The sequence below is a fragment of the Juglans microcarpa x Juglans regia genome, chromosome 6S (assembly GCF_004785595.1).
Source record: "Juglans microcarpa x Juglans regia isolate MS1-56 chromosome 6S, Jm3101_v1.0, whole genome shotgun sequence".
Lineage (NCBI taxonomy): Eukaryota > Viridiplantae > Streptophyta > Magnoliopsida > Fagales > Juglandaceae > Juglans > Juglans microcarpa x Juglans regia.
The window spans coordinates 17,847,320-17,906,991 of record NC_054605.1 but is presented as its reverse complement, the minus strand read 5'-3'; the positions used below and the strand labels follow the sequence as shown (position 1 = coordinate 17,906,991).

At 33.6% G+C, this 59,672-nt stretch overlaps 7 protein-coding genes and 1 long non-coding RNA gene across 11 annotated transcripts; 7 read left to right on the top strand and 1 right to left on the bottom strand.

The window, feature by feature from the left end:
* Positions 1-5,481: 5,481 nt before the first annotated feature.
* Positions 5,482-6,057, top strand: LOC121236673. The gene has a single exon (XM_041133109.1). It carries the CDS (start codon positions 5,482-5,484, stop codon positions 6,055-6,057), a length of 576 nt encoding a protein of 191 aa, XP_040989043.1.
* Positions 6,058-26,149: 20,092 nt separating this feature from the next.
* On the top strand, positions 26,150-27,046 carry LOC121236866. The gene has a single exon (XM_041133350.1). The coding sequence runs from the start codon at positions 26,361-26,363 to the stop codon at positions 27,012-27,014; it is 654 nt and encodes a 217-aa protein (XP_040989284.1). The 5' UTR covers positions 26,150-26,360; the 3' UTR covers positions 27,015-27,046.
* A 5,543-nt stretch (positions 27,047-32,589) lies between these two features.
* On the top strand, positions 32,590-33,216 carry LOC121236672 (late embryogenesis abundant protein At1g64065-like). Its single transcript, XM_041133107.1, has one exon. The coding sequence runs from the start codon at positions 32,590-32,592 to the stop codon at positions 33,214-33,216; it is 627 nt and encodes a 208-aa protein (XP_040989041.1).
* Positions 33,217-34,440: 1,224 nt separating this feature from the next.
* LOC121236867 lies at positions 34,441-35,406 on the top strand. The gene has a single exon (XM_041133351.1). The coding sequence runs from the start codon at positions 34,635-34,637 to the stop codon at positions 35,250-35,252; it is 618 nt and encodes a 205-aa protein (XP_040989285.1). The 5' UTR covers positions 34,441-34,634; the 3' UTR covers positions 35,253-35,406.
* Positions 35,407-39,182: 3,776 nt separating this feature from the next.
* On the top strand, positions 39,183-40,072 carry LOC121236864 (late embryogenesis abundant protein At1g64065-like). The gene has a single exon (XM_041133349.1). It carries the CDS (start codon positions 39,255-39,257, stop codon positions 39,900-39,902), a length of 648 nt encoding a protein of 215 aa, XP_040989283.1. The 5' UTR covers positions 39,183-39,254; the 3' UTR covers positions 39,903-40,072.
* Positions 40,073-40,539: 467 nt separating this feature from the next.
* On the top strand, positions 40,540-43,044 carry LOC121236863. Its single transcript, XR_005934822.1, has 2 exons — positions 40,540-40,784; positions 42,738-43,044. It is a non-coding gene; the product is annotated as an uncharacterized LOC121236863 (long non-coding RNA).
* A 1,018-nt stretch (positions 43,045-44,062) lies between these two features.
* Positions 44,063-46,501, top strand: LOC121236862 (reticulon-like protein B2). The gene is made up of 5 exons (XM_041133348.1): positions 44,063-44,471; positions 45,276-45,456; positions 45,546-45,687; positions 45,891-45,960; positions 46,045-46,501. The coding sequence occupies exons 1-5, from the start codon at positions 44,264-44,266 to the stop codon at positions 46,212-46,214; spliced, it is 771 nt and encodes a 256-aa protein (XP_040989282.1). The 5' UTR covers positions 44,063-44,263; the 3' UTR covers positions 46,215-46,501.
* Positions 46,502-49,660: 3,159 nt separating this feature from the next.
* LOC121236861 (spastin-like) lies at positions 49,661-58,603 on the bottom strand. 4 transcript variants are annotated; one of them, XM_041133344.1, is made up of 17 exons: positions 58,032-58,603; positions 55,199-55,320; positions 55,009-55,097; positions 54,896-54,931; positions 54,663-54,756; positions 54,149-54,197; positions 53,946-54,046; positions 53,235-53,299; positions 52,636-53,129; positions 52,470-52,557; positions 52,231-52,374; positions 51,453-52,015; positions 50,877-51,015; positions 50,732-50,800; positions 50,493-50,642; positions 49,996-50,113; positions 49,661-49,885 (listed from the first exon to the last, which is right to left on the bottom strand). In XM_041133344.1, exons 1-16 carry the CDS (start codon positions 58,247-58,249, stop codon positions 50,000-50,002), a joined length of 2,535 nt encoding a protein of 844 aa, XP_040989278.1. In that variant the 5' UTR covers positions 58,250-58,603; the 3' UTR covers positions 49,661-49,885; positions 49,996-49,999. The 4 variants fall into 4 exon arrangements, with proteins under 4 accessions (XP_040989278.1, XP_040989279.1, XP_040989280.1 ...); XM_041133345.1 differs by having other exon boundaries at positions 54,149-54,191; XM_041133346.1 differs by lacking the exon at positions 58,032-58,603 and adding an exon at positions 57,430-57,512.
* Between the last annotated feature and the right edge of the window lie 1,069 nt (positions 58,604-59,672).

The following is a 59,672-nucleotide window of genomic DNA, read 5'->3' as shown; positions in this document are numbered from 1 at the left end:
CTTAATCCTTAATTAGTGGCCTAGTAATGTTTAACACTCGCTCGTGGCCAGGACAAGACTCGGGCTCAGTTTGGATACACAAACCTTCTTATCTCATCTCATCTCATCATTATAACTTTCTCAAATTTTCATACAAAAATATAATAAACAATTCAACTTTTTTAAATCCTAAAATAAAAATAATACTAAAAAATATATTCTAATAATATTTTATTTAATTACTATTTAAAACATCTATCTCATGAACTGTCTATCCAAACCTAGAGGCAAACATGGTACGTAGTACTGTAGATACTTGATAGAAGCTTCAATTGGCAATATCATCGTTGTACTAATACTAGTCAAACTGATCTCTCAAACACGTTTTACATGATAAAGTTTAAAAAAAAAATCTAAACCTGTCTTCGCCTAGCTAACTTATTTCAAATATCAGTCCTACTCTTATCTTATTACAACATTTCATATAATTTAAATTATTTATATAATATTAATTTAATTAGTATGATATTCTAATAGAATAAATATACCACGTATGTGCACTTTGAAATTACTACTTAATCATTGTCCATCGATCAAAAATATTTCAGAGCGAGTATATACTTTGGTCTCTAGCTAGGACCAACAACTCGTAGTAGTACTCCACCTGCATGCTATTTGCAATTTCTTAGTTGTCAGGAACTGTTAATTAGAATAAAATACAAATAATCAGGGTATGTTTAAAAACTAAACTCATCTCATCTCATCTCATCATTATAATTTTTTTAAATTTCAACAGAAAATATAATAAATAATTCAACTTTTTCAAATCTTAAAATAATAATAATATTAACAAATAATATTTTAACAATATTTTATCATCTCAACTAAACTCAACTCAACTCAGTTCAACATCTAAATGCAGCCTAAATCTATATTTTTTTATTAGTTTAAATTTTTGGGATAAATTTTGATTTCATATGATATTAGAGCAGAGGTCTTGAGTTTAAATATTAACTCTACACTCTACTTCATTTAGTTAAATATTTAACGTGTTGGATCCACTTATCGAGTGAGAATTTGGCCCATACATGATGGTCGAAAAGTGTTAAGAATATAATACAAATAATTTAATCGAACTTTTTCTATCAATTAAAAATTTTTAAATAAACGATAATTTCACGTGAAGAAAACAAGTTAATTAATTGAGAAATAGAAAAGCTCCTTCTCATTAATTAATCTCCACAACAATGAACGGCAGCAATATAATTAATTGACCGCCCGGACCCGGACCCGAACCATATTGCATACCATCAATTAGTAGATCTAGCTAATTGAAGAAGTCAAAATGTCAAACGAGGTAGTCACCTTTAAGAATTAGAAGACTTTCAAACCTTGTCATATTATGCAGATTATTAATCATATTGCCCACCACTTAACCTAAGAATTTAATTTCAACCTATTGTTTTCATTCAAAAATTTCATGATGATCTATCGGTATAGGTATATCATGACAAGACGTTGTTTGTTTTTTTAATACCCTTCATATTATGTGTATATATATATATATTAATTATTAATCATGCATATTTATGTTATATATTTCCAATGTAGGATTTCATTTTTTTTTTTAAAAAAAAAAAATTAGTCTCACATACCAGTATGTTTAATTCCTATTTTTGGAGACAAAAAAAAAAAAAAAAAAAAAAATTAACGTTGTTTACTAGTGCCCTTTCTTGTTAACAACGTTGAACATGACGATCGAGCTGGCCGGAAAGTATTCTTGCAAATTAAGGACTATTAAAATAATAATGAATATTCTTATCATCAGTGAAGAAAGATATGTAGAATATATATTCGGGGATCCGATCTATCGATCCTCTGTATTGGCCAAAAAGAAAAAAGCTTTTTTCAAAAGTTATGCGAACTATATATTATGTATAAAAGCATGATGTTGAGATAACATGCATGAGCCTGACCAGCCGCCTCGTGAGTAACAAATTAAATGCATGATTCTCAATGGAAAGAGTCAGCCTTCCTAGATAGCTTTTTGATCTTTGGTCATCAACCTTATTCATAGTTTGGTGGTCATATGTGGAATCGTTGGCCTTTCAAAATTCACACCCTATCCCACTAAAGAAAATATTCAAATCCCAAACTCATGCTTGCAACTTGCAAAGTGTCGACATTCACCACTATGTTTTTGTCACCCATCATTATAAGTACGCGGTACTATTGAAGCAGCGATTTTAGACTGAATTTATCATGTAAAGTTCTATTTACAAGCATGAAAGGGGTAGTACACATGATCAGTTGACATAATATAATTTGATTTACAAAACAAGTTCAAAATTAATTTTTTTACAAAGTAAATTAACTATGATCATATATCAAAAGCGTGAACGGTAGTGTATCTTCCGCATGCATGCAGTTACTTGCAATTAGCATTGCTCTTAATTTGTACATTAAAAAAAAAAAAACCTTTCTTGGTGTCTCAATTTTAAAATTTCTTTTCAAAAGGTGGAGATTTTCTTATTTTATATTCTAGTTTTCATTTTGTAAAATTTATTTTGGTAAAAAAGTAATGATAATAAACTCATACAACTTATGATTATTCTAAATGAGAAATGAAATTTACAGTCGTAAAATGCACAAGCGTTTACTACAACAAATATAACGTATAAAGTTTTGCAGTTATGTGGTGTATGTGTATAAATTGTACGAACAGTTTCCTCCCTTGGGTTCTCATTAGAAGTTTTTCTTGTGAATGTTAGCACAATTTTACATGTTTTTTTTTTTAAATTATTATAAGCATGAATTTGGATCTCTAAGGTTCAGATATATTTATTTTAGTCTATATTAAACTATTTGTTACGATTATTTTTGGCTAAGTCTCACTTTTTTATTTTACAATTTTTTTTCCAAATTCTCTTATTACTGCAAATGCAACTCGTGACAAATACTTTTTTATTTGTGGGAATTGATTATTTCCTGCTATAATATTTCTTCATAAATAAGTATTTTGTGAAAAATATATATTTTCCAGAAAATATGTCATAGGCAAACACTTTTTGCCACAACCTCTTCCATGGGGAATGGGAAGAGTTTTTTCCCACCACATCATACTAGATGATTGTGGTGGGAATTGCTTATTTTCAACAGAACTGATCATCTGGAATAATTTTTTGCCACGATTAAATTGGTAGGTAAAACTTAAAAGACACATCTTTTATCACGAAGGAAATTTATGGATATACTTGATTTTCCACAAACTTCTTCTATAGATAAAGGCATTATTACTGACCACGAGTTGATGTTAGTGAACTTAGTTGGCACGAAATTAAAATGTTTTATCCACCGTTCATATCGTGGCAAAAAGTATAGTTTTTCCTATGAAATCAGAATTTGGTGGAAAAAGAATTTTTGCCCACTTGTTTTATTCCACGGGTCTTCCACAACCCAAATTGGTGGGAAACATACAATTTCTTATGAAGTCTATACTTTTTCCGACCGCAGCCCCTCCCGAGAAAAAACAAGATTTGTTGTAGTGGCTGTGCAATTTCTTTAAAAAAAAAGTTAGTAAATATAGAATCTACATAAAAAAATTAATTTTTTAATAATAGACCTCACTCTTTTTCAAAATAATTCTGCTGCGTTTGCGCACTCAACGACTATATATAATATTAGTCAGAATAATATACCTTTCATCTCCTCCTCATGCGTGCTAAGTTTTCTATAGGGAGAAAAATATTAGAGGGCGCTGAGTGTAAACTGCAATATTATATATGCTCAGATGCAGATCGAGACTTAGCTCATGTCAACACGGTTTCATTAATAGTACTGTTTCAATATCATCGGTCGATCCACATCAATTATTATTAAGGAAATTAAACGACCTCTGATCCTAATTTCTTTGGATTCCATTCATGTGACGAATTCACATATAAGCTGACAAGATTATAAATTGATACCATATATCACGTCAAATTAATGCTGATATTTTGACAGAAGAATCTCAACGCAAACGGAAACAATAGACTAATTTAAAACCAATTAAGTTTGAATATAAAAACAAGGCGATTGACTTAGTGCATGTGAATTTGGATTTTGAGTAAGGCTTCTCGAAAGTGAACCCAGACTTGCTTTTCATAACTTTGGCATGATATGTGAAAAGAGCCGTGAGATGAACCCCCAAAGTCAAGGCCCCCTCGCATGCTGCCAACCCCATCCATCCTGCTTCAGCTTGGACCATAGCGTACGCAATATTCCGGACTCGCGTGAGCCACTGTTCCAAAAATCACACGCTTTTGCAGGAATAAATTTTGTTTGATGTCCAATTGGCCCTATTCTCAACTCTCTACATCGACTTGTTTCTGACAGTTGGTACGTGTGAACCAATTGCCATGTGTTGAGTATTGTGGAGTTTTGTCCACACCGTTCAAGCGGAGTCTCTAGCTGCTCGTGCAAAGACAAGTCAGAGAGTTCGCTCGAGACCGTTTGAGTAAAGATAAGTTAGAGAGTTCGCTCAACACCACTCGATATACCGCTCGAGTGGAGGGAAGTCAAAGAGTTGGCTTGAAGAGTATCTCGACACATGGTTTGAGTAATTGCAGGAAACAGGTTCGTTCAATCCTGGCTCGACACGTCGCCCGAGCGAATATCACTATTTCTGAATTTATTAAGGTTTCCACCACATGGAGTATATATATTAATATGTTTTGACTTGTGACTGTACCGAGTGAATAGTAGCTATCCCATACTATTGTATTGTAATTCCTCAAGAAATAAAAATTATCTGCAGTTCTCGTGGACGTAGGCAATTTGTCGAACCACATAAATCATTGTGTCTTGTGTGATTGCTTATTTTTTTGTATTTGCTTATTTTTTATTGTCATCGTTTTTTACAACACCATGAAGGTTGCATGCATTTGCTCTCCAATTGACATGCATGAAGGCCGTGATATACCCTGAATTTGTTCTCTAAAGTGGATTTGAACTCTTTCTACGTTAATTTAAAAAGAGATAGACATAATGCGTTAATCTTACAGTATAAAATAGTATTTATAGAGAAATGCTGATATTAGATGTCACGAGATCGATCCACGTACTATGTTTCTCTCTCTCTCTGCAAATTTTAAAAAATGTTCAGGTAAGAATAATTGTGGGGAATTCTAATTGGAAGCTTCACTCAGTCCTATTTTCAATACTTTTAACATCGTCCATGAGCCTCTATTGACATTTGACATGAGTAACCAGAGGGCTACGAAGATCTTTCAATCTCATCTTGACGCCCAATAAGAAAACTCTTTCTTCCACGTTAATCATGTTCATTTTCCACGAAGATCACTAAATTATAATTAATGTATGCTAACTCCTTGGTTCCCTATAATTATATATTGAAATCAAGCAATCGGCCAACTCCATTAACCTAAAACAGCTAATTAATTTACTTTTACAAATCCAGCGAAAAGGCTGAAAAGGAATCGCTTAATCAGGTGCTAAGCCATGTTGGAGTCGGAGAAATTCAAGAACATGCAGAACAGGAAATGCTATGCATATATCATAGCTGGGGTCGTGTTCCAGACCATAATCATTCTGGTTTTCGCATTGACAGTGATGCGCATCAAAACTCCTAGCGTTAGGCTAAGATCCGTGACGGTGCAGAACCTCACCTATAATGCACCAAACTCTCCGGCCTTCTTCACCGTGACTTTGAATGCTGAAATTGCAGTGAAGAACAAGAATTTCGGGCATTTCAGGTTTGACAAAAGCACCGCTAACGTAACTTTTGCGAATGTGGTTGTGGGTGATGGAGATATTATCAAGGGACGTGCCAAAGCTAGGAAGACGAAGAGGATGAACGTTAGGATCGATGTTAGCTCGAATGGGGTCGTCACAGATGGTGCAGATCAGTTGAACAATGAGCTGAATTCCGGGAATTTGACATTGACATGCCTTGCGAGATTGAGAGGCAAGGTGACGCTGATGAAGATGATGAAGAAGCGCAAGACTGCGGATATGAACTGCACCATGACCGTTGATTTGAAAAGCCAGGCTGTTCATGTTTTAGATTGTGAATAACATGTTTTGGCGCTAGCTAGCTTGAAATATTTATTGTAAGACAAACTTGCTACTTTTCGAGGAGGAAGGACGTTCTAGTGTATGTTGAACTTGTTATGGTTATTATCGTTACTATTTTCTTAGTCTTTGCAAGCCTTGATCTCCACTTTATCCTTTCCCCCCTCCCTTATAAATTTCTCTGATCTATGCATGGGTGGCTCTTCGGTTTGTAATTAGATATATAGCTGGTTATATAATTATATGCATAGATAACCTATGGTTTTGGCCGCCATTTACTTATAATTCATGCATCGGTAATTAAATCCATAAAGCTAGACATGAACTCGCTTCTATCAAATTTCATATCTGCCTTGATAAATAATTTAGAAAATAAAAAGGAAAATGATAGTATGACTCCCAAATATGCCCACCAAATGTGCCCATACTCATATATATATATATATATATATATATATATATTCTTAATGATACAAAAGTGACTATTAGTTAATTTGTATTATTTAAAAAAAAAATTTGCATTGTCCAAATAAAATCAATTGATTTCCTATCTGCCTTGATAAATAATTTAAAAAATAAAAAATCCATTGAAAATTTTTTTATTAAAAAAACGCTTGATGGGAGAATATGGAGGATTTGTTTGGGAATACAACTCTTTTAAGATATTTTTAGACTACTTTATTACTATTCACAAACTATTTACTATTAATTTCACTATTATTCTCAACATGACTATTATTTATGAAAAATGATACTCTCACCACTAGTTTTTACCGTTGGAATTTTTTATTTTTATTTTTATTTTTTCTTTTTACTTAATGATTAAGAAAGTATTTTTTAATAATATTGTATTTTTTTAATTTTTTAAAAATATTTAAAAATGTTAAAAAATATATATAAAAAAAATACCAATTATACCTAACAGTAGCTCCCAACGGAGCGGTATTATTTATAGATTATCTAAGATATTCTAGTATCCAAAAGGAGCGTGAACCCTAACCATGCAACCTCTTGGCCTGGCATGGCTGATCAGAATTATTGTAGGGAGCATGCATGCTTGTTGTGGAAGGTTGCCTGTTGAGGAAGTACTATACTGCATGCTAAAGGGCGTAGACAAGAAAACCTTGATCTGCTTTGGGGGAAAAAAAGAAAGAAAGGAAGAGATCAAAACCGATCGTCTGCTTGCAGCTAAAAAATCAAATCAATCATGTCTGTTACTTATATAGCCCGCTAGCTAGCATCTTCCATCGGTTTCTATGGGTACGTATCAGCCTGAGAAAATATTCATGTTACGATCTTATAATTAAACATTGATAAATTATGAGTAGTGGTGCCTCTAAAAAAGTGCCATTAATTGGGTACGTAGGTAGTTCCCAACAGGCGCATGCAGTGGAATATAATTTTGATCTTAAATATTATGAATTAACCAATTAATAAATATCAATAATATTCTACATACGGCTTTTGAAACAATTTTACACATCTTTGTCGGGTGAGAATTCTTATGGCTCTTTTTTTATTTTTTATTTTTGTGGTAAGCATGGCTCAATTAATTATGAGAAGGAATTTTTTTTACTGCATTTATGAATTATATATATGATGATCTGATCCCTCCGACGTTACGTCAATAAGATCGATCCTTTTCAAAATCCTACCTGTTTAATGTAACATCAAATATTAGTGTACAGCTTTTCCCAAGAAAAGGTACAACTTATTCAAATTATACTTGTTGGGGTATATGTGGAGACTAGTTTGGAGCTGAAAAAGTATTTGCTAAAAGTTGGCTCGATAGTTGGCTCGAGCCAAGTTCGCTCGACATCGCTCGACAGACTGCTCGAGCGAAGGCAAGTCAGAGAAGTTCGCTCGAATCTCACTCGACACTCCACTCAAGCTAGACACAAACCCTAGTGTTCGCTTGACACTCCGCTCGAGCCAATGTTCATTTGGCTGTTCGCTCGAGTCGCGCTCGACACTCCGCTCGAGCGAAGTACGCAGATTTTATTAGACTTGTGTTGTACAGCCTTAAGCATATTTAGAGAGAGAACAATTGTCTAGTGAGTGCATATTGTGTGAGAGAGCAAAAAGCCCTAGAGAGTGTGAGTTGAGATTGAGTGATTGTAATCTCCTCTAGTTAATAAGATTTCTGCAGCTCCTGTGGACGTAGGCAATTTGCCGAACCACGTAAATACTGTGTTGTGTTCTTGATTGTGTTGCTTTTACTTTATTTGTCATCGTTGGTGTGTGTACTTTGCATAGTATTTCACAACAACTGGTATCAGAGCCAGGTTGGATCTGAAAGAGAATGATGGCTGGAGATAAAGTAAACGCACCCGGGATCGAGAAGTTTGACGGCACTGATTTTGAGTACTAGAAGATGCAGATTGAGGATTATCTCTATGGGAAGAGACTCCACCTTCCACTGTTGGGAAACAAGCCAGAGAGCATGGCTGATGCTAAGTGGACCCTGTTAGATCGACAGGTTCTAGGTCTTGCTCGGCTGACTTTGTCAAGAACAGTGGCATACAATGTCAGTAAGGAGAGAACCACGGTGGAACTCATGGCGACTTTGTCAGGAATGTATGAAAAGCCGTCTGCGAACAATAAGGTGCACTTGATGAAGAAATTGTTCAATCTGAAGATGTCTGAAGGTATGTCTGTAGCCCAACACTTGAATGAATTCAATACGATCACAAATCAACTGTCATATGTAGAGATTGAGTTTGATGATGAGATCAGAGCATTGATTCTGTTGGCATCGTTGCCAAATAGTTGGGAGGCCTTGAGGATGGCTGTGAGTAGTTCAGCCGGCAAGGTAAAACTGAACTACGATGACATACGTGACATGGTGCTTGCTGAAGAGGTACGTAGGAGAGACATGGGTGAGTCTTCGGGTTCAGAATCTGCCCTGATTGTTGACAATAGAGGTAGAGGACATGGCAGATCCAGTTCCAAGAGCAGGGGAAATAGCAAGATGAGATCTGAGCAGCAGATCACGTGCTGGAGTTGTGGCAAGCCAGGCCACATCAAGAGAAACTGCAGGAATCAAGAAAGTTCTGATAATGATGCTGTGAATGTAGTGGCAGAAGAAATTCACGATGCCTTACTTCTTACAGTGCACAGTCCGATTGATGATTGGGTGTTAGATTCAGGGTCTTCGTTCCATAGCACTTCACATCGAGAAATCATGCAGAATTATGTTGCTGGTGATTTTGGCAAGATGTATGCGGCTCATGGAGAGGCATTGGATGTAGTGGGAGTGGGTGATGTGCATATCACACTTCCAAACAGGAGCGTGTGGACTTTACAACAAGTCAGACATGTTCCAAATCTGAAGAAAAACCTGATCTCTGTGGGACTATTTGATGACAACGGTTTTGCAGTAGCGTTCTCTAGAGGAGCTTGGAAGATCACTAAGGGTGCGCTGGTCTTAGCGCATGGTAAGAGATCTAATTCTTTGTATTTGACATCGGGATCCAGTGATGTGCAGGGAAATACAAGAGTGCAAAAAGGCAGGCTTGATCGTGCAAAACATGTGAGGAAGCCAAAGGGAGTCAGCTTTGTCGTTCCTCATGAAAGTCTGAGAAAGTTGGCTAAGGTTGGCAAGATCGGTTCGAGACCGGATACTCCTGGTGCAGTGGGAGTTGTGAGTCGCCCTAAGGGTGATGTATGTGGAAGACTGAAGTTGGGCTTGACTTCAGGGCATTTTCTAGCTTGAAGACGGGAGCTGTGAGCTGCAGAGATGATAGGGCTTGGCTGGAAACAATGGCTGGCATGTGGAGACCCAGTCTCCAAGTGGGAGATTGTTGGGGTATATGTGGAGACTGGTTTGGAGCTGAAAAAGTGTTTGCTGAAAGTTGGCTCGAGCCAAGTTCGCTCGACATCGCTCGACAGACTGCTCGAGTGAAGGCAAGTTAGAGAGGTTCGCTCGACATCGCTCGACAGACTGCTCGAGCGAAGACAAGTCAGAGAGGTTCGCTCGAGTCTCGCTCGACACTTCGCTCAAGCTAGACACAAACCCTAGTGTTTGCTTGACACTCCGCTCGAGCCAATGTTCATTTGGCTGTTCGCTCGAGTCGCGCTCGACACTCCGCTCGAGCGAAGTACGCAGATTTTGCCAGATTAGGGTTTCCAGTGCCACTCACTATATATATGTCATATTAGACTTGTGTTGTACGGCCTTAAGCATATTTAGATAGAGAACAATTGTCTAGTGAGTGCATATTGTGTGAGAGAGCAAAAAGTCCTAGAGAGTGTGAGTTGAGATTGAGTGATTGTAATCTCCTCTGGTAATAAGATTTATGCAGCTCCTGTGGATGTAGGCAATTTGTCGAACCATGTAAATACTATGTCGTGTTCTTGATTGTGTTGCTTTTACTTTATTTGTCATCGTTGGTGTGTGTACTTTGTATAGTATTTCACAACAATACTCTTATATATATATATATAAGCATTAAAATTATAATCTTAATATATAGGTTTAAAATAATATAGAAATAAAAATGTCTGAAAAAGAAAAAGAAAAAAAGAAATAATTGCTTGGCCACGGTGCAGTTTACATTGGTTGAGAAGAGAGCATTATATTTAGTGGAATGATAGACGTTTGATGTATAGAATTATATATATATATATATATATATATATATCTCTTCTATTATATAAGTGGCTATTTAACGCCACCTAACGGAAAACCTTGTTTTCCGTCAGTTCTCTGTTAAAGTCACCTTTTTGGGTTTGTAATTTTGGCAAATAAGAGTTATTTTCTGCAGATCTCAGTCCCAAACCTAAAAAGGAAAACGCAAGTCACCTTTTTTCTTATCCTTATCCTGTTGGCTTTGCAGTTTTGGCAGATAATAGTTATTTTGAGTTTACTAATTTTCACCTTTTTTTTTTGCAAATCCCAGTCCCAAACCAGAAAAAGAAAACGATTGAAACACTACAGCAAGTCACCTTTTTCTTATCCTGTTGGCTTTGCAGTTTTGGCAGATAACAGTTATTTTGAGTTTATTATTTTTCACCTTTTAAGTTTTGACAGTTATGTTTAGCCACTTTTTTGCTATATTATTTTCTGTAGATCCCAGTCCCAAACCAGAAAAAAAAAACGATTGAAACACTTGAAAAGAAACTTGAAACTTGAATCACATCTTCTGACTTCTTATAAAGAAACTTAAAGCAGTGTATACCAAACACTAAACTAAGATTGGATATTTCTCAGATTTCTTCAACAAAACAAAAAACAAGGAAATGCAATCCAAGTTTAGCAGCTAAGCTAATAGATGTTATAAATGTAATATGAAATGAAAATGTTATAAATGTTTATGTCACTTATCAGTAACAGCAAGCCTATCTATGTCATAAAACGGTCTCAGACTCTGTCATCACAGCAAAATCACATCCATCAATTTGGTTGAATTAGTGCAAAACTCACGGATAAAAATAAAATCGTCCTCAATGAAGAAGGAATATCAGTGCATGTTTAGTCAGTTTTGCAGTTTCATTAGATTATTTTGGGTTTATTATTTTTCTACTTTTAAGTTTTGACAGTTATGTCAGTTCCTCTTTAGTTGTATACTTTTTCTTAAGGTTTATTATTTTTATGTTTTATATTTTGCCAGATGTTCAGTACAACATTCTTATGTTTTCTGTCTACTTTTTATGCTCTGCAGGTTGAAACAGTCCTGCTCTGCAGGTTGAATCAATGTGGTATACTTTTTCTTAAGGTTTATTATTTTTATGCTTTATATTTTGCCAGATGTTCAGTACAACATTTTTATGTTTTCTGTCTACTTTTTATGCTCTGCAGGTTGAAGCAGTCCTGCTCTGCAGGTTGAATCAATGTGGCAAATAGGCAATTGTGCTGTTTAAAGACAAAACTCACGGATAAAAAAAAAAATTACATCCTCACTGAAGAACAGGGAATAAGAAGGAATAAGAAAGAAGCAATAAAAAAAACAGAAAATAAAAGAAAAATAAAAATCATGTCAGGAAGATTTTTAAGTACAATACATCTAAGTGGATAAAAAAAAAACTGTACAAAAAAAAAAATCGTACCCCTCACTAGACACAAAAAAACACATGCATGGGAGGAGAGGGGACACTGCAGTTTATAAACATAATGTGTTTTGAGAGACCAAACCTAACCAAACCAATCCACGTCTATGCAGCCTTTCTTCCAACTAAACAAATTCTGCTCTTTGCTCCTCATGCAACTTCACTTCCAAGTAAACAAATTCTTGTCTTTGCTAAGGATCAAACAAATTGTTATAGGTGAATAAGCAAATTCAGTGTTCATCTTTTACTGGTTGGGTGTTGATCTTGAGCAAAAGTCCTATTCTTTCTATTTTTTACTTTTGCTGGTTTTTTTATGTTTACTGATGGTTTTTACTGGTGATTTGTTTTCAGCTGATTTCTCAGTTCTGTAAGGTGTTCTTGGGTGTGGATCAACTGAACTTGCTGTGAGTGCATGATTATTTAGTGTAATATTTTCTGATGGTTGTTTAGTATAGTGCTTTCTAACTTATTATTATTTTTTTTTATTCATTGATTATTGCTTAGTATTGCCTTTGAGTTATTTTTAGTGGTTTGTTTTCAGAACTTGTTAGTTGATAACTTTCAGATCTGCTGATTTTTACAGCTTCTTTTCTGGCTTGTTTTCAGGTTCTTCTAAAGTGTTCTCAGCCTGAGATTTAAAAAGCTGGAACTTTCTGTTGTTTAATCACTATGAGTGCATGATTGTTTAGTGTAATATTTTCTGATAGTTGTTTAGTATAGTGCTTTATGACTTACTTTTTTTTTCCCCTTTTTATTCATTGATTATTGCTTAATATTATCTGTGAGTTATTTTTAGTGATTTGTTTTCAGATTTTGGAAGTGTGTTGTTGCTATCTTTCTAGGTGCTGAATGTGAAATAAGAGGGGAAAAAATGAAGTTTTAAACTAACTTAAACTTAGTCATCTAGCAAATGAAATTTAAGCCAAAGTTCATGCCTTACATAGTGAAGATATAAGCTGAAAATGAAGCAAAAATTGCTGCAGCACAAGTAGCAAACATCATTGAGATGGGTTTAAATTGCAGCAGCACAAGTAGTACTTTGGACTCTAACAGGTTGGTTTAAACCTGTTACTTTCGGACTAAAAAGTAAAATTTGACTTCTAGGTTTTTTCGACTTCTAATCAGGGGGCTCAAATTAAAACTTTATATTAAAGTTAGTTGAAACAATAAAAATTAAACATTCCAGATAATCTGTCCTTTCTTTTCCTCCATTTTTATCCACCTTTGCAGGAAACCAAACAAAGAAAGCAACCATTTAACATAAAATCAAAACATAATACCTTGTTTAAATTTTATATCAAAATTGTAATTTTATTATAATTATTGTATTATTATTACATGGACAGTAACAAATATAATATAAGATATCATTTATTTCATAATTTTACCAATCCAACTAAATAAGATAATGAAAATCATGTCTTCTCTTTTAATTCTCAACTATTAAATTTAAATCCAAATAATGATACACTTAAGTCTTTTACAACTCATTCTCAAACAATCAATAAAATTGTTTCATTCCATTAAAAGTAAATTTTAGTAGTATAAAATTACTCTACATGAAATCGGATCAAAGCAACCAGTGCAATACACACAATATTCACCCAACAACCAGCAGAAATATATTACAGATGAATGTTAATTTCCCAAAATCAAGTTTCCAACAAACTTTCCATAAGAAAGCAACAAGTGCAATACATACAAAGGGAAAGCAATCAAAGCAACCAGTACAATACACACAATATTCACCCAACAACCAGCAGAAATATATTACAGATGAACGTTGTTTCGGATCTGTTGGTTTTTTTCTCGTTTGTAAATCTCCACATATTTGAGATTTGAAATTTGAAAGTAATTTTAACAACACAAGCCTAAACACAAAACCTAATAACACAAACAGAACCACAAAAATCCTAACTTTCGGATTCAAAAACCCTAATTAAACAATTACATAATATCATCAAGCAGATTTGAGATTTCAAAGTAATTTTAAAAAGACAAAAAAACTTACAATGGGGAATCGAAGACAGAGAGTGAGGTGAGGCCGACGGTCCTTGAGTGGTATCACTGGTAGGCTGCGGCTAGGTTGTGTGCGACGGAGAGTGGAAAGCAGAGAGAGGACGTGGTGGTGGGAGAAACAGAGAGACTCGGAAACGAGGGTGGATGAGTTCGGCGAGATGGGTATGGCGGCGCATGGTTCAGCAAGAAGAAGAAGAAGAAGAAGAAGAAGAAGAAAGAAGAAGAAGAAAGAAGAAAGAGGAAGAAGAAGAGATGGGAGAAGGGAGGGGAGGGTTCGTGCGGCGCATCAGAGAGCCGAAGAAAAAGATAATTAGGGTTTTAGCAGCAAGAAGAAGAAGAAGAAGAAGAAGAAGAAATGGGAGAGGGGGGACGGGTTCGTGCGGCGCGCGATAGGATAGAATCACAAAATTATGAAACCCTTAGGATTTCATTTCAGGAATGCCAAAACGGCGCCGTCCGAAGGGCTAGCCTTTTCTCTTATACGGGCTGGGCCCGAAACCCACAAAACTTAACTAAAATAAATCACCATAAAATCACTATAAAAAGCCCACTCTCAAACAAATAAATCACTTATATGGGCTTCATTTTTTCTTTTTTCTTTTTTTTTTTCCTTTAGATCTGAAAAATACATAAGTGTTAGAAAAAATTTCCAACCTAACTATAAAATGTTAAATAGTTATTCATTACTGTATTTAAATGTTATTGTTGTTATTTAAAATGTTATTCATGTTATTTTACTATTTTACAATAGTAAAATAAAATAATGAAATATTATTAGAAAATTAAAATTTATATCATATATTATTGTGACAGAGGAAGCTCAATCTGAAGAACAAAAATAATATATACGAAAACACATTAATACAAAAATAATATATAAGAAAACACATTAATACAAAATACACAACAATTTTTGCAATAGTAAAATAAAATAATGAATACAATCATAATAATAATAATAAATTGAAATTAAAGAGACAATAATAGTATAAAATATTATTCGAAATTGAAGTTTATCTAATATATTATTGTGACACATACGGCCCAATCTGGAAAAAAACACCTTAATACAAAATACACAATAATTTTGACAATAGTAAAATAAAATAATGAAAATGCTCATAATAATAATAATAATAAAAAAGCGCACTCACAAACAAATAAATCGCTATAAATCACTTATACGGGCTTCCTTTTTTTTTACTTTAGATCTGAAAAATACATAAGTGTTAGAAATAATTTCCAACCTAACTATTTAAAATGTTAAATAGTTATTCATTACTCTATTTAAATGTTATTGTTGTTATTTTAAATGTTATTCATGTTATTTTACTAATAAAATAATGAAATATTATTAGAAAATTGAAGTTTATATCATATATTAATGTGACACATGAAGCTCAATCTGAAAAATAAAAATAATATATAAGAAAACACATTAATACAAAAATAATATATAAGAAAAAACATTAATACAAAAATAATATATAAGAAAACACATTAATATAAAATACACAACAACTTTTACAATAGTAAAATAAAATAATGAATACAATCATAATAATAATAAAAAATTGAAATTAAAGAGAAAATAATAATATAAAATATTATTAGAAATTGAAGTTTATCTAATATATTATTGTGACACACACGGCCCAATCCGAAAAAAACACCTTAATATAAAATACACAATAATTTTGACAATAGTAAAATAAAATAATGAAGACGCTCGTAATAATAATAACAATAAATTGAAATTAAAGAGCAAATAATAATATAAAATATTATTAAAAATTTGAAATTTATCTAATATATTATTGTGACAAAACAGGAGAAGTGTATAAATAATTCTCATATCCTCATTAGGTTTGGGATTAATGAGAAAGTTTTGAATAAAATACTATAAACAAGTTTTAAAAATTGTTTAAAATTTTTTGCATCATTCCAAAATATTTGAAAATGATATATTTGAACAGTCTTTTTGTGCTTATAATAGTGTGTATGTGTACAATACAATCAAAATTTACAATGTATTTTGTGTCTAGACAGGAATTATCGTCGTTGTCAAGAGATCTAAATATATAAAAGACTCTCTACTATTCGTTACAAGAGATGTAAGTGCCTTTTTATATAATATATATATTTCTTGTTTTGCTAGACCTTACTTGTACTTTTTAGTAGGTACTTACTAATAGCAAATTAATTGTTTATAGCATTTAAAATGCGACATGAAGGTATGCATTTCGCATTAAGTAGTTATTAATTATTCATTTAGTCTTCGTTGTGTGGAACAGTATCCAACCTTTCGAAGAATTGTTTGCTTCATTAACATAATGAGAAGTGGTAAGATTGTGTTAATGAATTATGTAACATTTATTTTTAAATAGTAATATTAATTTTGTAAAAGTTAAGCTTGAAAACTCTTTTTTGAAGATCATGGAAAACAACCAGCAAAGAAAATCCCGTATAAAGATTTACCAGAAGAGAAAAAGGAAGAAGTCCGTAGAAAACAAAGAGAAAGATATGCTAAAAAAAAAGCGTTTAGAAGCAATTCCATCCAGTTAAAAGATTCAACTTTATTTGGGGATGATGAAATGACTACGTCAATTGATGAACCTTCAAATAATGATGTCCAACATATAAACAGCATTCAGGACTTCGCTGTTCTACAGAAGGTGTCAAAGAGACAACGAATTTTTCGCGCTAATGTTGACATCAATGAATTGACTTCATCTCATGAAGTATGTGTTCCTCCTGGTGTTAATGTCTGTATGGTTGGTTCAGAGGCAACTTCATCATTAAACAATGTGACGAATCGTTCTGATTGTCCGAGTGATTCTATGGATTCTCTGATATGCAAATCGGGAAACACATATATAGATGAAACAACCGTCTCTAATCAGCTTTTAATTCAACAGGTTTTCCTGAAAATATTTTTTTTATCTTTCTTATTCAAGCAGCCTTATATTCTTTTTCATTGAAATTTAAAAACATCCTATTCAAATAGGCTCCATATGTTATTCGAGAAGAGTCAAGCTTTGAAACAAGTATACCGCCACCGTGTAGGGGTAAGAAACAAGTATAATTATATTATTCGTTCTTCTGATTCTTTTGTCAACTCTTGTCACTCTCCCAATATTGTCCTTAGTCAAATCATTCAAAGAATTCGATGGATTTACGCCTATTGTCTTGTGTTCATTTTATTACTGAATAGGTGGGGGGCATCGCCACTCTGTTGGACTTCGACAGTTATTACAAGTCGTGCCATATGAAGCATATTCTTTGCCATATGTCCCTTGTTGCAGACATTGTAAAGCAAAACGATTCTATCACAAGACAAACGGATTTTGTTGTGCTGATGGGACAATTTCTTTGGTCGCAAATGATGTCCCTGATCAGCTTTATGATCTTTTTACCTCCAACACAGATGAAGCCGTGCATTTTAAAACCTATGTTCGAACTTATAATAACAAGTTTGCATTTACATCTTTTGGAGTTAAATTCGATAGAAATCTTTGCAGACGGAATAGAGGGATTTATACATTCCGAACTCAGGGACAAATCTATCATTATATCAATGATTTAGTGTCTTTAAATGGCCGTCCTTCTTATCTCCAACTGTATTTCTATGATACTGAGCATGAATTGGAAAATCGCATTTCTGATTCTGGCAGAATGAATCCATCAATTATAGCTCAACTCATCGATATTCTTTGCATCAATCCATACTCTGTGTTTTTCCGGTCTCTTGGTGATTTGCCAAATTTGGAGAATCAAGTAATCCATATAAGATCAGATGCTGGCCTAGATCAGTGTGTATTCAATGCCCCGACATCTTCACAAGTTGCAGCAATATGGGTTGAAAATGAAGATGCAGATCAGTTGGAAGGACGGGACATTTGTGTCTTCAATCATTCTGGTGGAAGTCATATAATTCAGTACTATTTTGGCTGCTATGATCTACTTCAGTATCCGCTGTTATTTCCTTTTGGGGATACTGGTTGGCATCAAGGCATTCGAAAGGTCAATAGAGGAAGCATATTAATACGTGATCAAACAACCCAATCAATATCAGCAGAAGAGTTGCTTAGAAGAGAACAACGAGGTGAGAGTGTAAATTTAATCTTCCCATTTTGTACTTAGTTTGTAGATATCCAATTTTATAATGTTTCGTTCTTCTTCAACTTTTGTAGCATCAAACAGAAAAATGAAGGATCCCATTGTTTCATGTCGTGAATATTATTCCTACAAATTGCAAATCAGAGAGAATGTCAGATCAATTTTATTACTATCTGGTCGTCTATTGCAGCAATTTGTTGTTAATATGTATGTTAAGATCAAGACAGCAAGATTAGATTATTTTCGTACCAAACAACAACATATTCGATCTGAGTTATATCAAGGTATTGTTGATACCATAACACTTGGGGAAACTAATGCTTCGAATGTTGGAAAACGAATCATTCTGCCTTCGTCGTTTATTGGAGGTCCAAGAGACATGCGAAAACGATATATGGAAGCAATGGCTTTAGTTCAGCGTTATGGTAAGCCAGACATTTTTTTAACAATGACATGCAATCCAAATTGGCAAGAAATTTCAAATGAATTACGCCTCCATGAGGAGAGTCAAAATCGGCCTGATTTGGTTGCTCGGGTGTTTCGTGCAAAATTAGAAGAATTAAAGGATCGTTTATTCAAACGACAGATATTTGGAAAAGTTTCAGCATATGTTTATGTTATTGAGCATAAAAAAAGAGGGCTTCCACATGCTCACTTTTTAATCATATTACAGAGGGATTGGAAACTCTATGCACCTGAATCTTTTGATGAGATTGTGTCGGCAGAAATACCTGATAAAAATACGAATTTACACTTACATAATGCTATTGTCAAGCATATGATACATGAACCATGTGGGGTGTTGAATCCAACAAATGTTTGCATGAAAAAAAATGGTTATTGCAAAAACCATTATCCAAAAAATAATTTTGCATCACGTACAACTGTTGGAAATGACTGCTTTCCAATATATAGGCGTTCTGACAATGGAATAACTGTCAACGTGAGAGGTCATAATTTGGATAATCGTTGGGTTGTTCCATATAATCCGTATTTGCTTGCAACATTTGACTGTCACATTAATGTCGAGATTTGTTTTACGGTAAAAGCAGTCAAATATCTATATAAGTACATTTACAAAGGGCATGATCGTGTTGCTTTCAATTTGGTTTCTGAACAAAATAATCTACAAATTGATGAAATCCAACAATTCCAATCGGCTCGATGGATTGCTCCGCCTGAAGCTATATGGAGAATATATGGCTTCATTGTTAATGAAATGTATCCAGCAGTGTATAGCTTACATTTACATCTTGAGGATCAACACCAAGTAACTTTTCGAGCAAATGAAGACTTAGTCAATGTTCTCAACTCTGATCGGTCTGCAAAATCGATGTTAACAGAATTCTTTGCATTAAACCGAGTGGACGAGTATGCCAGGACGTTGTTGTATAAAGAATTTCCAGAATTCTATGTTTGGAACCAACAATACAAAGAGTGGACTTGTCGAAAAAATAAAACTGTTATAGGTCGAATTATTACAGCAAATCTATTTGAAGGTGAGAGGTATTATCTACGGATATTACTAAATCATGTAAGAGGACCTTTGTCATTTGAAGATCTTAGGACAGTTGATGGTGTTGTGGCTCCAACATTTCGTGAAGCAGCGACTATGCGTGGTTTGCTACAGAGAGACAGTGGCTTAGAAGATTGTTTACATGAAGCAGCTCTATATCAAATACCATCCAGTTTGAGGCGGCTTTTCGCAACTATATTGGTTTATTGCAATCCAACCAATCCGAGAGAGCTTTGGGAACGTTTTGAGCAAGATATGTCGGTTGATTTTAGGTCAACTGAAGATTCTATGTTCAATATAAGAATGCAAGTTTTGCGCTCAATCTCTTTTACACTTGAATCAATGGGAAAAGACATTAATTCATTCCATCTTCTTGATGACAATATTTGTTTCGATGAAGACCAATTCGAATCTAGAGAAATTGATGATGAATTGGCTGTTGAAATTCCAGAAGAAGATATTGCTGCATTAGAATCCCTTAATAGTGAACAACGACATGTTTATAATGAAGTTTTGGGAAAGGTTTTTTCAAATAGAGCTGCTACATTCTTCGTTGATGGCCCTGATGGGACAGAAAAGACATTCTTGTACAAGGCACTTCTCGCAGCAGTGAGATCAAGAAAATTAGTGGCCCTTGCAACTGCTTCATCTGGTGTTGCTGCATCTATCCTTCCTGGAGGTCGAACAGCACACTCACGCTTTAAGATTCCATTGGATACTGACGAACATAGCATGTGTTGTGTCAGTAAACAAAGTGCCATTGCAAAGCTATTGCGTGTAACAAAGTTAATTATATGGGATGAGGCCCCTATGTCAAGAAAACAACACATCGAAGCATTAGATAAAATGCTACGAGACATTAATGATTCAGAGTTAACATTCGGTGGAAAAGTTATCGTTTTTTGTGGAGATTTTCGTCAGGTTTTACCTGTGGTTCGTAAAGGAACAAGACAAGAACAAATCGACGCCAGTTTGGTTTCTTCCTATTTGTGGCCTACATTCATCAAGTTTCATTTAACTCAAAATATGCGAGCAAGATTGGATCCAATTTTTTCAGAATATGTCTTAGAATTAGGCAACGGAATGCCACCAATCACAGTTGATGAAACTATAAAGATTCCTGATGGCATGCTTGTTTCGTATGAAGATGACTGCACTTCTTTGGATCATTTAATAGATGCCGTTTTTCATGATATTCATGAATATTCAATAAATATTTCAGCTATGATGAATCGGGCCATATTAACACCAGAAAAAGTTATGTTGATGAAATAAATGCATCGCTAATTCATAGATTTCTTGGTGAGCTTAGGCAATATTATAGCTTTGATGAAGCAATAGATGCATCTGAACAATCAATCATGGAGGATTTTTTGAATACTCTAACCCCAAATGGACTTCCTCCTCATGAATTGTTACTGAAGATAAATTGTCCCATCATGCTGCTTAGAAACATTAATCTTTCAGAAGGACTATGCAACGGAACACGCCTAATTTGTCGAGCTTTTGATCGAAATGTCATTGATGCAGAAATCGCAGTTGGACACCATAGCGGAAAAAGAGTCTTTATTCCAAGGATCCCATTCTTACCAACTGTTGATGAAAATAGTGGTTTCCCATTCAAACGAACCCAGTTCCCTATCAGATTAAGCTTTGCAATGACTATAAATAAGTCACAAGGGCAAACGTTGGATTTTGTTGGGATATATTTACCTCAGACTGTTTTCTCACATGGTCAATTATATGTGGCTTTATCAAGGGCTAAGACTGCATCTACAGTAAAGGTTTTAATACGGCCAGTGTCGACTGAACGATCAGAAAAGAACTACACAAAAAATATTATGTATACAGAATTATTAAGATTGGGATGTTCAGATTAATATTATATGGGTAATGATTCAATTGCATAATTTGAGTTTTATATTATATTCTTGAAATATTTATTGTATTCTTTAATTTTCTTTGCAATTTCCTTTCTAAATTTAGTATTGGGTTTATCATACTTATACGTTTAATATATTTGTATATGAACAGCTTTAAAGATGAGGACGGTTTATACATCGATAAAAGATATCACTCCAAATATAAGAAATTAGAAAATAAAAATGATCGTGGCAGACAAGTCACCCAAACGAACAGGGCAACGCTCGCCAATAAAGTACCAAAACCTAACGTTGATTGATCCAGAGGTATAATATTTATTTCTATCTATCATCTTTTATTTTTTTCCATATACTAAAAACTTGTAAATGATTTTCTTATTCTTGCATCTTATTTATTAAATTTGTTTATTTGTTTTTTTACTACTGATTTGTTGGGTTTTTTTTTTGTTTCATTTTTTAAATCGTTTCATATTATATAAATGTAGATGATGTTCCGTTTATTTAGTTCTCTTCCTATAACACATTTAAAAGAATTTATTTTTTTAAAACCCAAAAACAATTTAAAATTAAACAAAATTATTATGCTCAATTATTCACAATAATTTTTTGTTCGTTTCAATTTCTTATACTGTACAGGGAAATCGAGTGCAAGCCACAATGTTTGATAAAGATATTGACTCACGAGATAATACTTTACATCTTTTCCGATCATATTACATCAGTAATGCATATGTGAAGCCGCTTGATCCAAAGTATAGAATTGAAAAATATGAATATCAATGGATCCTAAATTCTAGAACGATAATTGAGGAAGTTCCGAAAGATAAAGAACAATTGAAGCCACCGAAGTACCAACTCGTTCCATTCAACGAACTAGACACTTACAAAAATTCAATTGCAGAAATAGGTAATTGACTCTTTATTTTAGAATATTTGATTATCAATATATTAAAAATTTAAATCTTATTTCTCAGATATTTTGACTGTTGCAATCCACATCAAGCCATGTAGAGAGATAACTTCAGCGCATGGACCGACAACTATTCAGGAAATTTACGTTATTGATCAAAGGTAAAAATATTTTTTTGGGTAGGTTACTCTTTTAGAATTATGTTTCATTCTTTATTTCTTACATATTTTGTTAATTCTTTTTTTTATTCCAATTTTGTAGCTTAAACCCCATATGTTTAACTATGTGGGGTCAATTTGTTCAAGATGAATGCAAAACAATCTCAGAAATAATAAAGACAAAGCCAGTTATACTTGGAACAGGAATAAGAGTTGGTTCTTACAATGGTATTTTTAATAATTAACAATATTATATTTTTTTATATTGTATATGCTTGCATTAATTATGATCTCTATTTCCAATGAAGGATTGTCTCTTTCATTGCGTCCGAAAAGTAAATTTGTGATCAATCCTGTTCTTCCTGAAGTAACTTCATTGCAAGAGTGGTAATTATCACAAATATAAGTCATTATTTGTTTCATGCCACTTGAATATTGAAATCTCCATATTTTTATTTTTTATGTTGCATTTGTTTTTATGAATTTTAAGGGCAGTGATTAATGACTTATTACTTGAGAGTATTATTGCAAAATGGTTGACATACCCGTCAACATCTCTACCTTCTGTTGGTATTCGAGAAATTATCAAGAATTGTGATGTTGCTGAGTTCATTAAAAATTTACAACCCATGCAGGTAAAATCCTATTCTTTGTAGCAGATTGAAATATTTATGCAATCAATTCACCTAAAAAATTGTTTCTAATGTAATGTAGAAAGCAAGATTTTGGATAAAGGCGAAGATAATTGTGGTTGACTTGCGCCAGATATTTTTTTACATGTCATGTATTGGCTGCAATAAAGGAACTGGGTATGATTACAATGATACATTCCTTTGTTACCATTGTAAACATCAAAGCATTTCTCAACCACGGTATGTATCTTTCAAATTTTTTGTTTTATTTGATGATTTACGTAATAGATTTAATGTGTAGCTTTTATTGATTCTAACTTAAAATAACATTTCCATCAAATTTATAGTTCTCGAGCATATGTTGAACTCGACGATGGTACAGGAAAACTATCTGCTATTATGTTTGGTGAAGTTGTAGAACAAGCATTCGGTTGTTCGGCAGTTGAACTCATGAATCACACTGGTGATGTATGTTTTCTTATTTTCCATTAAATTTATTGTTGTGAGTAAAAAAGTTCATCTTAGAATTTTTGACATGTTTACTACATTATCTATGAGCACATTGAGTTTTATATTAATTTCTCATATATCTGTTCTTTAAATTTTTATTAATCATGGAAGCTTATTAAAAATTTTCTTTACAGGAGCATCTACCATATATTGAAAATCTTGTAGCAGAAGTTTCGCAAAAAGAATGGATGATCCAACTTTTAGCAGATCCCAATCGAATCAACCAGCAGCAACACAAGAATTTCAATGTCGTCTCTATTGATGCAGTAGAAGATGACACAAAATGATGCATCATAGTAAAAATATCAAATGACTCATATTATGAACTGATATTTTTGTTAGTTTTGTAAATATGTGTTTGATTATGTTATATTATAAACTAATATTTTATAAATATTAATGTTTTACTGAACTAGGCAAACGTGCTTTGCACGTTGTTCCAACCTAGTATATATATATATATATATATATATATATATAAATATATATGATGCTTGGTCATGTTGTGGGATACTCTTTGCTGTTTCATCGTTTGTGTGCAGCAGTCAACGACGGTGGATGCCCGAAACTTCACTTTCATGATTGTTACAAAATTCCACTCAATTTAACTTCATTAGCAATAGAGCCAGTAAATATGTATATTTCATCTCTTAAGATCGATAGAATGACATTGATTTCTAAGATAGATAGAATGATTTCTAAGGTATAGTTGTAATACAAGGTAATTTATAAGTACCATGTGATTGCTCATATTTTTTTAATATAAATGTATTCTATTCTCGAATCAGTATATAGAGCATATAATTCACATAACATAAATAATAAAATTTAGATTTTAAAATTTTTCTTCCAAATCAAATCATATAATATTAACACTTTATTAAATGTGTTATCCAGACCTGTTTATAATTTGAATTTTTCTTTCTCATACTATTTACCAACAATATATATTACCTTTAGTTTTTATTATCTCATAAATTCTCGATCAGTTGTACGATCACATGATGAATCAAGTCTCGAGTCCCCCTCTATTTTTTTTCAAGAGAAAAACTGAGATATAGGGATGTACAGAAACCGATGCCACCGGCCGCCATTGATGCGAACCAATCGGCCGCGTCAGGAACCGGCCGGAACCAATGGAGAACTGGTCGGCATGCGGTGGTAATTTGAAGAAACCGACGTTCAGCGGTTCGGTCTCGGTTTGAAGCTGGACCGGACCGCTGAACCGACCGATATAATAAAATCTTTTTTTTTTTAAAATATACCCTTATCGAAACAACGCTGTTCCACTTAAGTTTAAGTGGAACGGCGTCGTTTATATTAATAAGTATTACAACAGATAATGGAAACGACGCCGTTTGGCATTAAACCAAACAACGTCGTTTTAGTAAGGACGTAAGAAAAAAAAAAAGTTTGAAACGATGCCGTTCTACTTAAAATTAAGTGGAACGACATCGTTTCGAGATGAGTCGTCTTCTTCCCCAGCCCATTCTTCTCCCGAATCCAATCTCTGCAACTCTATCTCTCTCTCCTATGCAACTCTCTCTCTCTCTCTGTCTCTCTCTCAATCTCTCTCATTATTCTCTCAGTAGAACCGCCAGAGAATCGATGCCGACCGAGAACCGCCTCAATCGGTTTCCTCCTCCCTATCGACCGGTTACGGTCGGTGCCTCCTTTGTTTTTTCAGACGTCGGTCGGCGTCGGTTTTATCCAAAAACCACGCCGACGATGTCGGTTTTCACCCCTACCGTGATATCATGCTCTCGTCTTAAACCGGGATATATGGATCAAGTTTATTCAACGTCGGATAGAATCGAAATTTCTTTAGATATCGGAGTACTGTGCTACTCGAACAAATAGATTTAACCGAGAAAAACGACCGACAAGTACAAATGCATTATGTTATTTTATTTTATTTTATATTTCTTTCAACCGTTTTTTTATACATTTTTAAATATTTTAAAAAATATAAAAAAATATTGATTCATTAACAGTGTTATTTTCTTAACTATTAACAAAAATTAAAAATAAAAAATAAAAAAAAAATTTCAATCGATCATTTTCATCTATCATGACTTTTATATCCAACTGGCATTATTTGTTAAAAATATCAAGACTGAAAAAGGTGCGCATGCATATATATACAAACAAGTGCCGCGAAAGTAAAATATAGGATAATACTTGTAATAATGATCATCCGGCCTCTAGAAGCCCAAAAATTCCACCTAGCGCGTTTGATCTCTGTATACAGATTAATTTGACATTTCCCAGTAGTCAAGAGTACTGATCCCATTTTCCACGAAGCTCTACCCCATTACTTATTCCTTCAAACACTGAAAAATTATTTGATGTAAACCTTTATATATATATAGCACATATCTCTCCCACCACAACCACAAAGATCTCTTTCATCCACTCATCCTGAACAAGCAAACGAAAGATCAAAGAGATCATATATATAATTCGAAGAGTTCATTTCTTTTCACTTTTCGAACTAGCAAATCAAGCGAAATGGCCGAGAAGACAAGTTACCAGCCTTCCTATCCCTTGGCACCAGCAAACGGATACCCCAGAAGCGATGAAGAATCGGCGACCTTGAACCCCGACGAGCTCCGCCGGAAGAAAAGGATCAAGTTGGCCATATATATTGCTATATTTGTTGTGTTTCAGGCCATTGTCATCGCTGTCTTTTCCGTCACTGTGATGAAAGTTAAGACCCCTAAGGTGAGGTTGGGCACGGCCGTGACGTTCCAGAACGTAAGCACTAGCACTCAACCATCGCCTTCCTTTGACATAAGCTTCACAACCCAAGTTAGGGTTAAGAACACCAATTTCGGTCCCTACAAGTATGACAGCGCCACTGTCGCGTTCATGTACGACGGCGTGACGGTGGGTGAGGTTGGTATTCCTAAGGGAAAGGCTGGGATGCTTTCGACTAAGAAAGTAAGCGTTACTGTTAATGTGAATTCAAAGGCCCTGCAAAGCACTTCGAATCTTGGGAGTGATTTGAGTGGCGGGAACTTGACGCTGACAAGCCATGCCAAGCTCAGTGGGAAAGTGGAATTGATGTTTGTGATGAAGAAGAAGAAGTCCGCCGAAATGAACTGCACGATGAGTATCAATTCAGTTTCACCGAATGAGCTCCGATATTTGAAGTGCAAGTGAAAACTTAATGATCAACCTGTTCGTTTTGATCAGTAATTTCTTATTTCTTTTATTTCATCTCCGGTCGATCTATATTTTTTTTTTTGTTTTAGGAAGAGTTGGGCCACGTGTCTAATAATGCCCTCTCTCCAAATTTTATTCATAAACTCTCATTTATGATAGAAAAAAACCGTGAAAATAACAACACAATTGAGAGCTACAAGATAGGAATAAAAAAACTCTCAAAACCCAAGTGTCACTCTTGGACTTGTTTCATATTTGTTTGATATACTTGGGGGGCTATATATATTTCATATTTGATATATGTTTGGTTGCTTTTATTCTTATATACTGCGAGAGTTATTAATATAAAATTATCATGAGTACATACCTCTATATCTTGGTATTTAGTTAAATATATTTTTTGAGTAATTAAGGATTTGTAAATCTGACATATTCTTTTTGAAAAAGAATAAAACACATCATTAAATTATAAAATTTTCATGTAAATCTGATACTTATTATTAATTTTTTTTTGGTAGACAATTTACATGATAACCTAAAAATGTATCCAATATTATTATATTACTGGTATTCTTTTTAGCTCACTGACAAAAATGCAAAGTATCACATGCATGCAAATTCAATTATTAAAGATGTTTAACGGTCGGTTGCAAGTGTGATAAACGACCGGACAAGCTGTTGAAGTCACTGCCGTAATCGTTGACTTGGCCGCTCGCAGGCCACACTCACAGGCTCACAGCGCAGTTTAATTTAAATAAATTTTCAAAACTTGAAAAAAAAAATCAGATTGCAAAAACATGAGTAATTCAACAGAAACGTGAAATGAAACCAGACGAAATATAAATAGTAAAAAAAATAGTTTGTATTAAGATATTTTATGAAAATTTTAGAAAATAAAAAAAAATTGAATAAAAATATTATAAAGTTAAAATTTTGTTAGAATATAATTTTTTAATATAATTTTTATTTTGAAATTTTAAAAAATTAAATTATTTTTATATTTTATTTGAAAGTTTAAAAAAATTATAATGATTAGTTAATTATTAGATGAAAAAATTTAAGATTTAAAATTAAAAAATATTTATATTTATAATATTTTAATATTAAAATAAAATAAGATAAAATAAGATACTGTACAAATCAGGCCTAAATGGTATATTCGAGATTGTGACCCCTCTGGTCATGTCCAAAAAACGATACTTTCGGTGCATGACACGAATACAACGGGTTCAATGAAAACAACTCCGGCTGAAAAAAAATGGATTTGAATTAAAATTTAAAGGCCCAATACTTTAATCAAGAATTGATTAGACCAGTTTTATCTTTCTTTCTTCACCGGCCGGGGGAGGCGGTTTTCTACTTTCTAGGCAAATTTGGGGGCATATGTGTAGCCCAGTTGCATGCGGGGGCCGGGATTCGAGCACCCCTGATAAGGACCTTATGAAATACCATTAGGCCGAAAGAATTTTCACTTTTAAAGAATTCTCGTTAGATTGGTCAAATTTTCATAATAATTAATTTTTAGTCAATATGTGTTAAAAATCATCATATTAGATTAGATATTTTTATAAAATTTTAGACTTCTACTATAATAATTCTTTAAATTTATAGGTGAACAGTAAGTTAGCCAAACATTAAAATATTCAATTCTTATTTATCTCACAAAATATGTAGGTATTTTTTGTAATTAAGAAATTTAGTTCGATTTATTATTATTAAATATAAAATGTGATAAAAATAAATTAATTAGTTAATATTAATTAGAATATTAATTATTAAGTTAATTATAATGTTAAGTTAATTATAATATAATTATTATTATTAATATTTAATAAATTTGATAAATATTAATATTAATTTAATTAGAATGTAATAATAATTATTATTAATATTTAATGTTAATTTAATATTTAATAAATGTAATAAATATTAATTTAATTTAATTATAATATAATTATTATTAATATTAAATTGGTAGAATTTTAAAATGTGATATAAATAAATTAAATAAAAGAATTATTAAATTAATAATATTTTATTATTATATAGAGAGTAAATGGCTAATCCAATGTGGAGATTGAATTTAAATGGAATAGATAAATGTAAAAAAGTATAATATTAGCTAAATTTTAAAGATGAATTTGGCTAAATCAATGAAAATGCTCTTACACTACATTTTATATATGATTTTTATTATTATTTCATTTTCTTACTAAATTAAATAAATTATTCTATTCATCATCCATACATCAAACTTTACTAAGTACAAAAATAAAAATAAAAATTATATATAGTATGTGGTATAAAAATTATGAATATAATCTTTCAGGCCAAAAACCTATAAATTAAGCAAGAACTTCTCAGGATTATTTCCAGTTGTGTTTTCATTTTCAATCGTACTGTAATATTTGTTCATTCTATACGTATACAATCTCTTAATTTACGTCACTATTAAAATCAAGACTTCTTAAAATTTATAATATTTTAGTAATTATTGGTCAGATAATATATATTTCATTATATATAGTAAAGGAATTATAGACGTACGTAATTCAAGAATGTAGAAAATCAACATATATATGCATCAATTCAGAGATACATAGCAACTGAAAGCAATGGAGGATTGAATATTATTGGTGTTGAGTTTTAGAAAACGACATTTTGAGCGAGGCTTTTAAAAATCTAGTTGGCGACAAACTAAATATCTTTTTCAGACTTAAAGCTAAATATAGATGATTTCCTGCGACAACCTATAATTAGAATACATGATCATGAAATTTTTACCAGTACTCCTTTAATGCAAAGGTAAATTATAAATTCACAATCAAAGAAAGAGAAGTGATACAATTATAAAAATATTTCACAAAAATATAAATTTACAAACTGGCATAATTTTATCTGATCTGTTATATATAATTTATAATAAAAATAACTTTATAATATGACGTATTATATATATAAGTTTGTAAGTTTATTTATTTGAAATCCCTTTATAAATAAAGTATTTTTCATTGAAAAACCCAGCCATTAATGGGCAATTTTGGCACACTATATGTATCTCTATTGCTATTTGTGCATGAGAATCATTCTCCACAACTCATGTAACATTTTGTTCAATTTAATATAATATCATCTTATAATTGGTGAGAAAAAAAAAAAGTTTTGAATGAACTCAGCTAATGAAAATTGGATCAGTTAGATGTAAAACATGATGTACTGTCGAACAACATGACACATGTTACACATTGAACAGTTTCAAAGTTAGTGGTCTGTGAACAATGTGTGATAGGATTGCATTGTGTATCTTTTATCGAGTAGCCAAAATAATCTGAATGAGAAGTTTAGGAGAAATAATATTTGTAATTATAGAGTATGTAAATATCAAATATTATTTTTAAAAAAATTGAATGAATATAAGATTCACATAAAAATTAATTTTTTAACAATAAAATTCACTATTTTTTAAAAAGAATGTGCGACATTTACACAACCAACCATAACCACATCAAACATTTCTCCCAAGGTATTGGAGACACTAGAGACCTTTAGGCAGATCTTCATAAGTTAGAGTCAATATATAAAAACACTAACATTAGACTAGGCAAATGTCAGTGAAATCGAAAATATAACTAAGTTTTGTATAAATGACCTATATTGGACTAGCTAAACACAAATAATCAACATGATTTTATTAAATTCTTTTTAAAACTTTCATTTATAAACAAGTCTATATTATGTCCAAATTTTTCAGGAAATATTTTTTTGTAATAAGGCTATATTATGTTTGATAATTAGGTTGATATAAAAAATAGTTAGAAAACAATATTCTTATGTAAAAAATAAATTATTAATCAATATATAGAGTGTATTTGTAAACTATAAAAATAAATATTATTAAAATACATAATATTATATTATTATTTTAACTTTAGAATTGATAATCCAAGATTAATATCTTTAATAATTTTAACTTTAGTCAAAACCTTAACTTTTAGTGCAGTTTGGATTGAAAAATATTCTTAATCTATTTAATTTTATATCATCTTTTCATTATAATTTTTATAAATTTTTACATAAAATATAATAAACAATTCAACTTTTTTAAATTTTAAAATAATAATAATAATAAATAATATTTTATTTAACTTTTAACTTTCGTCTTAATTTATTTCATCTTATCTTAATTTACTATACAAATCTAACTTTTTTTTTTTTTTTTTTTTTTTTGATGGATATACAAACCTAACCTTAAACTTTATAAGGGGACCCCTACTGTTGTTGTGGGCAAAACGAGTTGACACGAGGCCTAAAGGTCCGCCGGCGATTATTAAGGCTGGCGTACGTACTTTCCAAAGGCCCAGCTCACTGTGTAATGACTTAATGACTGTAGACCTTTTAGCGTGTGTTTTACGTTTATATATAGGTCCCCTTGCCATTAACCACCCAGTAGTTGGTGCGTCGTTCTCGTTTCTAATTTGTCGCTTTGTTGGTTATTCTCTTCCCCGAACGAACGGCAGAGCCGCAGAGCCCTACCGATAAATTGAGGTTGCGTTTTGATATTAAAGAGTTAAAATCATTTATGAATATTAGTTAAAAAATAAAAAATAATTTATAAATAATAGTAAATTATTTGTAATAGTGTTACTATATTTCTTCAATTTACTCATTTGGTGTACTTTTAGTATAAATTGTATTTTTTTCAAACATTTAAAAAATATATATATACACTAAAAGTCAATTCTTTAACCATTAAGTAAAACAATATTAAAAAATAAAATAAAATATATTAGCAATCAAATTAAAGAGATAAATTGAGTGGGCGTAATATCATTTTCCATAAAATTTAGACATTGTTTAGTTGTACGATCATGATGAATGCATGGAAATGGTGGAAGAAAGCCTAGAGAATTAGGAAGGAAGCTCAGTTTTAAGGCTCCATTTAGATATTTGGAATATCTAGGAATAATAGTTAAATGATTTGTAAATAATAGTTAAATGATTTCAATTAGAAAAATTTTACTCATCATTCTCATACTACACATTATAGATAATATTTTATTATTTTATTTTACCAAATATATGATGTATAAATGATAAGTAAAAGAATTTAATTAATTTAGAAATAATAAATCAAAAAAAATAAAAAATTAAATAAAATTAAAAATAAGTGGAGTGTATATATGATGTGTGAAAATGATGAATAGCAAAACTCTTCTTAAAATACAATTTTTGTTTTTGGATTTAAAAAAGTTAAAATTATTTTTTATCTTTTGTTTAGAAGTTTAGAAAAATTACAATGATTAGGTAATAATTAGATAAAAAAATTAAATATTTAAAATTAAAAAATATTTTATATTTAAAAATATTTGAAAATACATTTACACATTAATGGGGCCTTAGACAATTGGAGATGAGAACCCATCCTATTTATGTAGAGGCCTATGAAATAAAAGAAAAAAGATCTCTCAAGAAAGCTCTAATATGTACGCATATATATATATATATAGCAGTACATAACTCTCCTTAAACAGTACTTAATACATTTTCTTTTCACAGCTCCAAGAGATAAAGAATGGCTGAGAAAATGGAGCAGGAGGCAATAAACGAGCAAGCTAGAAGCGATGAAGAATCATGCGGGGTGGAATCCAAGGAGCTTCGTCGAAAGAAGAGGATAAAGTGCATCGTTTCATTCATTATCGTTCAGATTATACAGACTTTGATCCTCTCACTCACTGTAATGAGGGTCAGGACGCCTAAGGTCAGGTTGGGAACAGTCACGTTCCCAAATTTGGTCACCGGCACTGAGTTCATACCTTACTTTGACTTGACCATGATGGCCCAAATAAAAGTTAAGAACAGGAACTTTGGACCCTACAAATTTGAGAGTACCAATGCGACGTTCACGTTCCAGGGTGTAACCGTGGGGCATGTCCTTATTCCCGAAGGCAAAGCTGGCTTTTTTTCGACGGAAAAGGTGAGTGTGACATTAAATATGAGCTCGAATGTACTCATGCCAAGCTTCAGTCGAAGTCTGGGAAGTGAGCTGGGTGCTGGGGTCTTGACCTTGAACAGCCAAGCCAAGTTGAGTGGGAAGGTGACATTGATGCTTGTCATCAAGAAAAAGAGGTCTGCCCAAATGAACTGCACCTTGGCTATTAATTTGTCAGCAAAGGCAATCCAGGATTTGAATTGCAGGTGAAAGCACTGTTGGTTGTGTTTTTCTTTCCTTTTTTTTTTTTTTTTTTTTTTTTTTTTTTAATATATGGTGTGTTTTATTACTTGTTCAATAATTTTGTATTTGGGTGTTTTTCTTAGCATAATTTGTGTTTTATATATACGAAGTGATTTATGTTTTGGGTATATTAGTAACTTTAAATTTAAGATTATTTGATATATATGCTTGTGTGAAAAGAACGTTATTCACACAACTAATATATAATAGGATTCAATTTGTAAGAGATCAGTTTTAAAATTAAATTCTGTAACAAATAAAATCATATCACGAGAACAGTGTGAAGAGCAAGTTCTCCACGCCAGCGCCTAATTGTGAGCATTGTTTTTCGAATTTTAAGCAGAAAAAAAAAATGCCCTGATAATGTTAAAAATGATCAATTTACAGGAAAACTTGTTACCATCGGAGGTGATGGGAAATAGAGAAAAACCAATTAACCTCAGAATCTTGGGATGGTAGAACTTTTAGAAAAATAAATGAGCCATAAACCTCCCTAGCTAGGGGTGTAAAGTGCAAACCCATATGTGAATTCGAGTACCCGTTTGCATTTGGATTTATACTTATAGAACTTGCTTGGATTAATTGGATTAGAAAAATCCATCTGTACATAGCGGAACTGATTTGACTATAACTCGGACAGATATTCGTCCTTACCCGACTAATATTTATAAAAATTAAGATATCCGGTGATTCAATTAGTACTAATTAAAAAAAAAAAAAGTAGTGCTACTTGAATATTTAGATTTGTCAAAAAATGAAGATAAATACAAAACGAGATCATTTCATGAATATATATTTGTTTTTAATTGAAATGTAGAATGTAATTTCTAGCTATTAATATTATACTAATTAGAAAAAAAAATAAACATTTTCAATAAATTTCCGAACAATAATTATGCACTCAAATTCAACTTGGGAATGGGGGATCTTATGTTGGTTGAATTGTCAACCTTGTGGACTACACGTCTTTCATGAGCAAAACGCATGGCAGCACAGTATAATCGGTTCACTAAGCTATTCACTCTTCGAGAAGACACACCACTACAAAATACAACGACCATCTAGAAGTCAGCAATTCCACCCGCCGTGTTTGGTAGCTGAAGGAAAACTCTCCGTGAGTTCCGATAAATTTTCCAAACTCACCTTTTCCTGGAAGCTAGCTCTAACTCATCTTTCACCCTTTGAGTTCCGATAAATTTTCCAAACCCTATATATATATATGGCCCAACACTCCCCAGCTAATTATCCATGCAAACAATCACCTTCTAATATCCTAGCGCCATTCAGTAAAAGGATTAACCACAGCAATTTTCGAAACTCTGTATTGTATACACTGCTACAAACATAAGAAAAAGGCAGAGAAAACGAACCAACAGGTGTATCCAATGGCACCAGCAACTAAGCAGCCAAGCAACGACGAAGAATCGGCGGCTTTGCACACCGACGAGCTCCGCCGGAAGAAAAGGATCAAGTGGGCCATGTATATTACTATATTCGTTGTGTTTCAGGCCATAATCATCGCAGTCTTTTCCGTCACTGTGTTGAAAGTTAAGACCCCAAAGGTGAGGTTGGGCACGGCTGTGACGTTCCAGAACGTGAGCACTAGCACTCAACCGTCGGCCTCCTTTGACATAAGCTTCACAACCCAAGTTAGGGTTAAGAACACCAACTTCGGTCCCTACAAGTATGACAGCGCCACTGCCGCGTTCATGTACGACGGCGTGACGGTGGGTGAGGTTAGTATTCCTAAAGGAAAGGCTGGGATGCTTTCGACTAAGAAAGTTAGTGTTACTGTTAAAGTGAATTCAAAAGCCCTGCAAAGCACATCGAATCTTGGAAGTGAGTTGAGTAGCGGAATCTTGACGCTGAGAAGCCATGCCAAGCTCAGCGGCAAAGTGGAATTGATGTTTGTGATGAAGAAGAAGAAGTCCGCCGAAATGAACTGCACGATGGGTATCAATTCAGTTTCACCGAATGAGTTCCGATATTTGAATTGCGAGTGAAAACTTCAGGCTGTTTTAGCAGTACTTTTAATTCCTATGTTCACTTCTTCTGGTTTTGCTCTTATTATTATAATTAAATTTCGTGGGAATACATATATTTTGACAGCAATTTTCCGAGCACATATACGAAATATAAAAGGAAAAGCAAGAAAAACCCATGATTTGAGTCTTGACTAAAAGAATTAGGCAATCACGGATCACGACGACAGTTGGGCAGCTTGGAATGGAGTGTAATCAACAACGCCACGCCCATCGCCGGCTACGATCAAATTAGTCATGTATTAAGCTGGCTGATTAACATTATAAGCCGGGTTGAAACTTGAAAGAACGATGCATAAGTTGGATTTTGACTTAATTCGAATAGACATTGAGCAGCAGCTTAATGCAGGTTGAAACAACTTGTTTGTTTTTACAACATATCTCATGATTTAGTTCATCTAATTATTACAATTTTTTCAAACTTCCACACAAAATAGAATAAACAATTCAACTTTTTTAAATTTTAGAACAATAATAATATTAAAAAAAATATTCTAATAAAATTTTATTCAATTTTTAATTTTTATCTCAATTTAATACATTTCATCTACGAAAACAAAGGAGACTTAATTAGTACGCAAATGAAGTGGTCCGATTATTTTTTGGAAGCACTTGCGCATTATAAGTGATGCTGCTTGCATTAGAAGATACGCAATGGCACACTGCATGCACTACTTGAAAGCAATATATTCCAGTGGACAAAGCCAGAAACCGGCGATCCGGTCCAATTAGTTCATCGTTTTAATTCATTAACGTTAATATAAGTACTTCTGTTGAGCGCATGGTGTCAAACTCATTTTTTTTTTATTTTATTTTTGGATTAATTCGAACTGCTAGAAGCTGGGTACTGTGATTGCCGTCTACTGCCGAGAAGTCGATGTGGAGAAGCCATACATTATTTTACCTTCGGGTGGACGGCAAACAATATCATGTGAACTTAGCTTTTCTAATAAGAATGAAAGCTATGGATAAAAAAAAAAAAAAAAAAAAAAAAAAAAAAAAAAAAAAAAAAAGAAAGAGATTAATGTTAGTGGGAAAGATAGACTTATTAAGTGGATCCATAACGATTCTCAGTCATAATTAAATATTAGGTATGGAGTCAACGTCTATGTCTCGCAACTCTAGAACAAGAAAATGAGAAAATTCTCAAGTTTTGACTTGGTGATGATGGCCTGCACTTGTGAATCTGTGGTCTTGAATGTAAGCTTCCAAATAGTTACAACAAAATGAGCTCACGATCCAACTCGATTGGGCTAATTGTCATGATCACAGAAGAACTGGGCCCTATTGCATTCGTATTGGGTTTTCGGCTCATTGAGTATTACATTGGGCCACGCTCGGTTTTCCCATATTGATATTTTCATTTTTTTTTTTTGGAAAGATATTGATATTGATTATTAATAGAAAAATAATATTTACAGCATTCATTTAAAAAAAAAATAGTAAATATAAAATCTACATGAAAAAAATTAAATTTTTAATAGAAAATTTCACTTTTTTTAAGAAAGAATACACAATTTATTATTGTATCTAACACTTTTATTAACATACCATCAAATTACTTTAGTTCAAAATGATCCTCTTTTTGGGCCGAGAAGGATTGTGGCAAGTTCAGAACAAGCTTGGGGTGTCCAAAATGTTAATTACCCTAAAAATAAGTCTACGGTGACTGGACTATTTTCTATATTTGGGCTTTGAGTTGATGCCCGTAACAGTTAAAACGAAAAATTCTACTTAATTAAGTATAAAGAAAATTTCTGCTTAGCAGTTCTACTTTACACGCATGTTAAAGGAAAAAAAAATTAAAAAATAAAAATCCATGTCAACAAGTTCTGTGCGGTGAAGGGTTGCTGATGAGTACAAGAACTATTAAGAATATTAATTTGCTGTCATAAATAAATCTATTTGCAAATCTGAAAAATATAAATATTATTGAACAACTATAATATAAGAAATGATATTTGTAATTTTAGAGTGTATAAGTTATGCGCACTCTATTTGAAAATAATGGATAAATATAAAACTTACATAAAAAAATTAATTTTTTAATAATAAATCTTACTATTTTTTAAAGAAAGTACTTAGAACTTGTATATCTTAAAACTAGATCTAACATTACTCATAAATTATTATAGAACATATTTTATGTGTATGTATTTTCTTACTTCATCGTAGTTCAAATCAATTTCATGATTAGCCAAGAAGTAAAGGCATAAGCCGCTAAATGCTGATTGCTGAAAGGTAAACGCGTATTTGTGTGTGTGTGTGTGTATATATATATATATCAACAATATAATAACGTGTGGAAGATTTCTTGGGTTTCATCGTGCTATCTTTTTCTTGTTTTTGGGACCCATGTGTCAATTAGTTCTTTTCTTAAACCTTACCTTAATTAAGAAACCTAGCTCATTTATGTCTGGAGAGAATTCCATATAACCTGCATGATAGCTTTTGCACTAAGTTTGGGAAGCAAAAACAGTACTATACGATTCAAGGCGATTGATTTGGTTCATTATTGCCTTATCATACTAATAGTATTTATAAATTATTATATTATAAAGTTGGCATGTAGAGTATATTATGCACATTATTTAAATAATAATATTCGATTTGTAAGATTTAAATGTTAAAAATTATATTCTAAATTAAATTATGTCAGTACAATATAAAAACCTTTAAAATAACAATAATTCTAATCCTATATATCCCATTATTGGTCCATGATCCTTCCCTTCCTACAGCTTTACCGGCCTGCCCGTTTTCATGCTTAGCTTCATAAATTTTTAGAGGGCGGTGCTATGGAAAGTGATAATTCAATCGAAGAATTTAACTGATAAGTGTAAATATATTTTTTTTAATTTTTTTTATATATCTTTAAATATTTTTAAAAAATAGAAAAAAATACCAATTAATTAATATTCATTTTTTAACCATTAAGTAAAAGAATAAAAATGAAAAAATAAAAAAATCAATCGTACCTAGCATTTCCAATTTTTAGATCTGCCTCCTCCATAGATCTTTCACACTACTTTTTTGAACATCACTTTTTTAATTGGGTACTTCCACGCCAAGAAATCAATCCCCCCGGTGCTAGGGTGAGGAGACCCGACCGGCTTTTTGACCATACCCATTTCTATACCTTAAAGAATTTATTTATTATATATTGAGAAATATTATAAATGTGTTGTACAAATTGACGTGAAAAATATTCATATATATATATATGTGACTCCATGTCAGTTACTTAACTTATGATGTCATCAATCCAACTATCCCAAATAAATGTAACATTAATAATTATTTTTTAACATTAATTTTATTAATTTATATTGAGCTACATGCATACTCCATAGGTTCTTGTACTTGAGCACTAGCATTGGTTTAGTTATTGGTTTAGCTAATTTTTGGTTAAATATACTACTTTTTGCATTTTGATTTATCTATTCAAAATCAACCATATTATATTAATTATTATCTATATAATATTAACATATTATTATTATTAGATTTCTTTATATTTTTTAATCTATTTTTCTAATGTGTATTTAAATCCATCCAATCAGCTCCAATTTCCTTTTTTATAATTTTAAAAATACATCCAAAATATTTTAAACATCAAATTGCATAAAATCAACATCAACATCAATAAATCACATCAAATTATACAAAACATAAAATTACATCAACTTACAAGAAAACACAGCTCAACATATTTTGGGACAAAAAAGCCGGCCACCTCGTGATAGAGATCCGAAGGCCTTGCATGTGGCCGCTCCAAAACAAGGCCGCCAAGTAACGCATTCAACGCGGTTAGATTCTATGCTGTATTACGTGCATACAATATCCCAGTCCTCTACGTACGTACAGCTCTTATACATATGCATATCTTCATTCGCCTCCAACGCCATTACCAGTACTACCTCATCTCCTAGCTCAACCTTTCTAGCTCCTATTAAGTAAAAAATGGCAGATCATGGTCATTCATCACTTCCTTTTGCACCCAGCAAAATACACCAGAGAAGCGACGAAGAGATTGCCACGTTCAAAGCACTTAGAAAAGAACGAAGTGGCAAGTGTTTCGTTTATGTCTTTGCTGGTATAGTCATCTTGTTCCTCTTCACATTGGTATTTGCCTTAATCGTGTTACGTTTTAGATTTCCCGACGTGAATTTGAGTTCGGTCGCAGTGAAAAATCTTAGGTTGTCTAACGTCGGCACTGCATCATCGTCTAATTCTTCGTTTAGTGCCACTTTGGTCGCCGAGGTGACTATCAAGAACACGAATTTTGGCCGGTTTAATTTCGAGAACAGCACGATGAGTGTGCTGTATGGAGGCATGAATGTTGGCGATATTCGAATAGGCCGTTGGAGTGTTAAAGCCAGAGAGACCCGGAAGATGAATGTTGCAGTGGAAGTAAGATCCAACAGGCTGTCAGATACGAAGAACCTTAGTAGTGATATGATGTCTGGGATGTTGAAACTGAACAGCTATGCCAGCTTGAGTGGTAGAGTGAATTTACTGAATATTATTAAGAAGAGAAAGATCGCAGAAATGAACTGCACCATGACTCTTAAATTGACGGGCGGTGCAATCGAGGATCTTCAATGCTAGGAATGTGAAGGTTTTGTGGATTTTTTGTTCCTATTTTCTGCATGATGTTTGTATTGAAATCGAGTTGTTTATAGCTAGGAGTCGTCTTCTGATTAATTGAGCTTCATGTTCAAGTCATGATTATTTGTTTACCAATCCCATACTGTTATAGCTAGTTTGGTACTTCTGAATTAAGTTTGTAACTTGCTTTTTCTTTTTTTTCGGAAAAACGGGGGCTCCCGTTCAATTTTGTTTTTTTTAGTATTTTTTTTTTTACTTAGTGATTAAGAAAGTATTTTTTAATAATATTATATTTTTTTAAAAATATTTAACAGTATTAAAAAATCATTTGAAAAAAAAAAAGCCTTCAAATTTACAGGAGGCCAGCAGTGGACGCAGGCCCACCCTTTTTTTTAGCAGGTTAGAGTTTTGATAAAAGTTTTTGTACTGAGGTTGAGCTCGTGAGTTGTGAAATGATATGTGTTAATATGGACATGTTTTCTGCTAAAAGATACCCATAGTGTTCAAAGTTCTCTAGTCCAGGCCTGTTCTATTTGGTGTGGGTCGATCTAGGCCTCAGCCTCGGCCCAGGGTACCCACCGCGCATATTCGGGAAAATGTTCTCTTTTCCGAATCGGCATAAAACTGAGGAATAATCTCATATATTCCAAACCAACCACATCGGAAATGGCCGCCTTAAAATTGGAATGACTCAAATGGACATGTCGAAAGAAGACAGGACAGTTTCAAGGGCTAGAAATTGTGGTGTTTCAAAATGGTTGTAGTGGTCAAATAGAACAATCTCATGAACCTTTATCGTTGTCCTTTTTAGCCTGTTGGCTGTGGCGCCCCCCGAGCTTCGCATGGCCGCCTCTCTGCTTCTCTTCTTTGAGCTCTAGGAAGGTAATCCTAATTCCTAATGCTATGCTGCCCTCCTTCCTTTCTACATATATAGCCTATCATGTAGAATTTTATGTTCTGATACTTACAGAGCTTCGTCTGCTTGCTTTTTTATTTGTTTTTTCTTTTTCTAAAGTTTGGATGCATTTAATCTCAAAATTGCTTTCATGCTATCTGATTGCAAGGAAAACTACATGGTTTATATACATATGCATAAATAGGGGCAGGGGTGTTAAGAAGAAACCTTGAAAAGCATTGAAAATCGGATGTCATTTGATGATTCCTGAACAAACGAGCAATGCCAATCAGTGCATTAATCTGTTTTATTCCGCGTCCCTGCTATTCATTGGGGGTGAAATCTTACCGAGTGGCCTTGAAATATGCTGTAGATCTTGGATTTTGTAGTGCATCAATGTCTTATTAGCCTCGTGGGATGGAAATTTCGTATCAGAAGTAGTGTTCCTGTGTTGGAATGCCCCAGCTTTATTAATATCTAGGTATAGCAGGATGCACTATCTCTATCTGGTTTTATCATTCACTTTGCTCTCTTCTTAACAATGTCTTCATTGGAGTTCCATGACATTTTAAAGGAAAAAGTGACCTGCACACCAAACTAAAAAGGAATAATTTTCCGTTCCCATTTCGCTTGATAAAGAAAATGGGCATAGTAAAATCACTATTTGTTTCAAAACTTAAACTGATGAGAAAATATAAATTTAATTATTTGTATATTATTCCATCTTCTCCTCCATTTTCTCCCTTGCCAACTTTTGGGGCTCCTTCTAGAATTGTGCTTTGCTTCCATATTATATCACCATATCTCAATCCCCACTTAATGAATGGCATCCCTTGCTCATTAAAAGAAGAAGAAGAAGAAGAAGAAGAATTGGCCATCCCTTTAGTTCTAGATCAAAAGGCCACCATGTTTTTTTCTCAGAGAAAGGGTACTTTCTGCATATAGATTCTAAAATGCAATTAGCTGGCACAAAATTACAAAATAATTTTAGTTGAAAACAGTTTCAGAATAGCTCATTGTTTGGATTGGAAACTTATGTAAACTTATCTTATCTCATCTCATCTAATAATTACAAATTTCTCAAATTTTAATATAAAATATAATATACAATTCAAGTGTTTCAAATCTCAAAATAATAATAATATTAAAAAATAATATTCTAACAATATGTTATTCTACTATTCACAAACTATCTCAACTTATATCTTAATTCAAATGGGGTAGTATTTTAACTGGTACCGTTTAGATACTGAGTTGAGATGAGATGAAAATTAAAAGTTGAATAAAATGTTATTAAAATATTATTTTTTAATATTATTATTATTTTAAAATTTAGAAAAGTTGAATTGTTTATTATATTTTGTGTGAAAATTTGATAAAGTTGTAATAATGATATGAGATGAGATAAAACACTTTTACTATTTAAATATATATCTTGTTGAGAAGTCATATTCGGCTTAGGAACAAACTCATTTTGGTATTTATAAGGAATTACTCTACTCTTCCTATTTGACCTTTTATGAAGAGAAATGAGTATTTCTATATGATATTAGAGCAAGTTAACCTATGACCGATGATGAAATCCTGCCGACCTATATATATCTTTCTTTTCAAAAGTTAAAGATGCACAGGGCCCAAATTTTGGGGCATCAATCGCTAGCTATTAACTTGCTATGACTAATGCGTAATTCTTGTTGTTGTACTCATATGCAAGTGTCGTATGCTTTTTTGACTAATGCTTTTATTTTTAAACATTGTTAGATCCATGACTTTTGAGGATCTACAGATCTAAAGGTATCGTGGTTTGATGCTTTTTTGTTGGAAAGTTAATTGTTTCATCTTTGCCCATTTTGTAGGCTAGTGTTGAGCACTTTTAAGCAAAATTTATCTTCTTCTGGCCCATGAGAATAACTCTCTCTTCTGGCTCTCGCCGCATTCAGAGAATGCGCGGGGTTCACAAATTTGGTAGCTGCATGTGGAGTCTGGGCCATCTCTACACACAGCCTTTCAACTTTTAAGGCTGTTTGTTATGGTGAGGTGACTGGCCCGGGTTGTCAAGGTGTCTTCCCTCTCGGCTGTTTCCTTTGAATAACATATAATTGGCAATAACCCTTTGTTTTGTCAACTACTGGTCAATATCATGTCTGCATCGTCAACATTGTGTTTGCTGCCATTTGTTAAAAATAAATGTAAATATAAAAATTCAAAATTTATAAATAATATCACACCGTGTGAAAACTTCTAGAATTCTTTTAAAAGTTTCAAAATGCTTTTCTTTTTTTATTAGGTTTGTTAGGAAAATTTTATTTACAAATTGGTGTAAATAATATACTTGGTAGAACGCTTACATGATATGATTTAAAAGAAAAATTTTAAAATTTAAATCTTACAAATCAAATATTATTATATAATTGATGTATGTGACTTGCAAATAAACAAATTCTTATAAAAATAGATAAGAAAGCTAAAATGCTGGTTAAATAATTTATTTTTTTGAGATTTTTTTATATTGAAGTTTATTAAAGTGAATATATAGGTTTGAAAAGTTGTTTGGATAAAAAGATCACATGCGATTTTTTATTTTTCTAATTTGTTTTATTATTAAAAAATGTAGACACTAGATAATGTTTTTATATTAAAGGAAATTTGATTAAAAGTTGGAATTTTAAAAACAAAATAAAAATGAACGAGACATGGTGTATGGTGGTCCAATTTATGTACGTGTCGGAAGATGGATACTGGCGTGATTATGTCACCTTGGCACTTTCCCCATAGAATTTTTAATTATAAATGAAGTTTATAATATTATTTTAAAATATTATTATTATTTTAAACTTTAAAAAATTTAAATTATTTATTATATTTTACATGAAAGTTTGAAAAAATTATAATTATAAAATGAGATAAGATAAAAATTTTATGTTTCATCCCATATTCCAAGCATACCATACTACATTAATTTCTAAAGCGGATGTTGCACGAGACCGTCCGTGAAGAACAAAAATAATTTTATTTTATTTATTTTAATTTATTTATTTGTTATATTATTAAATATTTTTTTAAGAAAAAAATTAAAAAAATTATTAAAAATTACTCCCTTTATTCGGCGTTCGCTAACTAAAAAAACAAAAAACATTTATTGGGATCCAAACTTCAGTTACTAGTATCCGCTCTCTGATTTGAAAACAACCGTTAATCCTTCGCCCGCCACGTGTACCTGAAGAGTATTTCGATTGTGTTCTGGGTCGGACCGACTACTCATTCGGATTCACTCCATCTCAACGGTCCCGATTAAATCTTCCTCGCTATATAGATTAGAGGCCCCTTGACGGAGGTACTGAGAGCGTGTCTGAGAGTTTCGAGACGTACCAAAACGTGCAGCCTTAGGGTTTTTGGATCAGCGGCCGTGGGAGATTTGGTTCATTGGACAAGGGTTGGGTTTCGGTGATATAAGAATTAGAAAGCCATGGCGGATGAGCATCACCACCAGGAGCCTAAGGAGGAGTCGTTGATTGAGAAGATATCGGAGAAGATCCACGGCCACGATGACTCCTCGTCTTCGGATTCGGACGACGAGAAGAAGAGCGGTTCTTCTCCTTCGCCGATCCAGTCCCAGATTTACCGTCTCTTTGGGAGGGAAAAGCCTGTTCACAAGGTTCTCGGTGGTGGCAAACGTACGTTGATTTAATTTTTGTATTGTTTTCATATGCCACTGAAATTTTGCTGGAATCCGATTCTATTCATTGTGGTCTCTTTTGGTCTGTCCTATTTCATTTTTGGTGTGGAAATTTACTTAAGTTTGCTTCAAAGGCATCTTAAGATTTGTTTGGTGGCTGAGAAAGTGTAGTGGCGGTGGTGGTGAAATCAGGGGAACAGGTAAGGCTGTGAATCTGTCTGTTTTAGCAGTTTCTTTTTCCTTTCACAACGACACGTAATATTAGTGTGTCGGTGAAAGTATGGTTGGAGTGAGAGTTAAATCTAACCCCTTCCGAATAACTCTTGAGATTTTTTGCACTTTCCTAACGATTGTGATTGGTTCCGCACCAATTAGTATTATTATTATTGTTGTTGTTACTTGTAAATTGCTTTACTTTTGAGATTTTGCCTTTTTTAATTTGGATTTAGATCTGAATTTGTATCCGAGTGAACTGCGGCATGATTAAACTACGATGTTGGAGATTTTAGATGTTGGACTGCGGCATGAATTTGTATCCGAGTGGACCTCACCAATTAGTATTATTAATAGGTTTTGTGGATGTTTTTTTATTGGGTCTCAAATGCGGTTGAAGTGATCGGTTCTTTTAGATGGTTTTCACTTTTTAGCTTTACGAAACCTTCTGAGGTTCGTAAACTTTTCAAATGTTACTTTGTAATTAAAAATTGAGATGTTATCTTCCTTCCTTAGTTGAAAATGTGATTTCCTAATATTTCGACTTGGGAAAACAAACGCATATGTTGATCTGATCTTCATGCCACAGCGGCCGATGTTTTCTTGTGGAGGGATAAGAAGATATCGGCAGGAGCGCTTGGTGGGGCAACGGCTCTATGGGTTCTGTTTGAGTTGATCGAATACCATTTGCTGACTCTGGTCTGCCACATCTTGATTCTCGCTCTCGCAATTCTGTTCCTGTGGTCCAACGCATCCACTTTCATCAACAAGTGAGGCTGCTGGTCTTGTTGTAATCGTGTAATTATTTTGACTTCTCCATGTTTAGTCTGTTTGTTTATGCATCCATTTGATCATTTAGGAGTTCACCACACATTCCAGAATTTCATATCCCAGAGGAACCAGTTCTACAGATTGCTGCTGCACTGAGGATAGAGATCAACCGTGCTTTTGCCGTTCTGCATGATACTGCATCAGGAAGGGACCTGAAGAAGTTCCTATCTGTATGTCTATACCAGCATTATTTTCTCTTGGAAGTATTGTTGATGTTGCATTATAACCCTCATCTCTTGGAGAAATTGAGATTGGCTTTTTAGTGTTTAAACTGCATTTTTGGTTCGTATTGTACTTTGTACTTTTGAGCTGTTGGGTTTTCTTTTTTATGGCTTATGTTGACGCACTATATGGGAATGATGTGATGTATTAGGTTATTGCTGGCTTATGGTTCTTGTCTATTGTGGGGAACTGGTGCAATTTCTTGACCCTTTTCTACATAGGTAATGGACTGCTATATGCATCATTTATCAGTTATAAATTGAATAGATTAGCTCTTAACACATTGTTTCATGGCTTTAATACAGCATTCGTTTTGCTCCACACATTGCCTGTGTTCTACGAAAAGTACGAGGACCAGGTGGACAAATTTGCTGAGAAAGCACATGCTGAGATAAAAAGGCAATACGCAATTATTGACGCAAAGGTCTTGAGCAAGATTCCTAGGGGGCCATTGAAGAACAAGAAGAAGGATTAGAGTGGCAGACTCGTGGCCCTTTTAATCAGCTGACAAATATTTGGTAGGCTGTTGTTTATCAAGGTGTTGTTGAATTGTATCCATTATCGTCATGAAGCCTGTAATCTTCTTACTATTTCGGGTCTTTGGGTTCACAACATGGATTGATATTGGGTTTCGTAGTACTTTTAAACGAGTTTATCGTCGGTTAGCCACCTCTTGGTACGCCTATATATTACATATTTGCCAGCGACATGTACATTTTTGGATTTAATTTTACTTCAAAATGTTTTTTGCTTTTGTTGTTTGCTTTGCGTTCAGTGATCTTGATCACTTGATGCTTAGGATACGTTTGGTTACTGTATTTCCGTGATATGCTTTTTGCGCCCTCTAGATTTCTCTCTCCGTATTGGATTTTGTCAGTTTTAGGTTAACTGGTTGTAGTCTCGGGATTAAGATTCTCTTGCAATTATTGATTCTAAATATGTTCCACAACTATAAGAATTATGAGAGAGAGAGAGAGAGAGAGAGAGAGAGAGAGAGAGAGAGAGATGTAAGCCCATGGAGAAGATTCTGATCTTGGCTTGAATCAATAGTTTTTTATTGTTTGGTTGCTGTCAAAAGTTAAGATGATCCTCATCATCGTCCTCTTCACGTTGAATTCCTGGTTTTCCCGTTCACTGGCAGTTCCCTTTGTGAACCAGCCATTTTTTCCTCGCATTTACTCTGAAAAGTTCACCACTGCTGCCCGTGTGGTCCTTTAAAAAAACAAGTGGTGTCCTAAAAGAGTTGAGAGTTTAGATCTCGCTTGTATTTTACAAATTAGATGAGATGGATTGAGATTAAAATTAAAAATTAAATAAAATATCGTTAGAATATATTTTTTTAATATTATTTTTATTTTAAATTTTGAAAAAGTTAAATTGTTTATTTTATTTTGCTTGAGAATTTGATAAATTTGTAATGATTAGATGAGATAAGGTGAGTTGAAAAGAGTTGTAAAAACAAACGAGTACTCTTCTAATATTTTGAGTTAGGAAAAAGCTCAGAAACGGTTGGGTGAGTATCTCATTTTGACACCAGCCAATGGGACTTCAACATCTGTGAAGTGTATTTATCTTACAATACACTACAACGCATTGAATCAATTTCTGAAACGAGACCGTTTGCCATTTTCCTCTCCTTTACTCCACAACGATTCTCCCTCTCTTCTCTCTTTCCTCTCTTCGATTCTCTCTCTCCCCCTTTCTCCTTCTATCGCCCACGCCTCCCATCGAGTAATTTGGAACGACAAGAAGCAACGAACTCGTAAGTTTTTTGGTTTAGCAATTTGGATTACAGTCGGGGATATATAGTCAGGGATCCACCTCCAAGCAAAATGTGCTCAAATGACAACCAATGTATACGCAACTTTAATCATTTTATCACCAAATTTTTTCATTAGAATTTAGTTTCTCACATTTTCTAAAATTTACCAAACACAGTTTCTCACGGTGGGCGCGGCACAGACGTTCTTTTTGCACACAAAAGTGACAAAGAGAGCGAAACAACCAAGAATCAAAGTTGTCGAGGTAAGGGTGGGCGACACAGTTTCGACAGCCAATTTTTTCAGAATGACTGGAGGAGGCTGACGGAGGTGGGGGCAGTGTTTTAACAGGGTGGGGCAGCGTTTCGAGTTTCAACAGGGTGGTGCACAAATGTTTTGGGTGGGGGCAGAGTGATATGCACATGAGGAGAAATTGAGATCCAATACATGCGCCTTATTTCTCAATTCCATTGAAATTATGTGTCAATTTTTCATTTGTTGGTGTAAACTATCCTTGGACACCTAACCGGCCCGAAGCTTCACTCTTTGAGTTATTGGTACTGCTTTTAGGGAGGAGCCCGGCTATACATCAGCCTACACTCTCCACACACCTTACGTGATGTTTTTTTTTTTTTTTTTAACTCATAATATTAAGTGTGTTGCGGCTTCAGCCAACAATAAGCTGATGTAAATAATTTTTCTTTAGGGAGATAAGAGTTGATACTAATGATATGATATTCCCGAAGATGACAGCGTTTAAAAGAGTTTACACGATATTGTCCTTGCAAAAAAGAAAAAGAATGTTCCCTTCCTCCTTTCTGAAAGGATGGATTAGGGTAGATGAATTCTGAGTCATTAACTAATATTATCAAGTAATTAGGAGTAAAAGATGGTTATATACTTGTTTCAGAATAAGTATTACATGATTCTGAAATACGGATTATGTGATATTTTCATTTTATCAGTACTTACACTGCAAGAAACATTTAATAATTACTTGAGAAACGGAGGAAACAAGTAAATAAGTGTCTTGAACTCCTAATTACTTGATACTACTATTTAAGAGAATGATATTTGTAGTTATAGAGTTTTTAAACGCCGAGCAATCATTTTGTAAAAAATGAGTAAATACTAAATCCACGTGAAAAAATATTAATTTTTTAATTGTATATTCAACTCTTTTTTAAACGATTGCACGACGCTTACAACATTATCGTTAAGAGAACTGATAAGGAGAAAGGTTTCATGTACCCTATTCCTTCTAATTTCTGCATGTATAATAGGTTGTAAACACTCTTAAGACTTCGTTTGGTTACGCATTTCAGATGAGATAAGATGTTTTGTTGAAAATTAAATAAAATATTATTATAATCTAATTTTTTTAATATTATTTTTGTTTAAGAATTTAAAAAAGTTAAATTATTTATTATATTTTATGAGGAAATTTGATAAAGTTGTAATGATTATATGAGATGAGATAAGATAGTTTGATTTTGTGTAATCAAACCAGCCTAATTGTGACACATAGTTTGGGTAGTGAAGTATTCTCAGGTATTTTGTAAATAGTAATGAAAAAATAATAAAAAAGTAATGATATAATATTAAATAATAATAAAAAGTAAATAAAAAATAATAATAAAATAATAAATAATAGTGAGATATTACATATCAATACCCAAATCAATTAATTACTTAAAATTAATTAGTTTACTGCTGCAGAGATAGGCGCATATGAACTATACAGCATTTATGGTGTCTGCGGCAGGTTTGTCCACACGTTTAATTCTTACAATTTTTTTTTTATCATCCGATTCTCTATAATTACTAATTCAAGAAAGAGAAGCGTAGAAGGTGAGTGAAACAAATCTCACTCACAAACAAGGAAGAATGAACATACAAATTAAGAGGTCCACATGTAATTTGGTATCTTCTGAAACCCTTAGGGCCTTATTACTTTCACTTCTACTTCATTTTGATTACCATTACGACATAGCAGCTGTTCATGCATCCGTAAGATGCCGAGTATCTGCTAATCTTAATCATTCTCATAATTGCTTTTCTCAACCTATTAATGATCAGTCAAAAGGAACTCCCAAACAACACTGCTTAAACAGCAGTGAGTTGTTTTAGATTGGAGGCACAGCCACAAGAACCCTTTAGGGGTGGCTCAAGTTCTTATTCTCTGGATCAAGCAGGAAAACTTGTAACAAGCTCCGTCTGAAGCATTATTACACACATTATCCCTAGAAAAACTATGGTAACCGTACTACATGATGGTTCCAGATTTTCAATTACCAGTTATTAGGGCATATTCAGTGGACAAGCTCTTCTCAGCGCTTTGTTTTCGACACCATCTTCTTGTTGACTGCTTCAACTCCATGTTACACTGGAGAGGAACCTTGCGGTCAGAGCCACCAGCATTTCATAACTCATGGAAAATGCAAACGATTCACCCCAATAATTAAGATCATTTTTCTCAACAGCCTTCTGACTAACCTCATTATAAGAAGTATGTCAACTGCTGCTTCTTCCTTGAGCCTCCCTCTCCATACAAATCGTTCCACTGCTTCAGCTCACTCATTACAGATCCTTCAGCTGCAAAGCTTGCAGCAGCCTGCATTCCAAATAGCAAAAGAAATGGTCCAAACATTTGCTTAAATAACAGAAACCTCTAAATTGGCTAAAACACTTGTGTCAAATCAATCTCCGTCCTCTTCCTCAGCATAATACATTAAACCTCAAATCCCAGGACCACATGAAATTCACAAAAAATTCCCACCCTACCCGATGATATTTGCTTTGCCCACAGCTGTTAGGCAGTAGATATCCTTAAACTAGGCTGTGGATACCAGAACGTGACCGTGTACTCTAAAAAGTAATCTGCCAGTGAAAAGGGCCTGTGCACCTCCGGATTAGTCGGGACTTTGTTCCCGGACACCCAGTGCGAATAAAAAAACGTAATCCTCCAGACACAACACAAACGGATATTTTACCTGACTCTTTGCTTGTCTCAAGTCTTCCATGTTCAATGGCCTCAGGGTAATTACTCCCTCCTGACTTTCCTTCGTCTCTGAAGTACTTCCAGGAATCTGCCCTTCTGCAGAATGAACTTCTTTCCCTTCTGCAGCACTCTGCTTTTTCTCCTGCAAAGAATAGGTCATAAGTAGAATTTACATTAAAATCACTTACACGAAGTATTCTGTAACTAACTAAAAATTGTTGCTACACTTACCAAAACCTTTAGACTTTCTTGCTGTATTAGCTCTCTGACTGGCCGATAAGCAGCAGTTGTGCACAAAATCTGTTCTAAATGGTTGTACTTAGTTAATAATAACTAATTACACAATCAAAGATAGAAGTATGCATCAAACTCGAACCTTCAGATCACTTCCAGTATATCCTTCTGTCATTGTTGCTAGCTCCTTAAAGTCTAGTCCTTCTTCTACCTTTTCTTTTGCCAAAAGAGTTTTGAAGATCATTTCCCTGTTCTCCACGGATGGCAATCCCACCATAATTCTGTTACATCAAAGGGAGCATTATTATATGCAGAAGCGATTCTCTCAAAAATTGTAGATTCATTAGCGTCCATCTGTTGGGTCCAAATTCTCCAAAAAACAACTTTGTAGAGAAAACTTGAAGCATTGTTCAAGTGGCTTGACACTAGACAGTATTCCTTTTGCTGGGAATCAAATATGGAGATTTTCCTCCTGGCTTACATGTTAATGACAGGCTATGTTATGCGACAAACATTATACTATATTTAACACTGCAATCTTCAGAGTAATCAGGTGATTCTCACAAAGCCGTAATTGCACTCATCATATACATGAAAGGAGAATTAAAAAAAAAAAAATGCATTTCTAAAGCAAATTTTAAATGGAAACGAAAAAAGAAAACATGACATTGCCAAGTAAAAGTCTTGACGCAAAGCTAAAAGTCACTATGTAAAATACCTCCTTTCAAAGCGCCTAATAATTGCTTCATCAAGGTCAAATGGCCTATTGGTTGCACCGAGAACAAGGATGTGTTCACCCTGTTTTGTCAAGAGCCCATCCCAGTGAGTCATGAACTCGTTCTTTATCTTCCGCATGGCTTCATGCTCCCCAACTCTAGTCCGCTGCCCAAGCATGCTATCAACCTCATCTACAAATATAATGGTCGGAGAGACCTTGGCTGCCAGAGTGAATAATGCTCGGACATTCTTCTCATCTTCACCAAACCATTTAGAAGTGATGGTAGACATGGATACATTTATGAAGCTTGCTCCAGCCTCCTTGGCAATGGCCTTGGCCAGCATTGTCTTCCCAGTGCCAGGTGGACCAAATAGCAATATTCCCTTGCAAGGTTTTAGAAGGCCTCCCTTGAAGAGGTCTGGTCTTCGGAGAGGGAGCATCACTAGTTCCTGAAGGGACTCTTTGATATCGTCTAATGCACCAATATCGGCAAAGGTTATATCAATCTCATTTGCCAGTATAACCTCTGGCCTAATGCGCTTCTCAAATTCATTGTCGGGTTCCTGTTAGAAAGTGACATGCAAAAACATTTCCACAAACAATTATCGAAAAATAGCCAATTAGAACGCCATACACTACTGTACCATGAGAATTGATAAATCAGCCACAATCTCATACATTTCAAAGAAGTCCATAAAGTGGAAAAGGGATTTTTTTTTTTTTTTTTTAAATGAAAGAGAGAAGAAGAAGAAGAAGAAGAAGAAGAAGAAAGGCTCACTGGAGCTTTGGAAGATGAAACTGAATTATCCCCATCTGCCTTTGGCACTGAAGCGGATGTTTCTGCTTCACTTTTGTGTTCAAGGGTAGTGCTTTCAGCCTTTGTTTCTGGCTTCACGCCAACAGCCTCTTCCCCAACAATACTCTGTAAGTAATTGAAAAGAAGCAGGAAACTGATCATACTGGTATAGATCACATCGATTATTCTCAACATAATGTACAAACATTCGTCCAACAGACCTTAGATGTTTCAGCATGGGCTTCCAACTTCAAAGAATCTTTGTCACCAGATTTTCCTTCCTGGAATATACTCAATCCACGGGACAAGCTGTTCCAAAGTGACAATATAAGTACATAGAACTTAAGTCTTAAATAACTGGGACACCACTAGAAATGCTAATCTTACCTATTAGATGATATGACAAGTTTTCCATTTCTGTATTCAGGATCCTTGTTCATTAAATGATAAGAAATTGCTGATACCACTATCTCTTCAATGTAGTTACCGAGAACCATTGTGTCTTCCACACAGATTGTATCCAGATCATCACAATCAAGGTCATTTGATGAAAGTACTTCCACGATGTGGTTTCTGTTATCTTGAACTTGGATCATCTTCATATCTTCCTCCAGTTGAGACTTCCAGCTGACAAGATGGGACTCATCCTCTGGAGGCCGGATCTCAATATTGTAAGGGAAGAGAGCAGTAAGCCTCTCGTCCACATCTCCATAGTCATTATCAGGATCCATAACTCGTGAACCAAGGATCAGCACTGATCCAGACAGTTTCTTCAACATTTTCTGGAAAAAGTTATATATCTTTTGTGATCTAAGCAAGAATTTATCAGCATCCCTAAGATACAGCACAATGGGCATGGTTTTTGACACAAAAACCAAAACCTGCAAAACAATTCATCACATGTTTCCACCTGTCAATATCTTCATGAAGTAACAAATAAAGACTGTGGAAGACTGTCACTGAAATTCACAACAAAAGGACAGTACGCTGTAGAGAGACTGTATAAGAAGCTTCTCGTCAAAGGACCAGCTGCTTGTGCGTTTGAGAGGAGCTAGAAAATTAAAGAACGCAGAAAGAAAAGAAATCAAAAGCAGCAGAAAGCATAGAAACCTGTTATAGGGAATAAAAAATATCTACAAGATCTTGTCTTCTATAAATATCATAATTAATAAAAAGCATGGGCATGATTGACAGAGAAAAGAGACAGTAAAGAGCAGTCGCACTTAAAATTCGTATTAAGTAGCATCTTATTATCCATAATATATCATGCAGTGAGTCGAGCTTTTATAATAACTTGGATGAAACCTCAAGAGCATGTAACGCATTGAAAGTATCTATGCCCCTGACATAAATACACTGATACGACGTGTTTAAATCACCACTAAAAGGTTCCTGGACACTCATTGCATTAGAAAATGCACGAAACTTCAGATTCACTATAACCATGGTGAATTGGCACACAAAGTTGTTAAAAAAGAAACACCAATAACAATGTGCACAACAAGGGCTTGAAATCCTTCTTGTCAAACGTTGCGCATTCTAGGAATAAAATATCCATCACACAGCATGACTCACACTGAATCAGTCATCAAATACCATACTTATTTCATTAACACAATACACTATTCCTTGAACTTTCTTGCAGACCAACGTATCAATCAGGAATCTTTAATATTTTTTATTTTTGGGTAAAAAACCTGGATTTGCAGGAGTGCTTTGTGAAGCAAGGTTGCTGATGTTAGCTGAAGCAGAGGCATTCCTACGAAGCTTAGAAGGATGAGAAGAAGCTTCTGATGGCCTGCAATTTGTGAACAACAGGCAATCATATAAAGATAAAGTAATAAAGAGGGACCTCAAACATTTATTTTGTCACCAATTAAGGCCATCCGCCCTAAAATACCTTGATCCAATATCTGCCCCACTGCTTTGCCTCCATAGTGTACCTGAAACTAAAAACTTTTTTGTCAGAGATACAGCACAAGATGAGAATCATAGATACATGACATAGACAGTACTGACGAAAATATCAATTGAGTCAAGATATACATAATATAAAAGTAAAAGGCATACCAAAATATTAATTAGGTTGAGTGTGATATTATCAGTGTACGTGCTACAAACTAAAGATTGGAGCCAAATCCTATATCCTGGCAACTAAACTTATCAGATCTTGCTATTCTTCCTGTTTGAAGAAAACACAATTATCTCTATTAGATAACATGTCACATATAGGGCCCAAAACTTCTCAGAGGAAATATAAAACAACAATGAGATGATTACAGATCTTACAACAATGTTTTATAGAACCATACTGTGTAAGGTTCATAACGTGTAAAGATCAAATGATGACAAAGCATTCACCACTGATCAAATTGGTCCCCCAGAATAAAAAACAATTATCTTTTTCTTTATACCTTTAGCATCCTCCCTCTGTGGAAGGATTGAAAATGATCCAAATAAGTCAGACAATCGCTCCAAGGTTGACTCTGAAGTGGACCTTTTAAAGGACTACAAAACAAGATCACCAACTGAAGGAAATGAAAAAGAGGCAATCGAATAGTAAACTCTTCATGCATGCAAATCGTACTGGAAAATACACAATTCATACACGAGGCGAACATGATCAGATCTATCCGGGAAATCTTACGTATTCTTTGTTGGCACTACCATATTTGCTCTGAATCTGTGCATACAAACCCAACCACTACAATTATTAGAACGAGATAAACTTCAAAGACAACAGCAACTGCAGATACTAACCTTCAGTGAAAAGTCGGTTACATCTAACAGTAGTAACTTTGCTTCAAAGAAATGGGCTAAAGCCTTGGCAAGCATTTGTTGGTAAAGTTCTGCAACACAAAAATTACATTGATTAACATCTTGGTGAAATTTTAAAATGTAAACATGTTTCATTCCAGATGAGGTAAATGTCATGGTTCAGACAACCAACCGGTAGGTCCAGAGAGCAAAATAGCCCGACTTGCAGGAGAAAGATTTCGTGTGTGCTTCGAAATATCTGCATGCTTCAAATGGAAATAGGCAGCACTTGTTAGCAAGACCCGTGTCTGCTCACTGTCATAGGAATTGTCCAAATAAGAACATCAGGATTAGCGTAAAATGATCGAAGGACTAATAACTGTATGCAAATATATTCCAGTAACAATAAATTATGTGTACATCCCATAAGGAAACAAATAACAGTGTGAAGCTTCTTCAGAACAAACAATGCCCAGAACTGATGTTCTTTTGATGGCATTCTCATTTACTGAGTATGACATTAAATAATAGTACTTTAATAGTAAAATTAGCGATGGCTTTAGCGGTCATCTTAGAATTAAATGAATGGGCAGAAACAAAGAAAAGCACTTGATGCATCTATATCACTTCCATTTAATTTGTACACTCTTTTATTACACACAACCTGATACAGAGGTTGAGAAGAAGGAATGAAGCGAAGGGTATCAATTGTCACAATTTAGGATCCGAATATAAGTATCTAAAACCACTTGTTTAATCCGAGTGTTCAGGATTTTACTCAATTCTAAAAGATCCTAATTTATTATCTCATACGTTCGTTATCCGCAGTTTGAGAGAAAATAATCCCGTCTCTTTATGATTTTCCCGTTAGGTGTATTAAAACAAAGGAAAATGCTTTTCCCACGTAAGGTGGCCACCGATTGAATTTTTTTATTTTTTTTTTAAGTAAGGATTTTAAAATGAATTTCTGAATTTTATTTTTTTAAAAAACATATTTACTGAATTTAAAAAAATATTTGTAAAAAATGTTTTTTTTTTCCCTATTTGGTAGCGGTTTCGGTGTGTGAGAGAAGCACCACCCTTGAGGTAAACAATAATACAAAACTGTGGTATATAAAGTATACATCAATACACGCCAACAGAATCCCCACATCTCCATTATTACCCTTCTTTTAAATGGGACACTCCAGAAAATCCCATCCAGGTTACAGTCTCCCATCTTTGTAGAAATCATTGTGACTTTAGTGGTATACAGGTTGGGTATGTTAAAAAAAGGGATAATAGATTTTTTATTTATTTTTAATCGGGGGTCACAAAACCCAACAAGATCTTATTAACGAATATCAAGATTGAATAATCGGAATTGAAAAAGTCTATAGGCGACCGGCCAGAGAATTACGGGGGCACTGCATCCCACGTAGCAAAATTAATGCCGTTTCTTTGTGATGCCCAAAATGAGTCGTTTTTTCCTTCCTTTCTCTTTTAAGTTTTGTTATATATAAACAAATTTACATACTAATCTGTATATTAATATTATTATTTTTATATTCTAAATTCAAATTAATACTTTTTTTAATAAAATCTACTTTCTGACCAATCATATTGAAAGAGTGCACGTATTAGTGTACAGAATCGTTTACAATTAAATTTTTCTCCCATTTCCAGAGCTCCCCTCATTTCACTTTCGTCTTTGATTCCGCCCTTTTATCTTTCACCAACACAATTACCAAATTTTTAAATTTTGTACCATACTGGTCGGTATAGTCGAAATATATCATTTTTATGACATAGTTGGTACAATCTATACCATACAGAGAAGGGCTGAATTTCATACCAATCAGAATTTCGGCCAGTATTGGTTCTGACCTGCCGTTTTGGCCTATACCGGCCGATATTTCGAATTTCAACCTTTGCTTCTTTTCTTTCTTTTTTTTTTTCATTTTTTCCTTATTTTTAGACTCTCAATTCAGACCAGACTATTTATAATTTATATATATAATTTATTCATATATAAACAGAATCTGAAACGATATCGGTATCAAAATATCTCGTTTCAATATCTCAACCGAAACAGTCACGGATACGGTATTCAAAACATTGACGATTACCCTTCATTCCCACGAAAGCCCCACCTCCCACTCGAAATCAACACACAAAACCGAAAGACGACGCAATCCCTTCGAAGCCGAAAGCTCTACCTCTCCCTTCGATCCTCTGCCTCCCCCTTTTGATCCGCAACTTCTCGCTTAGAAGATCTGATCTCCGTTCGTGCTTTCATCTCCTTACCCAAAACACAAAAGGCATACTCGATGGTTTCACGAAATAACACTTGCATTATCGCGGTTTTAAAAGAAAGAAATATCGAGATATATGATATATTATAACATAGTAGTGAAATAGTGTGATATTTCATTTTTTTCATACCGTTGGAAATTGGAGTCGATAGTAGGGAGACAATAATATTGTCTTCAAGTTGCAATTGTCAGCCCAATGCTTCGTTTGAATGCATATAATTTGTGCCTTATATCTATTTTTCATTATTATGATCAGATTTTAAATTTAGTTGTTCTATATGATTAATGATAAAAGAAGAAAATTATTTATAAATAATATATTTAGAAAAGTGTTTGAATATACTTTGATTTCGTATATAAATTTTAAATTTTAAATTTTATAAATTAAATCTTACAACATAGATGGTATCTTCTGCCCATAATAACTCCACAAAAAAAATTGATAAGAGTAAAAGTAAAGTGCAATATGCATAGTAAGTAATATTAATTTAGAAAATCGGCGATGAAGTTGCATTAAAATTAAAAACTTAATCATTAATGCGATATCAGCTATCATTTTCACAAAGCATAGATTTAATTGTGTCGTATCATCATCTATGATACCTGAATTTCTAGCAGAAGTCTTTATAGTTGAAAGTAATTTTATCATTCAAATCAGAGAGAGAGAGAGAGAGAGAGAGAGATGGAAATCAATGGAAGGGGAAATAAGGAAGTAGTCTAGTTTCAGTTCACCTGAGGTAGTAGGGGAATTGGTCGAACGTGACCTTGCTTTCTCTGCCGTCAACTACAAGCCGGAGCATCTCCTGCTCCATTTTCTCCAGAGTGACGGCGTTTGAGCCAGAACCGGCTCTGCTCCATTTGCTCACGGCCTGTCCCGAAGCAAACCCAAGCCCCACTCCCACTCCCACCCCTACACTCAACGCCGACAACAATATGCTTTTCTGTTCCATTTCGAAACCGACTTCACAGCCAAACACAGAGGACACGAGTTCCAAGCCTGTTATGTATTATTACCAGAGAATAAGGATTAAGGATTCAAAAGCTCGGGAAAAATAGTCAAACTGCGAAATCAGAAGTTTTCGTGTTCGAAACTGAAAATTCCACGATCTAACCGACTTTTCCTCGATCGATTCTCCGTCTTTCTCCGACTCAAATTCTTGTTTCTTTTTTAAATCTCTAGTGTCATGGCGGTAGATTAATAAGGCGGGAAAGAAGCAGATCTTGGAACACGTACTTAGAGCCGCCGGGAAGTGGTTAATGGCGGCGGTGAATCAAGAGAGACAGAGACGGAGAGACAGGCGGTGACTTTTTTGGCAGTTTAATGTATCGGTTTGACAGTTTACGAATTTTCTGACTTTCTATTTGTAAAAAGTAAATAAAATATTAAGAATAAAATATTACAACGTTGATTATACGATAACAAAAGTAAAGAAATGATATTTATTACAGTAAATAAATATCGCGTAATCTGTTTAAAAAAAAAATTGAATAAATATAAAATTTATATGAGAAAAATTAATTTTTTAATAATAAATTTTATTTTTTTAAAAATAATTAGGTAATATTTATACATTTCATAATTATATATAATATCATTTATAAAATTTAAAAGATGATACGTTGGCAAATACAAATGGGTTGGTTGACATAATTAAATTATTAATTAGAGAAATTATATCGAGAAGTCTTACATCATACTTCTACTTAATTAATATGTGATTTGTTATTTTTTTTTATTTTAATGTTTAAATATGTGTATGTTTAAATATAAAGATAAAAATGATAAAATATGTTAGTTAGGTGAAAACGTATAGTGTAAGATTTTTTTCTAACATTTCTCTATTAATAAAATATGAATTAATAAAAAAAATCCTCCATTAAAATTGATAAAATTGCCTTGAAAAAGAAATGGTAAATGGGATCTGATCCTTTGCTTGCAGTGTCGTAAGCACATAGAACAGTTTCCAGGAGCTCCGAAATGCGAATCGGATAAGCTCCCAAAGGCGAAGGAAGAGTGAGTTGCACGTACGTGTTGAGAAATATCTGCACGACGTTGGACGGCACAGATGCAACTTGAATGGGCAGTACTGGAATCTCCTCTTACTCGACAGCCGTCCCACACTGTCCCAGGTTCTTTTTTCTTCTTTTTTGTTTTGTTTTTGTTTTTGTTTTTGTCGGTCCAATGCATCCTTGTTCATTCTTTTTTTAATTAGGAAAATGCATGCAAGAACTTCAAGATTTTCCACCGGCCTGGGAATATACGGATAGCCCAATTCATCCTTATTTACTTTCTCGTTTTGTTGAGAAAATGAAAGAACTTCAAACCCAAGAAAACCCTAATTATACATAATATATACTTGTGGTTCGTGAACT

Bases quoted from the DNA above. Each gene is read 5' to 3' on its own strand.
- LOC121236673 (XM_041133109.1), top strand. From the start codon at position 5,482: ATGTTGGAGTCGGAGAAATTCAAGAACATGCAGAACAGGAAATGCTAT.
- LOC121236866 (XM_041133350.1), top strand. From the start codon at position 26,361: ATGGCCGAGAAGACAAGTTACCAGCCTTCCTATCCCTTGGCACCAGCA.
- LOC121236672 (XM_041133107.1), top strand. From the start codon at position 32,590: ATGGCTGAGAAAATGGAGCAGGAGGCAATAAACGAGCAAGCTAGAAGC.
- LOC121236867 (XM_041133351.1), top strand. From the start codon at position 34,635: ATGGCACCAGCAACTAAGCAGCCAAGCAACGACGAAGAATCGGCGGCT.
- LOC121236864 (XM_041133349.1), top strand. From the start codon at position 39,255: ATGGCAGATCATGGTCATTCATCACTTCCTTTTGCACCCAGCAAAATA.
- LOC121236862 (XM_041133348.1), top strand. From the start codon at position 44,264: ATGGCGGATGAGCATCACCACCAGGAGCCTAAGGAGGAGTCGTTGATT. The intron at 44,472-45,275 runs GTACGTTGATTT...TTCATGCCACAG, and splicing joins GGTTCTCGGTGGTGGCAAAC to CGGCCGATGTTTTCTTGTGG. The intron at 45,457-45,545 runs GTGAGGCTGCTG...TTGATCATTTAG, and splicing joins GCATCCACTTTCATCAACAA to GAGTTCACCACACATTCCAG.
- LOC121236861 (XM_041133344.1), bottom strand. From the start codon at position 58,249: ATGGAACAGAAAAGCATATTGTTGTCGGCGTTGAGTGTAGGGGTGGGA. The intron at 52,558-52,635 runs GTAAGATTAGCA...ACTTTGGAACAG, and splicing joins CTTGTCATATCATCTAATAG to CTTGTCCCGTGGATTGAGTA. The intron at 50,801-50,876 runs GTTCGAGTTTGA...CATTTAGAACAG, and splicing joins ATACTGGAAGTGATCTGAAG to ATTTTGTGCACAACTGCTGC.